A 68,602-nucleotide genomic window follows, 5' to 3' on the forward strand; every position below is an offset into this window, starting at 1 on the left:
TGTTTAATACTATACTTAAATTTCCTTATTATTTTTGTATTACAAGTAATTTGTTGATTTTTATTTATTTTGATTTCATTAAATTTAGTTTTTGTATTTTTTAAATTTATTATTGTTAATGTTGGGTATTAACAAACTATGAAAGAGGATGTGATAGTGCTAATAGAAATCGGTTCACTTAGGTTGGCAGAGAGCCGAAAGAGGTAAGTGAGCAAAGAGCTGAAGTTGTTAAGGAGGCTTGAGGAACGATCCCTTCTTTCTCGTGCCATAAGGTATTTATAAGAGAGGTTTCATGTTTGTTGGCATGGTGAATCTATTATCAGGTTATCATTGCAGGACACACAAAGAGGATGTCTATTATGAGATGTATTTTGTCATTTATTCTGAACCATGGTATAGAGTGGTTAAACCTACATCAATCTTTTTATACACACATAGTAAATTTTAAAAATTATGAGTAAATTGATATAATATATAAAATTTAATAACTAAATTTAATATTATATTAATTTTTTAATTATCACGTCATTCTATCGTAACACGAGCCCATAATTAAATCAAATATTGAGGAATTGTTTGAAAAATCACTTAATAATTAAATTTTAATATAATTATTTGTAATTTGTAATTAGAGATAATATGTTTCGGTAATTATTGTAATTAATGGATCACACTAAAGTGGGTGCAATTGGGGCACCTAATTACTTTTCTAAATTTTTAAGGGTGAGAATTGGAGTAATTATTTAGGTAATTATACTAAACTCGATTTAAAAATATATATTTTTTATACAAGTTTAAGTTATAAATTTTTATATTATAAGCATGAACATGTATGGATAATTGAGATAGTTATGGCCAAGTATTTATTATATTGTAAATCATGGTCAAAAAGTTTATTATAAAAAATAATTACATGTTATAAAAGTATTAAAATATATATATTAATAAAAGGTTATAGGCAAAAAGTATGGACATAACTTATTTATGTGTTTATGATATATATTGCAAAAATAATATGCTTATTCGTTAAAAAAAATCTTATAGTTTTTTATCACAACTTATTTATAAAAAATAACTTTATAAAATGATGGAAAAAAGTTATATTATTTATAAGAAGTGTTATATGAAAGTTATTGGACACTTTATGAAAACTTTTTTTTTTAATTTATAAATGTTATATTAATTTTCACTTAATTTACATATTATAAAAATGGTTATAACCTAAATTACAAATTATTTGTATTGTGAACCTAAATATTACATGGTAGATGTTAATTATGCAAATATAAAATGTTTTGTAGCATTATATTATGGGGTAAGATACCATTTGAGAAAATGGAACTAGACACAAGCACTAGAGACGACTTGCAATGTAACACTCCCTAACCCCAAACCGTCCCGGAAGAGAGTTATGGAGCATTACCGGAGTTTACAGAATAATTACACACAATTTCATTTACTTTCTTTTGTTCATGTCAAAACTGTCTTCTTGAGTAACAGTCACTAAAATATTTATATCTAGAGCTACGAAACTCCAAATTAAGTTCCGTTAATTTTTCTTAAAACTAGACTCATATACCTTTCTACCATAAATTTTTTAGAATTTTTAGTTTAGCCAATTAGTACAGTTTATTCCTCAAAGTTACCCCTGATCTGCTGTTTGACAGTTTCGACCTTTCTTTACTAAAATTTAATTATCTCATAGCACAGGACTTGGATGATGTTCCCGTTTATTTCTCTTGAAAATAGACTCATTAAAGATTCTAAGCATATAAGTTATAGCCTGTAATTATTTTTATACAATTTTTAATAATTTTCCCAATTCAAAATAGGGAATTCTAAAATCAATCTGACATTGTCTCACAAAAATTCGAATTCATACCAAATTAGTCAAATTCTATTTTATACCATAGCCAAATCTAAATTTATTTATTTCATCCTTACATTTACAATTTCAAAATGACATACACATAAGACATCCTAGGTACATGCCATTACCAATAATTAACACACTTTACCTTAATGAATTCGGGATCGGACTGGGATACTGATTCAACGTTCTATCTTTACTAAACCTGCGCACGGAAACAAACCGTACGCTGAGTATGGTATACTCAGTGGTATTTCTATAATTCAAATTATAATAGCAATAATTACCAAACATGTAACTATCTAATTTCACAAATATCAATTCATTCTTAAACTTTCATTAATTAATAATAACGATACAATTTTTAGCTATTCTTCAGTTTCCATCACATATTACATGTAACAATTTCAATCAATACATGAACATTAAGTTCATGCCTTTCATTTTCAATCTCAATTTCAATCCACTATTCAACTTTTTCGTTTCTTTCAATATTTCAATAATATAATCAATCAATTTATTTTAAATTTCTCATTTTAGATATTCACCCTATTAACAAATCCGGACTTTGACGGATACACGGATTCCAACCCAACACACCAGTACGGCACATTGTGCCTAAAACGGTACACAATACCTGATCAGTATACGACACATAAAGTGCCTGAAACGACACACGAGGTGCCTGATACGACACACGAGGTGCCTGAAATACGACACATAAAGTGCCTAATCAGTAAAGCCGGCAAATTCCCGTACACTTCCAGATCCTATGGCATGCCAATTATATCCGACTTAGCCCGACTAGTTAATAGGGTATTTCAATTCTCAATTCACTTTCATTTCCATTCCAAGATTACTTTTCAATTAAAATTTTCACATTCAAATCAATTTACAATTCAATTATACATACACATTCACCATTCAATTTGTAACGCCCCCTAACCCTGTACCGTCATCGGAACAGGGTTACGAGACATTACCAGTCAGTACAGTCCAATTTCGGTCATTAATTAAAATAAATATTTACACACATCCTAGTTTTAAGATGTCGTCCCTTTAATGGGCCCTCGCGGTCCAATATGAACAGTAAATTCAATTCGGGACTAATTTAGAATCACTACGAATTTTTAGTAAATTTCAAAATTCATGCTACATACCGTTGCCAACCATAATTTACTCATTTCATGAGTACATCTACAACCTAAATGACTCTCATAAAACATCCTAGGTACATGCCATTACCAATAATTAACACACTTTACCTTAATGAATTCGGGATCGAACTGAGATGCTGATTCAACGTTCTATCTTTACTAAACCTGCGCACGGAAACAAACCGTACGCTGAGTATGGTATACTCAGTGGTATTTTCATAATCCGAACACTTAATAATATAACAATTAAACTTAAAATCACAATAACAATTATAAGTATTCATTTATTTGTTTTATAGATAAATTTTCAATTACTTACCATATAAATTCTATACAAGTCATATAACAAACACAATAACATATTTGTTCAATTTTTTCATTTACTTACCGTATAAATTCTATACAATATATTCACAATTCACTTGTTTTCACACTTTATTTCTTAACAATATACCTTTTTAATTCATTTTAACATCAATCATCATCCATTTGAACTTCACTCATTTCATGAACCTTTTGGTTCATGTTTTCAATCTCATATCTCAATTTCAATTCTCAATTCAATTTCTCATTTCATTCCAATAGCTCAATCAATCAAATTCACTCGACTTATCTTTTCACTTATTTACCCCTATTAACAAGACTCGGACCTTGGCGGATACACGGATCCAACCAAACACACCAATATGGCACCCAGTGCCTCATCGGATAGTTCGAAGCAATATTTGACACCCAGTGTCTCATCGGCCTAGCCGAAGTAAAGTTGGTACCCAGTACTTCATCGAATCTATCCGAAGAAATATAGTGACACCCAGTGTCTCATCGACTCGAGGTCGAAGAATCCCTGAACACTTCCAATCCTATGGCATGCCAACTATATCCGACTCAGCCCGATACTGTTAATAGGGTATTCAATTCACTTTCAATTTTTTTCAATCAATACACATTTTAATTAATCACATAAATTCATAATTCAATACAATTCAATTCACTTTTCAATAACAAATATCCAAATATCACAAATCTCATATTTAAAATTTTCAAACAATTTATATTTCAATTCAATTCAAATAATCAATATATATTCAATATTCAATATATATATCTATATATATACGCCAATTCAATCAATATAAATTCAATAATTTCATCACATACTATATCAATCCATTTCATTTGCAAAACACAATAATTCTTACTTCAAAACACTTAATATACATATTAAGAAATAAATTCAACAATTAAGTATTAGGTTCGGATTATAGAAATACAAACCATAATTTTCGAGCTAACTCCCGTTGACTTTGTCTTGTCCTTTCTTAGCCGAGATTTCTGGTACCACATTGACTACGAAATTAATACAATTCATAATCATTAATACATTACTAATTCATATCTTGAGTTATAGAATTCTAAATTAAGATCCGCTAATTTTTCCTGAAACTAGACTCACAAATCTTCTTACAATAAAATTTTCAGAATTTTTGGTTTAGCCATTAAGTGCAGTTTATTCTTTAAATTCACCCCTATTCTGCTGTCTGACAGTTTCGTCCCTTCTTCACTAAAAATTAATTATCTCACAGTACAAAACTCGGATAACATTCTCGTTGATTTCTAATGAAAATAGACTCATTAGGGATTCTAAACATATAACTTTAAGCCTCTAATTATTTTTATTCAATTTTGGTGATTTTCCAAAGTCAGAACCGGGGAACCCAAATTCATTCTGACCTTGTCTCACAAAATTCATTATATCTCATAATTTACAATTCAATTGCTTATATCGTTTCTTCTATAAGAAACTAGACTCAATAATATTTAATTTCATATTTTATTAATCCTCTAATTCAATTTCTACAATTTTTGGTGATTTTTCAAACTTAGACTACTGCTGCTGTCCAAAATAGTCTTAGTACAAAATGTTGATTTACTTTAATTTCAATTTAATTCTAACTATATTCACTTACTTTTCTATCTTAATTCATACTTTATTTCTATTCAAATTTCATCCATACTCTCATTTAAATATTAAATTTCCAGCATACTTTCCTAATTTCAAAATTTCATCAATTTAGTCCCTACAACATAAAACTTATAACTTACTTTACAATTTGATCATATTATCAATTCTAGCTTGAAATTTACTCAATTAAACCCTTAATTCACTATTTTATTCAACATGAACTATACTTGAAAATCTATAAACTCTCAAAATATCAACTTAATTTCATCAAAGTCTTGTTCCAAAGCTTCTAAAACATCAAAATTTAAGAAGAAATGACTTAATTGACTTACCAAATTAAACTTTGAGCCTTGAAACCCAAATTTTCCTTTTTCTTTTTCTTTTTCTTTCTTTCTTTCTCCCCTGTTTCTTCTCTGTTTCGTTTGCTTTCATTCTGTTTCTTATGTTTCTTTACTTATTTATATAATATAATATATAATATAATATAGTATAATGTAATAATAATTTAATATATATATTTTAACACATAAAAAATCTCAGATTTTTATGTTTATGCCGCCTCACTTAGGACAAATGGCATAATTTCCATTTTGGTCCTCTTCATTTTCTTTTATTCTACAATTCAACTTTCATCATTTATTCAATTTAGTCATTTTTCCTAATTACTCTTAATTAAACTAAATTTACTTAATTAAACTCTAATTAACCACTCAATTGGCTTCGTAAATATTTATTAAATATTTACGAATCCATTTTTCAGAAACGGAGACCCGAAAATACACTTTTTCGGTAACGGTAAAATTCGGGTCGTTACAATTCTCCCCCCTTTTATAATTTCGTCCTCGAAATTTACCTGAGAGAGGTGGGGGTATAAGTACAAAGATCTCGTTGTTCCTCTCGGTTCCCATATTGCTTCTTCAATATTATGACATTACCGCTCGGGCTAGTATCTCAACCGGCTCTTTTTCATACTATAGATTACATCAAATCTCAATATCCTTTGTCGGTATAACATGCAAGAGATTTGATTTCTATAATCTTCTGAGCTTCAAATCATGAAAAATTATCATAAACTTTCTGTAACTTTAGAAGCAAAACCAAGCAATATTTTACCAATTTGACTTTTCTACAACTTCACATAGCCCAACAGAACAAGAACTCAATTTCTTTTTCAACCTGATCTTTAAAATTTTCTTCCAAGGTGGATCTTTAAGAAATATCATATCACTAATTAAATACTCAATATCCCAACGTTTCAAGTCCACATATGATTCTTATCTGTCAAAATTACTTTCAATCTATCTCGAATCACTTCCACTTTTCTTCAATTTCACGAATTAAACAACTCTGCATATTCTTTTTCTCACTGTATTTAATCAAATCCCATGCAGTTTTACATCAATCATTATTCAGAACTTCATACAGTGTTGAAAACTATTATTACGCACCCAGAACTTCTTGTACTTGTTCTATAATCAGAGTATAAACCACGTATCTCAATCAGAAATAATAGAAACCACCATACCATGTAATCTGATAATCTCAGAAACCTAGATTTCAAACAATTATTGAGTAAGAAACTTATTCATACTAGAATAGAATATACAAGCTTCACCATACCTTCGATGATTACTCAAATACCGTCTTTCTTTTTCAAAGATCGAGATAATTCCAATTCAAACCCATAGAAATTATATCCCACTTCCATTCTGATATCCTTTCTAGCTGTAACAGTTCTGAAGATATCTGTATCTGATATAAACATTTATATACAATTTCAAAGTACTACTTTTCTTTCTCAGTCTTCAACACATCTTCCTCAAATCACTGTACATCTTATTCTTCCAAAATGCATAGACATAGTACTACTATAATTTCATGCAAATTCTCCTGTATAAGTTCTGAATCTCTCTGTTCAGCTTTTATTTCTAAATAGCAAACAACCATCATATCCAATCTGAAATGTTAAATCAGAAATCTGTATACTATATCCATTTAATCGATAACTCATTACCACATTTCTGAGCTTCGCAGATCTGCTGTAAAGAAATCGGTTTAATTTTTTTATCTCTACCAAAATTGAACCATCTTCAAATGATAACAGTCAGATGTTCATAGTTCATAGGTGTATTTGGGATGATCTATACTTCAAATAGTACACGGAAAACAAAATCTTGATAATCTTAATGGTACAGATTCACGTGATTACGAACTTAATTGAGGATAACGTTTGATGAAAAGGATCTTATGATAAATATTAAATGGAAATATCTTAACAAATATAGAATACTAGAGCAAATAGATAAAATTACATACGATGTTTATTTTTATTAACAATTTTATTATTAACTACTTTTTTAAACTAAAATAATACATATCATGATTTGATTTTAATTTATTACTTGTTTAGATTTTTTTTTATTGTGCTAATAATTTTTTTTATACTAATTAATATTTTTGAAAATATAAATAATATAATTGAATAATTATAATTTGTACTATCAAACATAACATAAGAAATTACAATATAATTATATTATGTCAACTAAACCCGACCTAAAGAATTACAATTTTTTATAATAACAAGACAGTGTAATTACTACCCTAATAATTAAACTTTCATTCAATTACTCTATAATGTTTAAACATAACCTAAAAAATTTAAATAAATATAAATAAACATATCATCCAAACAAACAAACAAATTTTCATTCTCTTTTTCTTTTTTCTTTTTTTTTTTTGAAATTTTAAAACTCACGCAAGTAATAGAACATAATAAGTGTTTATTTTTATTAGTCAATAACTTAATTCTATAAATAGATCATTGTTCAATTAGATCCAACAAATTTCCTATATAAATTATAAAAGATTAATTATATATACATCCAAGCTTTCATAAAGGCATTTAAAAAAAATGATTCTACTCTTATTATCAACATCTATTTTAGCTACACTGTCGACTTCTTTATTAAAATCATTGAAAATATACTGAATCGACCATTGAGGTCAATTTAACCGCACAAAAATTAATTCTTCTAACCAATCTATTACGACTTTGGTCCAATCTATTACAACTCCATCAATGACAACAGCTTTATGATGTTTTAAATAATACAGGGACCATGTTACTTAATTGTAAATGAGTATATAATTGTATTCCGTCGTGAATATAGATATTTATATGGTGGATCACATAAACAATACATTAATAATTAGTATGTTATAAATAACATTTAATTATTATATATATTATTAGTAGAACATACCATTATATGGTGCTCAGAAGGATAACACTTAATATGGTGGTTAAAATTTCTGTGTTTTTACACTTACATACTTAGGATTAAATATAAATAAATTAAGAATTTGAAAACGTTAAATCTCACTCATGTCGATGATGGCCAAGTCTTCAAAAGGGTATCACTCGTGTTGGAAAAGGATAACTTAATAAATTCTGAAAATTGAATTAATATAATCAAACAAAAATAAAAATAATAAAATTTGTGTTGAGAGCGATAATCAAAGATCTCAAATATGAAAGAATATAAGAGAAACCAGTTAAATTTTTAGTTTTAATTTACTAGGGTTGATTTGATTGATAAAAAATAATTTTTTAAATTTTATTATTAAAAATATTGATTAAAAAACACATCTTAAAAGATTTTTTTTGAATGCATTAGACAGGATCTCGTACGTGGAGATTATGAAATCTTTGCAGATTATAATATTCATTTTAAATCAAAAAATAAAGTTGATTTGCTTCGCATTATTATTATTCAATTCGAAGCTAACTAAAAAAAAGAAAAGGAAAATCGACAGAGAATTATGGGATTGAGGATGCATGCCATCTTTACAACTAAATAAGAAAGATAAAATAAAACATTGTTGATTGGACCTACTTACCAAATGGCAGCTCTTAGTGGGCGACTTTCTTTTTTCACAGTGATGCAATGCACTCAGCCTTGCCTTCAAAACACACCCAATTATTACATTTTGTGTGTGTGGGGGGGGGGGTTAAGAAGTTGAAATATATATTAAAATGAAATTAAATAAACAAAGGTGTTAAGGTGGCATAGCCTAATTTTACATAAATTTGTCACCTTTAAAATTGTATTTTTAAATTTGATTCATTTTTGTAGACAATAAGAATAAAAAATGCGAAAAAATTTGTGGAAGGAGGACTTCTTTTTAATGTATTAAAAATATAATTTATTTTTAATTAATTCTTAATAAGGTCGGAATTCAATTCATGACATAAGCTTTAAAGTTGAATAGAATATAATGAAAAATATAATATTGACTAGAAAATGTTTTTTAGACATGTTTTTAATAAAAAAATTTTAATTTTTTTTTTGAAAGATGAATTTTTTTAATTGAGATGGACAGATTATATAGACAGAATAAAAGAAGGTATTTATTAGTAATTATTATATAAAAGTGAAGGAATGTTTGGCCAAAAAATAAATAAGTAAATAAAAGGTGAAGGAAAATGTTTGCACTTTTTGATGTAAAACACGTAGGAATTTTCCTCATCAAGTAGTCCCATAAATACAATTGTATGGTCCTCACTCTACTCTACTTTGAAACTCTAAATAGTGATTAAACTTTTTTTTCCTAAATAAATATGTGAATAAAAACAATTAATGATTAGGAATTTGTATGTAAAAAAGGGGAAAAAAAAGATTATCAAATCACCAATGAAGTTTAAAAAATGAATCAGTTTATTATCACACAAATGTTCTTATAAAATGATAATAAAATATTTTAATTTAATTTGTAAATTCTTTTTTCTTTTAATTTAGGAGATGGTGGGGGTAAAAAGATGGATTAGGACGGCGGTCAAAGAGTCAATGACTCAATCATTACAGTTTACCTCCGTCAACCCAACAACTAAGCGCCATTATTTTGGACAACTATACAATATGGTGACGTGGAAACATCTTTAGCGTTCATATGTTTCAGCCGTTATAGAGCGTCGGATCATGGTGCACGCGTGGTAATGACTGTTTCTTAGGGATTTACACAATTATTATCAACAGATACGGGCGTGGTAAAAAAAAGATTCACCCCGACACTTTGACTGCAATAATCAGTAAAAACAATCAGTAAATAAACCAAGGGTTTCCAGCAAAAGATAACTGTTCTTTTCTTCTTTATTTTTAGATATTTACCTTTTTCATATCTCCATAGCAGCGTTAGGAAAAAAATTTATTAATTAGCTTTTATACTTTTTTGTGTTTGGGTATTTTTTTATTATATATTTTATATCTATTTTATAGTTTATATTCGAATTTTGTAATTATTTCTTTCTACTAATGTTAATTATTTACTTAAAAAAAACCATATCGGAAGGTTTTGTTTGTTTGCTTTTCCCCACACATTGAAATCGCTAATAAACCCACATATTTGGCAAATGGTCCTTCTTAAGATCTCGAATTGCCTAAAACTATTGCATGTTGATTGTTACGTGACAACTTTCCATCAAAATATTTCTCAAATTTCAAGACTTTATTTTTGTTTGTTTACATCGACTCTATATAGTCTTCGTAAAGACAGAAAAATGCATAGAACAAAATCCAGTAAAAGAAAAGATGTAAGCTCCATTATATAAAAGAAGAGTTTTGGTTTTTGGTTGATGGCACGATGATGCAGAGTCGTGCATGCAATGCTCTGCAAATAAAATAAAATAAAATGAATATTATTTTGTGAGGGCTTAAGCCTTAAAACGACGCTCACTTCTTATCATATTTCTTGTGCCATCCCTTTCGCCTGCCCTGCTGTTTTCCTTTTCATTTACTTGCCTTCATTCACTTTTTCTTTTACTATATATAAATTATTTTGTTTCAACTTTCATCTTTTTTCTGAAATTTCCAAATAAGACCATGTCTTATGTAAATAATACAGAGATTTGTTTGTTTAATGCAAGCTATAAGTATTTTTGTTTTTCACGTCCATTTTACATTTATAAAAACTAATTTTGTTATGTTTATATTTGCTTTTTTTTTTCCAATAACGTTTTTTTTTAAGTTTTCGAATCCATATTTTGCCTTTAAAATTATAATGTAATTTGGCAACAAAACAATTTCACAATTGATTTTCTATAAGTAATAATAATTTATTTGGTCATCTAATTTTTTTTTAAAAGTTGTTTAATCATTTATTTAATTTTTAATTTTTTAGTCCTTAAACTTATATTTATTTTTTTGTCAAATCACTCAAATTGATGCGACGTACACGCAGATTGCCATTTGGATGACATATTAATATTTAATTGAATTTAAAATTTTTAAAAATTTAAAAATTATCTTTAAAAATTAATAATCATTAAAATTATTAAAAATGTATAAAATATATAAATTTAATTAAATGTAGGCGTGTCATTCACTTAATTGGCAAAATAGATAAACGATAATTTTTTCATTTATTTTAGAATAATTTAATAAAAAATATAAATTTAATTTCACAATATGTAAAACTTTTAAGCTATTTTAGAGGTAAAAGGCTAAGCAAATTTAAATGTAAGTTCTTTACATTCATGTAAACGTTTATATATAGAAAGTTGTCTTTTATATTTATCCATGTGATATTACCCATACATAAATGATTGTATAATATAAGATATTATACTTTTCTAATAATTTAATATTTTATCAAGTAATTTTATTTTAAATTTTAAAATTTTCAATTAAATTTGATATTTTTTAAAAATAAAAATATTAATTTAATATTAAATTATTTAAAAAATACAAATAATGTGACGTGACTGTATTTCATGCGTTATTTTCCCTTATGCACGTTACTAAACTGATATGAACAAAATACAGTAAAATATAAAGTAATCTAAATAACTAAATTTAGACTAAAATAAACGAAAATAAAGTAAATATTCACAAATTGCCGGGTAATACTGAGGCTAAATAAGCAGGTAAGAAAGGCCAAAGAAAAGAAGCTTCTTTTTTATGTTTCATCAAAAACCAGCTCTCCCTCCGCCATTGCCACTGCTTCTCTCTCTTCTCACATTAGCTATTGTGTTCTTCATTTTGCTTGTTGTAACTATTTAAAGATAAGGAGTAAGTTCTTAAGTGTTTCATACTTTGATGTCTACACCTTTGGAACATGATTACATAGGTTTGGCAGAGACTTCTTCAATGGAAAGAAGCTCTGAGAAGATATCTTCTTCTTCTTCCTCTTCAATTCCCTCCAATATTGAAGACAAAACCACCAACAATCCTTCCCTGAATCTCAAAGAAACTGAGCTGAGGCTTGGCTTACCAGGTTCTCAGTCACCTGAGAGAAAGCTGTCTCTTTTTGGCAAAGATTTGGAGACTAATGATAAAAGCAACGGTTTTGTTGGTAGCCCTTTGAAGAACTTGGTGTCTGGAGCTAAAAGGGGTTTCTCAGATGCCATTGATGGGTCTAATGGGAAATGGGTTTTCGCTATAAATGGTAAATCTGATGTAGAGTTGGGTAAAGGTGCTGTCTTGGCCTCTCCTAGAGGTGGTTTGGACAGTAAAACCAATCCCCAACAGGTAAGGACGTCTGTGCCTGTCATGAAAGAGGTTGTTGGTGTTCCCCAGTCTCCAAAACCGGTTCAAGATAAGAAGAATCTTGTTCCTCCTGTAAATGAACATACTAGTGCCCCAGCTGCAAAGTACGTTTTATTTTCAAACCTGTTTACTTTTTTTTTTTAATCCTTTGGTTTCTTCTTCTGAATCGTTGAAGGAGAAGAAACTTGTTGGCCATGGAGATATCAGTTATACAACTCATTCTACTGTGATTAAGTTTTGGTTGCTTCAAAACATTCTTGCAGAATGGAAATTTACTTGGGCTTTTCCTTTTCCAGTTCTTAGTGTGCTGTTCACCACAGTCCCTCTCTTTGTTTATTTGTGAATTGTTGGGAATTTCGATCTCTTTGTTTTTTTTTTTTTTAATAACAGCTAGTTAGTATATAATTTTACATCAATTATTGAGAAGTTCTTTTTTTATTTCTGTAACAGGGCACAGGTGGTAGGATGGCCACCAATCAGATCATTCAGGAAGAACAGCATGGCCTCTAATTTGGCAAAGAACAGTGATGAAGCTGCTGGTTGTCTGTATGTAAAGGTGAGCATGGATGGAGCACCATACTTGAGGAAGGTTGACCTCAAGACCTACAATAACTATAGGGAATTCTCATCAGCTTTGGAGAAGATGTTCAGCTGCTTTACTATCGGTATAACAATCCCTCACACATACTTACTTCTACTTTAATAAGTGAAAAAATAATTTACTAATAATCATAAATACCATACAAAATTGCAACTTTATTGTGATAAATGTGTTGAGATTACTTTTTTGAAAAAAAAAAAATGGGGTAAGTTTTGTCCTTTTCTTAATTCCCAAAGAGCTGGATTTTCTTGCTCTTTTAAAGAGATGATATTATCTTATTATCTGATATCTGTTGTATGCATACAATGTAACTTTCATGATACAAATACTAATTTGGACATATATATAACAAGATTCACGTGCAAAATAGGCATGGATTAAGAACACTCTTTAGCAGAGGATGAACTGATGTTGTTTTCAAAACGCTTAGCATCCTAAGATTTTTAGGTGAAGTGTATGTTGATTTATGTGTGTGAATGGATGACTGTGATTCAGGGCAGTGCGGTTCCAACGGTGATGGTCTCAGTGAGAGTCGTTTGATGGATCTTCTCCACGGATCTGAGTATGTGCTGACATATGAAGACAAGGATGGTGATTGGATGCTTGTTGGTGATGTTCCATGGGAGTAAGTCCTTCTCCACCTAGATAAGCGCTTTCGAGTCTTTTCATAATCTTGAATAACTCTTGCTGGGATGTGGTTTTTATGCTAATTTCCGAGTTATTATTGCGAAGAGTTAATGTTGACCTTGATTGCAAACCGAAACATGTTGCATTATAATGTAACTTGGCATTACAATGTTTCAGATCACTTAAAATACAGCCATATTGGCCTACGTTTATTCTTTATGTGATGGATTCCCTGACCTTATCATCTTTATTACTCAGGATGTTCACCGATTCGTGTAGGAGGCTACGGATAATGAAAGGTTCAGAGGCAATCGGACTAGGTATTCCGTACTGATTAAAACAAAATATACCACAGTTTAGCCTTCTTTTCCTTAATCATGGATTAGAATTAGATTTTGTTTGCATTTATGGTTTACAATGATATTGAGGGAGTCCATTTTGATTGCTTACAGCTCCAAGAGCCATGGAGAAATGCAAGAACCAGAACTAATGCAAAAGACCTGGAAAAAACACAGGAAACTTTACTCAACAACTTTATATACATATGTGTGTGCTTTCAGATATTACAGTTTGATGTATTTAGTAGAAGTAAGAGAAAAAGGAGATTGTATTAGGCAAATTATGGCATTGAAGACATATCCAATTATTTAAGGTTGTCTGGTTTACCTTTCTTTTGTTTTGTTTAATTTTTGTTTTAATCAAATTGTTTACTTTTGGGGTGCTGTGTAAATGGATTAATTGTCAATTTGCCAATCTGTTTCTCCTTTTATTTGAAAAAGAATAGCACTCCTGCCTCCATTCCTACAGTCCTACATTCTAATCACTCAGACAAAGGAATAGAAAAGGCAAAGCAAAAGGCATCCATTAGTTGCGTTGAATCTAAAGCTTGGGTCACCAAACGTAAGTGAGGAGTGCTTTCTGTGAGAGAAAAAGTTAATAATAATAAAAGCCCCACTTTAACTTAATCGTTAATTCCATCAATTCAATCTTTTGCATTGTGATTACAACAAATAAACAAGTCTGTCGTCATTTTTCTTTTATGGATTAGCCAGCCATTGGTTTCATTCTACTTTACCACATCAACGAATTATGTCTATTGGACGGATTTCCGCAAAAATGTTCGGTTTGAAGCATGGGTGTTCTATTTTATTCTTTTTATTTTTCAGCTTTGAGATTGGGCATAATGATTTTTTTCCTCCAACTTTACAAAAAATAAAAATAAAAATTTAGCCCTTTATTTACTTTTTCTTCTTTTAACTTTTGAATTTACATTTTATCAAATCATAGATGGAAAATGTCAGGTTTACTAATTTTGCTAATGTGATATACATGTGGATTGCAACGTAAGCGTATAAGAAATTTTTAATTTTTTAATAATTAAAATTTAAAAACAGTTTTATAATTTTTATAAATTTTAAATTTTTAATTAAATGCTGATGTGTCATACAATGCAACGTCAGCAAAATCTTAAAAATCGTCAATTTTTTCATTCATTTTGGAGCGATTTGATTAAAAATGTAATTTTAAAAACTAAAAGAGGTAAAAAAATAAATAGACTTCTTTTATAATGTTGAAAAGTCAAACAAGTCATTATGCATTGAAATTATAATGTATTATCATGTTGAGATTAGAAAATAAATCAAGTTTAAATTAATATTAGGTTCGGATTTTGCTGCATATTCAGATTGTGTAGAATTGTTAAAATTCTAAGTTAATTTTGGATTATTCTTTTAGATTTAAGTTTGGATTTTTTTAAATTCAAGATAATTCATGTTCGGGTTAATGGGAAAGGGATAACCTGATTTGTGAACAATAAGATTTACAGTCTGATTTTACCACATCAAAATAAATTGTGAAATGAAGTTTTTCAACCAAACACACTCGTTCATATTAAAAAAAAAAAAATTGTGCATGGTGAACTAGATTGATTATCACATAAATAAAATTACACTGGAAAAACATCATAGAGTATGATCCTAAGAATCGAACATCGCGTTTGGTTTAAGTTAACAAGAAAAATACTCTCAGCTTGCTACAGGGAAATGAAATATATTGACACAAGTTTCATCTACTGAAGTTGAAACATACCCCATCCTGGATAGTTTCAAGTTTCTGGTTTGGAAATTCGCAGATACACCATCTGCGTATATCCATTAAATACAGATCTCTCAAGCCTGTCTAAACCGAGCCTCTTAAACATTCGATACCTGCCATCTTCAACAATAGGTGTAGGTGCACGAGCAGGATCGTAGCGAGTTTGGTGGGTGAGGGAAGGACCAGCTGCTGGTGGTAGCTCCCAGTAGACGTCAAGAATCGACTCAACAAACCTGCTATTCTGAAAATGTTCGCCATAAGAGATCGGGGTGTTATTGTGGTTAAAGTTATCCCGCATCTCTCCGCTAACACCCCACCATGCTTCATGTGGACCACATAGTTCATCTATATCCACAGCCTTCTCCCAGAATTTCTTTCTTTTCGATCTAATCCTAGCTTCATCACTGTCCTTGAAGCAGCTATGACCACCTCCTGAGTGAACAATGTTCACAATTAGGTAAGAAAAGAAAACAAACTCAAAACCGAAGATTCAAGCATACAATATATATGATTTATGCATAAACTATCATTGCAGTGGGTGAGTTACAGAATGAACTCAAAATAGAGTTCTAAAGAAAGGCCAGACAAGAAATGCCAAGCCTCATAAATGAAAGAATTCCTCAAGACAGCCAGAAGTACAGGTATCCCAGGTTCCCAACTTACCCAAAACGACGAATATATCCACTTATGATCATACTGAAGGTATGGCACAATAAGGCAGTACAAGAATGGTAGTCAAGGATATAACTTCAGGCAAAATGACAGAAGATAAAAGTGGATGTGTGCCAGAGTAACAGATCAGAGGATATCAGAAAATGAGAAAAGAATAAAAGAAAAGCAGATAAAAATGTTGTAAGACCTTCTACCTCTAATGTAGAACTGGTCACATATCTGCCTCAACGAATAGTGATCTCCAGTTCCAGTATCATAATTGTCTTCAAAAATAAGATGGTTAAAGCCAGCTTTCAATGCCTGCTTCAGCCTGTTCATTCAAGTACATCCCAACAACTAAAGCAAACTAAACTCAAAATCATAAAAAGTAAGACCAAGAAATGAAGTAGCCTTAAATCAGCTCTACTGAAACCTAAAACTTTGACCTTGCTAAGGAAGAATATCAACAGTACTTGGTTGCATTAAGTACCTTTTCAATTCATTTTGATGATCGTCAAAGAAGACAAGAACCTTGCTGAAATCAGAAATTCCATGTTTCTTCAGCACCCTCTCCCAATCAACACTTCCAAAATCCACAAAATCTTTTCCAGCAAAGTAAGTGCAATTTTCATCAACATAAGCAGGACCCTTTTTCAAGTACTTCTCAGGATGCCGGGGTGTGAGTGAGATAATTGGTGTGTCAGGCATTGCTTGCCGCATAACCCAAGTGGAATGTCCCTTGAAAGCACCACTCTCAATCATTATATCTGGTTTCAGCCATTGCGCAATGAACCAAAGCCCAAAGCTGTGGTCAAAACCCATTCCATGCATGTTGTTTTTTATTGGACGTGTTTCATATATTGGTACAAACTCCTCCAAGCCCTTGACTAAATCTTTGGATGTCCATTCAACTGTTTTTCCTTGTTTCGATCTGCCTTTTGCCAAGGATATGAATTAAATGGGCGCAAACCGAGAGAGTTAAGATTAAATAATTTAAGATGAAATCGTGTCTAGCATGAAATAAAATTTCTAATTAAAAAATCCGATCAAGTAGTACATTAACAAAATATTTCACTCAAAACTATCGAAGGAGCATAAGGTAGATTGCGAAGTAAAGAGATGAAATATTGACAAAAAGTAATGCAAATGGCTTCAACTTAATATTGACAAAAAGTAATGCAAATGGCTTCAACTTTGATATGAAGAATAAAAACTCATACGATATCATAACTGAGCAAAAGGAAATCGAAGATTAGTTCTTGACAATCAGCAACACTCAATAAAGAGTGAGTGTTGAATATCGGTTCAGTGTTTCCTAGAAACCTAATACAGATTTAAGAGCCAAGTAGGGAAATTCAAATCGATTGTTTATTGCCTTCTAGTACTAATTTTTAAAGTTTCAGGGAAACTTAGCCGAGGGAGGAACCTGTTCCCAAGTAAAATCGAATTACTCTCTGTCCGGTGAATGTTACACTAGGAATACTAATAACTATCATGGAAGCTTAAGCTTTTAGAGAAGGACCCATCTTCTACATTTAAGCTCCAATAAATTCATTAAAAAAAGTTATTATTATTCGAAATCAGTCTTTCAACATTTTAATCACTGTGAGAAACAAATAAATGTTTGATCTAATCACCAAGTCAGATTCTAATAATCAAAAGAAAATGGTGATAGCATAGCTCAACAATGGAAAATTAAGCTAAGCGAGTAAATTGATCTCAATTAAGCAATGAAATGGCATCTCATTCAACTAATGAAATGACGGAAACATATAAACAAATGAAGAAAGTTACAGATCCGATCGAGAACCAAAAAGCAAAACTTACACCAAGGAACACCGAGGGAACCGAAATCGGAATCGAGCCCATCGAGACCGAAGAAACTGGCACGAGATATCGGGTCATAGGACGAAAGGCAAACGAAGGAGCGAGAGTTAAGCATCAAAGAGAAAAGCATGAAAACGCTCAAAAGAAGACAGAGTGAGAGGCAGAGGCACGGCGATTTGACGAGTCCCAAGCGCGACATATAATTGGAGGCCAAGACGTAGAGGTGTGGTTTCTTGGTTTTGGACTCGTCGGCGAGTAAGTCGGCGGATTCGGCGTCGGGAGAGACATCGGAAACGGCGGAGGAGGTCGGGACGTCGAAGAGGGAGTGAGGTTGAGTGCGGCGGGCGGAGAAGGCTCTGTCCAGCATTGTGGTTCAGGTTTTGAGTGAGTGATGGTGCTCAATTCTCTCTTATGGGAACTCTGAAATTAAAGCTGCTGGTCACGTGGTGGGTGATGCCTTTGATTACCTTATTTTCTTTATTTAACATTTAATAATCATTTGATTTTGAAAATAATAATAATAATAATTTGTAACTCGATTTAATTAACTTGATAAAAAAATTATTAAAATTTTAAAAAATTTTAAAATATAGATTCAATTTGTTCATATAAATTCTTGATCTAATCTGTTTAGAGTTATCTTACGGATCGATTTTCGACAAATTCTTAATTTAACCAATTCGATTAGTTGATCCGATTTAAACAATACTAATAATTTGAGTCAGATTTATAATTTATAGAAATTATTTTTTGGACTTTGTTATTATTTTTCTATTTCTATGCAATTAACAAGTTATGATAAATGCGTTTTGTATATGTCGAATTATTTTTGTTATATTTTATGTCAAAAACAATTTTTGTTATATTTATGGTGACAGTTTATTAAATGAAAAACAGACACAAACTTGCATTCCATGCAACAAAAGTTTAAGATAATTGTTAATCATAAAATTGTCGGAATTATATTAGTCCAGTTATACCGGTAATCAAAATTATGATACACTGTTAACTAAGTAATAAGCATAAGGGTCTAAATGACAGTTTATTTAGGTAATACGTATAGAGAAGCCCAAACATTTCCAGTGAGGGCCATCGATGTTTCAGATAACACTCTTCAAATTCTATGAGGTAAAAGGTTAAATGGGTGCAGAACCGCTGAAATTTACTGCATGAGCTGATGAACCAAACCTGTGACAGTTTTGCAGTATATACAGTTCAATGTTGAGGCTACAAAAGATATGGAACTGAAAATCAAGCACAGTTATACCAACTCTGTGACAGTTTGAGATATGATATAAGGAAGCAGAACTAACCAGATAAGTTACTCGCGTTTGTTACATTAGACATGAGTATTTTAAGAGTTGTGGATATTTAATTTCAATTATTAATATTTTATTCCTTATCAGAAATAAACAAAATTATGCTTCTAAATATAACTTTAAATAAGTATTGATATTGTTTCGCTTAATATTCAAAATAATCTTTCTTTAAAAATAATTATGTCAGAATAATACTATAATTTTGAATAATTGTAATCTTATGTAATTGTCATTTGATGATAAAATCTATTGATAATAAGTCTTATTTAGAATAATCATATTTCAAAAACACATATTTAAAATAACAATTTTAAAAAACAACCATTATTTAAATTAAGCGCTTCTTAAATTTTTTTTTTGAACCACAAAACAACTCTTTTTTCGAAAACGGTTGGCAATCAAAAAATTAGAATTCTATTTAAAGCTCTTTTAACCAATTCCTTCACTCAGCCTTATTCTCAGTTACTTTTAACCTTCTCTACTTCACAAACCACAATATGATATCTTCTCAATATATTTCATTTACTTATTTGTAATGCTTGTTTTTCATATTAAAGAGTTACAAATTTCATATAAATTTTATTTAAAAATATGTTAAATATGAGTGTCGAATATAGATCGGAACAGCATAGCTAGTCACCAATAGTAGTAGTTAGATGTGTCGAGCAGCCGATGACCTTCCTCAGCTAATATTGTTAGGATCGTCCCGATTAAGCAACGAACAAGTAAAAATAGTAGAAGAAATTGAGAAGATGAACACACAAATTTAACGTGGAAAAACCCCTCAAAAGAGGATAAAAAACCACGGGCAAAGATAATTTTACTATAATGGCAAAAGAATGAAGAGTACAAAAGATGGAGATAAAAACTAAACCCCGAAAACCCGAAAAACAAAGAACCCTCAAACGTAAACACAAAATTCTCTGAATGTGTTATGAGTTCTAATCTAATGAGTGTCTCTTAATTCTAAGATTGTAAAGGAGGCTATTTATAGGCTAAATTAGTAAGTCAAATAAACTATACTAATAAATGCTAAATATATTATACTAATAAATACTAAATCTTCTAGAAAGAAAATATATTTTTGTTTAACTTGACTTGCAAGCAATCTCTTAGAATTTGGGTCACATAATTCTAACAATCTCCACCTTGACACGAATTCTTTCAATGCCATCTTTGCCAAAACCCGCCACGGGCCTATCTTGAACTATGCAGGGAATTAACTGAGTCGAATCTATGCTTAGAAGCTGGAAGACTTCTAGCCTTCGACTTGTGCACTGCCAAATCAAAACTAACTCGGGTCTGATTTTCACGAATACAGTGCCCTAACTTTTCAAAACCTGCATCCAAAAGAGAACCTCTCTTCAACGAAACAGTAATACCTTTTTCCCTCCTATGACCAAGTTGCCTCCGCTTCAAATGAGTTGACTTTGACTCCGTAACGGACGAGGGACGTCCGATTTCACCGGTCACTGTAGAACCTTCCAGAATATAAAGACTGCCGGTTCTTTTTCCTTTTAACAAAACGAGAGCTCCACGAGATACTTTAATGTCGCTCGACTCGATGTTGATTCTGCATCCTTTCAAGTCTAAAATACTCAAGGAGATGAGATTCTTTCGTAAATCAGGTACATACCTGACATCTGAGAGTGTCCTAATCGTCCCATCGTGTATCCTAATTTTAACAGTACCAATACCGATTATTTTACTATATGAATCGTTTCCCATGTGCACAACTCCACCTTCAATTGAACTGTATGTAGAGAACCATTCTCTATTGGGACACATGTGGAAAGAACATCCTGAATCTAGGATCCACTCAGACGTAAGCTTGGAGTTATCGCTCGTTGACACTAACAAGAAATCATCACCGCCTTCATCGACCAAATTAGCACCAGCTACATCTTCCTCGTTACTCTCAGCAGCTCTTTTATTTCGCAGTTTATAACAATCTGCTTTGACGTGACCTAACTTTTTGCAATAGCGACACCTTTTGTCTCGTTTCTTTGATGCTACCAAAACGGAAGCTTGTCTATCTGCTTTGCTATTCAAATCAAACTCATTGTCGAGTTTGTCTCTACTCAACAAATGACCCTTCACATCTTCGAACGAGAGTTTGTCTCTGCCATAAATCAGGGTCTCCCTGAAAGACTTGTATGAAGAGGGTAAAGAGCACAATAATAGCATAGCTTGATCTTCATCGTCAATATGAACCTCAACGTTCTTTAAATCATTTAAAAGAGTAATGAATTGACTGATGTGATCTTTAAGAAGCTCACCTTCGTTCATGCGAAACGTAAATAGACGTTGTTTCAACACTAAACGGTTAGCCAGAGACTTAGTCGCATAAAGAGTTTCTAACCTTTTCCACAAGGCGAATGAGGTCTTCTCCATCAATACCTCCTGCAATACTGTATTCGCGAGGCACAACTGGATTGCAGACAATGCCTTTTCATCAAGCTCTTCCCATTCTGTTTGATTTAGATTCTCAGGCTTTTTCCCTGTAACAACCTTTTTCAAGCCATTTTGAACTAGAATTGCCATCATCCGAACTTGCCACAGATTGAAATTTGTCTCACCATCGAACTTTTCAATTTCAAACCTTGTTGCTGCCATCTCTGACCGGGCTGATCTATGAAAGTTAAACTAGCTCTGATACCACTTGTTAGGATCGTCCCGATTAAGCAACGAACAAGTAAAAATAGTAGAAAAAATTGAGAAGATGAACACACAAATTTAACGTGGAAAAACCCCTCAAAAGAGGATAAAAAACCACGGGCAAAGATAATTTTACTATAATGGCAAAAGAATGAAGAGTACAAAAGATGGAGATAAAAACTAAACCCCAAAAACCCGAAAAACAAAGAACCCTCAAACGTAAACACAAAATTCTCTGAATGTGTTATGAGTTCTAATCTAATGGTGTCTCTTAATTCTAAGATTGTAAAGGAGCCTATTTATAGGCTAAATTAGTAAGTCAAATAAACTATACTAATAAATGCTAAATATATTATACTAATAAATACTAAATCTTCTAGAAAGAAAATATATTTTTGTTTAACTTGACTTGCAAGCAATCTCTTAGAATTTGGGTCACATAATTCTAACAAATATACATGAACAAACCCTGTTTCTGGCAATCCTCTCCTTAAGCAAAATCCTATGTACATGACTAGCATTTTCAAATTATTATAATTCTAATTGATGGGATCGATGTCCTTCCTGTTGCACAAGTGACGAAGGGTGTACTAAATCATACTTAAGCTGAAAAGAATGGCTACCATCACCAAAGCCGACAGAACATTGTCTTCGGCTGCATCCAAACAACACCTAGCAGGGAAAAGAAAAGGTTTTTTAAGAAGAAGCCTTGTTTGTTGTATAAGATTTCTAGCTGCTACTTAGTGTATTTCTTGCGTTGGGTTGAGAATGTAATTAGATCATTTCTCTGTCAAGTATGGTAAAAGAAGAAAACGGAAGCTGGTCGGTTCTGAAGCTTCATTTTTCTCTTTTGATGAGTTGCCTTCTGCGCGGGTATTGTAATCCACGTTAAAATTGATAAAACCAGGTTGGGGTGAAGACCTGGAAGTAACGGGCCTGGCAGGTTGCCGATATGGATCACATTTCACGGAGACTGACCAAATGGTGGGCCTGTTCGCTTTCAGCCCTATAGGCCTGCGTAAGAGGGAGTGGTTCGTTGAAAATTTAATTACTCTTGGATCCACATCAACAGTTACAACTACATTTGTCCGAATTCACGTTATAACTTGAGAACAAATAACGTAAGATCATGATGTTTTTTAATTGTTCATGAATAATGGAAAACAAATATGTGTAAGGATAAAATATTGTAGATGGATCAAGTGATTGCTTGGTACTCGCACAATAAAGTATGGAATATTACTTCATCAAACTGATAATAAATCCAACACCGAAAAATCTCATATTATTCCTTCTATATCTATTATTTTTATTAACTAAAATGCTGTCAAATAAAAAATATCAATTGATTGATTGATTAGATTACAGAATTTTTTTTTTGAATGCTAGATTACAGCTTTATTGGATGAAGCATGAACTGTCGTTTGTCTTGTTTGGGATTCTTTGTTATCCTAATAATTAAGTGATTGAGCACCCCGGGATCTGATGGTAGTTAGGTCCAGCACCAAAAATGCAGGACATTAGTTTAGTCAAACATCATTAAATTAGGCTTGTTGAGATGTGGTCCTTAAATGGACATTATTATATTTATTAAATATTCCCTTTGTCTCAATTTTGTGTAAATATTAATTTATTAGATGCATATAAAATTTTAAAATCGAATATTTGTTAGATGTATATTTTCAAAAAGAAAGTTGGTAATTGATTTTTACAATATATTTTTAGAACGAATAATAAAAATGATGTTTGTACAATTAAAATGATCTTTAATAGAGTAGAAGGTTCGGTAATATTTGAGAATCCACTTAGGAAGATTTCTAGTGTATTAAGTTAATGTAAACTTTGTTTACTTTTTCCCAAAAAAAGGGTTTGTAAGTACAATACTATAATAAAAATTGAAACAATTTATCTGATATCAATATTATATAATGAAATTAAAGACTCACGGTAATAATTAAGTATAATTAAATTAAATTTTGAATATATAATAACTTTATTAATAATATCAAGATTTTATTACGTATTAATTGTGTATTTTTCAGCGTACAAAATTATTAAATTTACCAATATAATATATGCTTTTTTCTTTTTAATAGAGGAATCTATTAAACGCAATCAATGAAAGGAAAGCAAACAAAGGACAGAGGAGGGAACATACTAAATTCACTAAAGCCAATAAGCTTCCCTTCGTACACTCAAAATTGAAGTCCCTCTCCCTGCGAAAATGTGGGTGGCTGGTAGTGCTAGACAATGTCTAAAATGAAAAATTTTAATTTTTGACTTTTTACAATTAATAAAATTACACTTTAATCTTTTAAAAATGATAAAATTTTAATTTAATTTTTAAAAATTATAGACATATAAACTATTAAAATGAATAAATTATATTTTAACTTTTATAAAATATAGAATTTATTAGAGTCCCAAAAAGAATTTTACTTTGCGATTGCCCTCTACGTCGGCCTCAGATGACATATATAGTTTGTTGATTGTGCATTCATGGATATTATGTGCAAAATTACTAAATCTACCAACACCATAAACTAGAAATTTTATTTCTCCCCAAATGGCATGCTATCTGATTTATTCGGATATTTTAGATTTGATCAAATAAACCTGAAAATGGGAAGAAAGGAACGTAATTGATCTTAAATCTGAATACATCTAGCTAGAAGCTCTCGTGTCACGCGCATTTGTGAAAACAAAGAGAAAAATAAAAATAAAAAAAATTGTTCAAGGAATAGTGCTTCATGGGACCCTTGCAAAAACTGCTAGTTCTTTGACAATATATTATTTTATTTTATGCTTTTTGCAAATTGTTTGTAACGTTGCCCGGAAACCCTAATTTTCCCACAGAAAAAGACGTTGCATTCCAATTTGTGTTTATCTTTGCATAATAGGAAAAAAAGGTGTCAAGATAAAGAGCCTAGCAAGCCAAATACAAGCCATATTTTAAGAAAACTTCCCACATACCGATAGAATTGCTTGCATCACATGCTTGTTGAAAACAAAGAATTTACAAAAGGCTTTAGTTAGTAACAGAAGTTAGGTTAAGAGATTTTTTTTTCCAAATGTATATAATTATTTCTTTACAAAAGAGATCAGGATATGATATTCGAAATTAATTTTCTTCCTTTAAAAGTGTAAAGATAATAAGATGTATTAAATTAGAGTAGGCTTTTTTTTTCGGAGAAGGGTAAATTTGTAATTAAACCAAGAAAATGACATGCATGCAATTGACTATATATATTTTCGTAAATCATAGGTAAATATATAGTATACTGAAAAAGAAACATGAGGCGTGATGCATGGAATTGAATATGAATTAATGTTATCTATAGTTAGGAGAAGTCATGATCAGTCCTTGTTTCTACTGTTGAAAAGGATCGGAAAGTCCTTTTCATGGCTTTATAAATTTTTGTTACAAAGAAGAAAAGAAAAAGAACCGGAACAAACAGTCACTGATTGTGATCTCTCTCTCCTCCTTCACAAACAACATCTTCATTCAGGGACTTAAAAATGCTCAAAATTTTATTTATTTGAAAATTTTCAAGTAATTAGATTGCTTCAAGCTAAAATATGAAGCAAAAGATGGGGGGAGGGATGGATGCAATGAATTAATTGTCTTGATAAATGATCATTATTAATATAAAAAAGTACATCAAATATTCTTCATAATGTGCTCTTAAATAAAGAGGTTAGATGATATTCTTCATAATGTGCTCTTAAATAAAGAGGTTAGATGCTTCGCATTAAACCGTTTCTCTGGGGTGGTTCATTAAACCATCTTTGATAATTGATCATTTTGTGGTATCGCCTTATGCTTTTATTATAATTGTAATCGTCATCAATAATATTTTACAAATCTTTTTATATCTCGATTCTGAGAAGAATAAAAAATTCAAAAAAGAAAACAAAAAACGAGAGTGTGGCAGTAAAAATGGAAGACTCCAACCACAAATCCAACGGGTCAACGTAAAGAAAAGTCTACAATTTTCTACCGGTACAGGGAGAGAGAGAAAGTCTCCTAGTGTTTGAAAGATAATATCATATCATAGAATCAGAAACAATAAATAGCTTTTAAATTTAGTTGGCTCTTTGATTCGAGGAGCTCTTTTCACACTTCTGTTTTTGGTTTTGGTTTCCTTTTGATTCTTGCTTTTATTAACCTACTTCTGCCCAACTCTTTTTTTCTTCTTTTAGTTACCTACTCTTTTTTCTCTCTCTCTCTTATTATCTCATTTTTCAACGAATCCTTTGTACAATAAAGGGTGTTTTCTTGTTCATTAAAAAAAAAAAACCCTCTCTTTCCTGGAAAATTTCTTGACTTTCTTCTATTCTCTAGCAGAAATGCTCCTTAAGCTTCCCGGGTTGTGTTAAAAAGAAAAATCCAAACTTTTTTTTAGCTCTTTTGAATCATGGGTAATAGCTTGATTTGCAGGACAAAGAAAGATGCTAAAGATAATGGATCGAAAAGCAAGAGGATGGGAAGGTCTCAAAGGAAAATGCTTGCAGAAGAAGAGTTTTTGCATAAGCAAGCTTTGTCTATGGCTCTTCATCAACACCAGTTGTCTCAGAGATTTGATGGATCCATGTCTAGGAGAATTGGCTCTACCAGCTCTAGAAGGCACGCTGATCCATTAGCTAATGAGAAAAAGGTGGGTTTTTTTTCTCCTCTTAACTAAATATCAATATTAAATTAATTTACTTTGCTTTCTCAAACTGTTTTCATGTGTAATCATTGTGTTAGTTACTGTTCTAATTGATTGGATCTATGATATAATAGTGGGGTTTTCATGATTTATTGTAAAACTTGAAAAGCAGCATCTGTCAATGGTCAAGCTGGTAAAAAAAAGGGGACAATATGTTTATCCTTTGCCATTTCATTGGAAAACTTGAAAAGAGAACCTGTCAAAGCATTAGCTGATTCACTGTGCTTTTAGCCTTTTGCAATTTTATATCTCTAAGTTAATATAAATCTTATGATATGCGCTTTTTGTTATGATCTTCTGTGTAAAGTGTAAACCTTTCTAATCACTTTTCTTTTGAGTTGTTTAATGAAAGGCAATTTCAAAAAGCATTTTTTATTCTACTGTGCTATGAAGGTAAGGACGTGGATCATGGTCCATAAGGCTAGTAAAAAAAAAATAGTGATTAACTTTATGAAAGCTAAACCTTGGAGATAACTTGTGTTTTGAATTAGATCTTTAGGTGTGAAAGCAGTGAAATTTTCAATGTAATTGTACAAGTCCTTTTGCAAATTGTAACTCCTTTCTATGATAAACTTATGTCTAATACTATTTCATGTTATCTACAGCTACTGGAATCTCTTGAAAAGATCAAGTTTAAAAAAATTGTTCTGTTACATGGAGAAGGCTTTGGAGCTTGGTGTTGGTATAAAACGATTGCTCAGTTGGAGGAAGTAGGCCTTCAGCCTACTGCACTGGATCTCACAGGCTCTGGTATTGATCTGACGGATACAAACACAGTCACCACATTGGCTGAATATTCGAAACCATTGATTAAGTATCTAGAGAACCTTCCCGTAGATGAGAAGGTAAGAGGGTACATTTGATGTTACCAATGGCCTTGCCATCTTTTTATGTTAATTGTCTTGATTTATGTACTATATTTACATGCAGGTTATCTTGGTAGGTCATAGCAGCGGAGGTGCTTGCCTTTCATATGCATTGGAGCATTTCCCGGAAAAGATCTCCAAAGCAATTTTCCTTTGTGCTACAATGGTGTCCAACGGTCAGAGACCTTTTGATGTGTTTGCCGAAGAGGTATTTGTTTTATGTGTTTACAAATGGTGTTCAGCTAACAAAATAAACAAAATGTTTAGACTTGTAAAGCAAATTTTCGGTTTCCTTATCAATGTTATTGCTTCGAATAGCTAGACCTGAAGAGAACAATCATTTTGCATAGTTATTTTTGTAGTGGACTGATATCAGCCAAACATGTCAAAATATCGGTTTTACTACATCTTTGCATTTTACTACCGAAGTTTTTTTTTTTCTAGTGAAGGTTCTCCACTGTTTTCGTCGCTGTTTATTATCCAGTTTACGCTGACGCATCAAAAAAAAAAAAATTTTATTGCAGCTTGGTTCTGCTGAACGTTTCATGAAAGAGTCGCAGTTTTTGATTTATGGAAATGGCAAAGATAAGCCTCCTACAGGGTTCATGTTTGAGAAACAGCTGATGAAAGGGTTATATTTCAATCAATCACCAACAAAGGTGCGTTACAATCTTACTGGTTGAGAGCATAAGACCAGTTATCCATCAGGACTTCTCTGGCTATATGTTTAGGCTTTGTTGTTCTGTTATTCCTTTCCTGCAACAGAACAATTGGCCATGGCCTATATGCCAATCCAAGTGGTGTCAAAACACACTTATTGGTTAAGCTAGTCATTTCATCACATATAAACATATGTAAATGCATATTATGACTAGTTATATAATTTTAGTTTGATCATAACGGAAAGTATGAACTGATCAGTGACCACTGTTTATGAAGGTATTGTATCCTGCTTACAGAAAAGATATGTTTCAACATGGTATTTTTGTTCCTTCCAGGATGTTGCTTTGGCCATGGTGTCCATGAGATCCACCCCACTAGGTCCTATCATGGAGAAACTGTCATTGACCCCCGAGAAGTACGGAACTGGGCGGCGGTTCTACGTTCAGACATTGGAGGATCGTGCTCTTTCGCCAGATGTGCAAGAAAAGCTAGTAAGAGAAAATCCACCTGAAAGAGTTTTTAAGATCAAAGGGAGTGATCACTGCCCATTCTTCTCAAAGCCACAGTCACTTCACAAGATTTTAATAGAAATTGTTCAAATTCCTTAGCTTAATTTTCAGATTAAAAAAGAAAAGAACATATTTCTTTAGTCTTTTATTTCTATAGTGAAAGAAGACGATAATAAGTTGTTCATTTACACTTGTGATAGGCTGGCCGTTCTTGTATGTAGAACATTAGGCCCACCTTCCTGATTTTTTTTCCTTGCAGCAACGAGAGGCTGTTATTTATTAGTATCATGTAATTTAACAACGTGAATTAATTGTTTTTTTTTTTGGTGATCGATTAATGTGGTGAATACAAAATGGTGTGTTTAACGCATATCGATACAATGGTTACATATCACATACCGATATCCATTATCCAAGTAAAAACAATACTTAAAATCGATTTTATCAAATACTTCACGTTCCATTTTCTTTTATGTCAACCTTCTACAACTTATTGCTCTTATGACACTCATTCTGGGTGTTTAAACATACCATTTCATTTCTAACCAAATATTGAAAGGTTTCTTCTTTTCTCATGTTCAATATCTTTTATTCCTTTTGTTGTTTTAATCCGATCTGCATGACCATTGAAGATGTAGTCATGGTGAGATACAAATCCAAGAATTCAAATTTTGATCATCAAGTCAATGAAAGAGTTAGGATCTTATCAATTGTGGGCAAATAGTTTCTGATCATGAAGTCCGAATTGGTCCCATGGTGCTCATATTAATAAAAACGTAGTCCATTGAAGCAATATTTGAAGTTCATGAACTCGAGAGAGAAATGTTACTCATCATATTCAAATGTGAAAAATACAAGAAGAAATTGGGATGAGTACCATAGTCAGATATCAACTATCGTCTCATTAAGGTGTTGATATTTGCATCTAACATTTAAATACATTTAGCTCCTTTCAAAAAAAAAATACCTTACTAAATGTTTAATAAACAATATTATTTATAATTATTATATAATAAAATACTAAATATTTATTTAGCGGAGTTGAACTATGCACAAGTTAAAATTTTTTATCCAATGCCTCACTTTTTAAGTGAATTTATTTATTTATTTTATCTAAATTCATCTTTCGAGCTTTATATATATATATTTATCTAAATTTAAATAAAATTTCTAGTTTAAACGAGTAATGAGTAAATTATCCCACCTTAAATTTGTAATGAAAATAAATAAATAAATCAACCAACTCAAACCGGAGTTTATAAAGGGCTGGGCCCAAACAGAGCAAACTCTACCGGAAGGCATGCCCAATGATCAAATTAACGACGTGAACACCGTTCATGCTGTGCTGTCCGCATTTCGAAGTTTTCAGATTCTTGCCGTTTTCCCTCTTTCCCTGCTTTGCTGGTTCTCAAGAGAAAAAGGAATCAAATAGCAAAATTGAAGAAAAAGTTCTAATTGAATTTGAATCCTGTTAAATTTCCTATTAGCCTCGATCAATAGAAATTAAAAAATTTCCCTCAAAAATTTTTTTGATGGTCCTGCTTCAACCATCCAACCAAGCAAATAGATCGATCTTAAATTTTCTGTCTTTTTAATTATTATCGATTTATTATTATTATTTTCTAAATGGATTCTAGCAGGCGAGCGGTGGAATCGTACTGGAGATCGCGGATGATCGATGGGGCAACCTCGGATGAAGATAAAGTAACGCCCGTTTATAAGTTAGAAGAGATCTGCGAGCTCTTGAGATCGTCGCATGTTAGTATTGTCAAAGAAGTTTCTGAGTTTATCTTGAAACGACTCGATCACAAAAGCCCAATCGTCAAGCAGAAGGTAATTTCATTCAATTCGCTTTGAATTTCTTGTTTTCAGTTTGGTTTTGGTTGGATGATGGAATTTATAGACAGCTCTAAATCATATTTGTTGTTTTAGATGGGAAATTTTTTTCCGGGGAAGTCTTTTTTGAGAACTTTAACTCAATTTTAGTCAAATGGTTAAAGTAAGGATCGTCAAATTTACCCAAGTTTTTAACTTTTAAGTCGTCAAATATCAATATTAAAGTATCACTTTGTTTTTGTTCATAAACGCAATAGGCTATTAACAAAAATTAACAACTAGAGGAGCCTTATATCCTTCTAGGCGAATAAGTCTTGTCATGTAAATGCTGCGTGTTTAACGTGTGGGCAAGTTTTTTCCCGTAAGTGAATTATTAGAGCATGATATGATGATACTCAGTGGGTAGTGGGATCTTGCAGGCTTTGAGGCTGATAAAGTATGCAGTTGGAAAGTCTGGTTTGGAGTTTAGGAGAGAGATGCAGAGGAACTCAGTGGCTATTCGTCAGTTAATTCATTACAAGGGACAGCTGGATCCCTTGAAAGGGGATGCACTTAATAAGGCCGTGCGGGAAACAGCTCGTGAGGCTATTTCTGCAATATTTGCAGAGGACAATAATACCAGTAAGCCTTCTCCAGCAGACGACTTTAACAAAAGAATAGAAGGATTTGGCAACACAAACTTCGAAATGCCATCAAATGAGAAGAAATCATTTCTAAGTGAAGTAGTTGGTATTGGAAGTGCTTCTATCAAGCAGGGAATTAGTAGTTTCACTCAGGGTCCTTCGCTTAGAAAGAATGATAATGGAAGCTACAAAGGTCCTACTCTTCAGAGGTCCTTGACTACAGAAATTGACCATTCTGATAAGTACAATCCAGCTGAATTGCGCAATGACTCTCAAGGGTTTTCCAATAATACTTCTAGTGGAACTTGGGGCCTGGATTCGAGAGTATTAAAGACAGAAACAACAAATGGGGAATCTAGCTCAAATTATTCAGCGACTAAAACTCGTGAAGAGAGATTATTGGAAACTATAGTTACATCTGGTGGTGTACGTCTTCAACCTACTCGAGATGCTATTCAGGCTTTCCTTGTGGAGGCTGCAAAGCTTGATGCATTGGCTTTAAGTCACACTCTTGAATCTAAGCTTCTATCTCCATTGTGGCAGGTAACTTGCTATTCCTTTGTATCGAATCATTTAACGACAAGATCATGTACTTAGCTCTATCCCAGGTTATATCACTTCAACCACTGGTCAATCATGCAGTCCTACTGTACTATGTGATCATGTTTCATATTGGTGATAATTTTGTATTGATATCTTTTAGAAACCAATGAATGGCGTATTTGAGTTTTTTATCTCTTAACCTTAACAAGAATTGTTGATGGTCAGATTCGCATGAAAGCTGTGTGTGTGCTTGAGTCAATTTTGAGGAGAAAGGAAGATGAGCATTTTGTGATTGTGGCTTCATATTTTACTGAGAACAAAGATGTTGTTTTGAGATGTTCCGAGTCTCCCCAAGCTTCTCTAAGAGAAAAGGCCAACAAGGTAATTATCTTAGTCAACCTTATGTTCAATTTTTAATCTGAAATAACATCATTTTTGGTAAGTTTAATGTCCAGCCTAGTGTCACGGGGCTAGACCTTTCGTCTCGCAATCCGTACGGCCTTAGGCGATTTGCTCGTCCAAACTCGCCCAAGTCAGCCTTTACTTGAATGAGGGTTCCTTAAGAACTCCTCCAAAACACCAACTCGTACAACGGAAGACTTCTTATGCCAAAAGAAGCTTACAAAGAACCATAGAAAGGGACGCTCGCAAAGTGTTTGAGTAAACGCTCTCTATTCTCTTATTCACAAAGAATAATGAAACAATGAATTGAGTCCCCTACAAATGAGAGGAGAGGCATCTATTTATAGTTGAGCCTCTCCAAATCCAACGGTACAAATCAAGTACATCAACGGCTATGATTAAAGGGTATCTATAAATCAAATCTCTAAGAATATAAAATCATATCTTTTAAGATCATGTTTCCATATTTGTAGATTGACCTTCAATCTTTTCAAGCAACGGGCCAGTCCGATTGGGCCAACCAGACGTTAATCTGACAGGCTTCTTCAACAGTTCCTTGAACCGGGTCAGCTCACGTGGGCCAAATGATCCCCATCTGAGTAATAGACCTCCATCGGATGCATTTGGCTCGATGGTCACGGGCTTTGAACTCTGGCTCGTGACATTCTCCCCCACCCATTCTCGCAACGTTCTCGTTGCGACTCCTGAATGGCACTGACTTGATTCGCCTTGAATCCCACTTGTTGCCTTAGCTCTTCCCTTCCTTCGGGACTTTTGCCTCGGCTTCCGTCGCTTCTTAACTCGAGCCGTCCTACTCGTTTGTACATCTCGACGACAAGGAGTTATGTCACTCCCTTGCCCACATTCTAACTTCCCTCGAACAGAATCCTCATGATTCACAACACTTGGCTTCGCTTTACCCACAGTCTCTCGGCCTCCTTGCTCAAGGACTTCGAAAGGGCCCCTACGTTCTCGCCAAGTACACAAGTTAGAATGCAAAACACTATCAGAGTGTTTCGAATGTACCTTTGCATTTACTCGGGTCAACTGTCTCACATGCATCACTTTTTTTTCCTTGAAGTCCGATGCACCACCCACATCTCCCATAGGTGGAAGCCTTGTCGATGACTCGGCCAACTCCGACGCTTCACTCGATTCGAGCCTCATTGGTCCCAGCTTCACTGTTTTCATCGCAACTTCTTCCTCTAAGTTCGATGACAAACTCACCTCTCCCTTGGGTGGAAGCCCCTACGACGACTCCCTATGCTCGGACGTTGCCTTTCCTTTGACTACGGCTTGCTTTGGACAGTTCCGCAACTCATGCGGACCACGGCACAAGAAGCACTTTACTCGCTTCTTTTTGCTCCTTTTAGCCCTCTTGGCTTCGGCTTTACCCTTGCTCGAACCAAGCTTCTTGGGCTCCTTGTCTGCTCCATCGTTCCCTTCGATGACAGACTTGCTCCTCTTTGCCCTCTTGGCTTCGGCTTTTCTCTTGCTCGAACCAAGCTTCCTGGGCTCTGTATTTGCTCGATCATTCCCATCGATAACAGACTTCCTCGGACACTTCCGCAACCTATGCGGACCATGACATAAGAAGCACTCGACTGGCTTCTTCTCGCTTTCGGCCTCCTTGGCTTCGACACCCCTTGCGCTCGAACCAAGTCCCAAGGCCTTACTCACCGGCTTCTTCCTAAGCGCGGATTTCATCGGACACTTCTTTAACATGTGTGGACCGTCGCAGAGAAAGCATTTCAGCTTGTCCCTTTTCCTCTTGGGTTTCTTCTTCCCGACTCGTGGTTTCCCATTACCACCATTGTTGCCGTCGCCATTGCCATACTCATCCGTATCTTCCTTGTGATTCCCTTCACATACGCCCCTTCCCTCGGGCTTGGAAGATCCAAGCTTATCTACCCCTAGACCAAGCTTAACCACGGATACCGCTACCTTCATGGCTTCCAACAGCTTTTGGACACCTCTTTGTTCCACCTCCTGTCTGACCCACGGCTTCAATCCCTCTTGAAAAGCAAGCATTGCTTTTCTCTCGGTCACATCCGAAACTTGGAGCATGAGTTCCTTGAACTCACGAACATACTCCCCCACTGTGCCCCGTTGCATTATCCCTTGCAACTTTGCCCGAGCTTCTTCCTCGGCAAACTCCGGATAAAATTGTCCCTTCAACTCGCATTGGAACTTCTCCCATGTTCCAATCTCACCTTGCCTTTTATCTGTGGTCCTACCTCGCCACCATAAAAGCGCAATATCAGTAAGAAATAATGAAGCAGTTTGTACCTTACCCGCATCATCCACGATACCTTTGGCACGGAAGTAGTTTTCCATCCTCCACAAGAAATTGTCCACATCACATGCAGACCTTGTCCCCACAAACTCTTTCAACTTCGGGACATACTCGCTACTGAGTGCTGCACTTGACACTCCTTCCCCCACTGCTGCTCGACACAAGGCCAGCTCTCCCTCGAGCTCCTCTATTCTTGTGTTTAAAGCCAGCGTCGTGGCCATTGTTTCCTCCTTCAAAGCCTTCACCATGGCTTCGAGAGCATTGTTCCTCTCTGTCAGCTTCTTCCTTTGGGAATCTAGCAACTCTTGCATGTTATCCCTTTGGGAAGTTAGACACGTGGTCACAAAGTCCCTAAACTGTTCCTTCATGTCTTCAATGCTTTCCCCACGAGCATTGTCAGACTCTTTAACGTCCTTCGTGGACTCCTCAAGTTTACCCACGCGTACCTCTACGGCCGACAGCATCTCCCTCAAAGACTTTCTCGCCCATCTTTGTTCGAACTCTTCTTTTGACATCCCAATAGTGCCTTCGAACCAACAGCTTGGATACCACTTGTCACGGGGCTAGACCTTTTGTCTCGCAATCCGTACAGCCTTAAGCGATTTGCTCGTCCAAACTCGCCCAAGTCAGCCTTTACTCGAATGAGGGTTCCTTAAGAACTCCTCCAATGCACCAACTCGTACAGCGGAAGACTTCTTATGCCAAAAGAAGCTTACAAAGAACCATAGAAAGGGACGCTCGTAAAGTGTTTGAGTAAATGCTCTCTATTCTCTTATTCACAAAGAATAATGAAACAATGAATGGAGTCCCCTACAAATGAGAGGAGAGGCATCTATTTATAGTTGAGCTTCTCCAAATCCAACGGTACAAATCAAGTACATCAACGGCTATGATTAAAGGGTATCTACAAATCAAATCTCTAAGAATATAAAATCATATCTTTTAAGATCATGTTTCCATATTTGTAGATGGACCTTCAATCTCTTCAAGCAACGGGCCAGTCCGATTGGGCCAACTAGACATTAATCTGACAGGCTTCTTCAACAGTTCCTTGAATCGGGCCAGCTCACGTGGGCCAAATGATCCCCATCTGAGTAATAGACCTCCATCGGATGCATTTGGCTCGATGGTCACGGGCTTTGAACTCTGGCCCGTGACACTAGAGCACTGTTTTTCGTGCCATGCTTGTATGGTTTTCTCTCCCCCCCCCCCTCTCCTTTTGCTAAGCAACTAAAACCTCTGATTAGATAAACTGAAATCATGGAGGATAAAGAAATTCACCTAACTTATGCTTGAGAACTTGCTTTAGGCATATGGAAAATTTCATTTGAAGTTCTTTTTAAATGTTGGTTGTATTTTGGTTTCATGATAACTGTTGGTAGAACGATTGACTTTCCTTCCTATTTGGGTTCATTATGGCCATGGATTTACTAATGGCAAGTTTATGCAATATAAGTTGATGTACTTTATTAGTTTCTTCGTTCAATATTCACATTCTATTATGTTAGGATTGGCTTTTGCAATTTTCACATTCTATTTCAGTTCCTTTTTTATCACCCTTCAGCATAAATCACAATATTCATGTTATTTGTATGGTTATTGTGCTTAATCTCTACTTCTTTAGATATTATGATTCTGAATGTTATATGAGCTTTACTAGTTATTATGTATTCTGATGCTGATTTATACTGGTAGATACTATTTTCTGTGTAAATGAAATTGAAGCCACAGTTGACATATATATGTGATCTTGGTAAACAGGTGTTGATCCTTTTGAATGGAGAACAGGCAGGTGATTTGGCTAGTAATTCAGAGAGGTCTTCAAAGCCCATGACAACTCCTGTTCAAATGCCTGACCTGATAGACACCGGTGATCCTGATGATTATGATGGACAAAATACATCTATAAAAGATTCGCATAATCAAAATACTTCAAACCTGACAGGAACCCCACTTATTGATGACTTACTTGGAGATGGTATAGATGCTGGTCTGAGTCCCAGCAAACAGAAATATGATGATGATCCCTTTGCAGGTGTCTCATTTCACTCTGGCGAGGGTAGAGAAAATGTGGACGATCTTTTCTCTGGGATGACTATAGATGACAAGTCAGTTGGCAATGGTAATCATGTGGCTGCTAATAAAAAATCTGAACTAATTGATATCTTTGGGACCAATTCTGAAGCTCCATTCGAGCCTGAGAATAAAACAAATTCTGTTAATGAGTTAATGGCTGGCTTGTCGATGAATGAGAATCCACCTAATTTGAAGCAGAAAGGAATGACTTCTGAGGCCCCTGAAAATATGTTTGCCAATATTAACACCCATTCTAGCCAACAAGCTTCTAATGATGCTTTGAGTGGCATCTTTGGTTCTCAAGCCACGGGGATGAATGCAACTCCGATGTTTCCTTTAGGGACGATGCCATATGGTGTTCCTCCCGGAATAACGTTGAACCCAGCCTTTTCCTCTCAGCCTATGAATTATGGTGCCATGGGGAGTTTCTTTGCGCAGCAGCAATTGCTTGCTACAATGTCTAACTTACAACACTTTGGTAATCTTAATGCACAAAATGCTGGGATTAATCATGTTTCCAGTGGATCAAATGGAGGATCACCTCTGCCTGATATTTTCCAGTCAAATTTCCCAACTCAAACAGCTAGTTCTATGATGAACAATTCTAAGAAAGAGGACACCAGAGCGTTTGATTTTATTTTGGTAAGTTTAAGTTCTAGCATTTTCCGTTTAAGGTGGTCTTATACCAATTTCCTCGAGACATTATAAGTTACCTTTGCATTCTTGAATTAATTGTTCCATTACTTGTCAAACCTGAGGTCCTGGAATGTCTTCTATTAGACATGCTTGTGACTCATCATACATGTTATTTTATGTTTGATGACAAGCTTTACCCTCCCTGCCAGTGGTCAAAAATTATCTTGGGGCCTGTCTCTGTTTTCAATTACTTTTGCTATTTGTCTTGTGACTCGTCATACATGTTATTTTCTGTTTGATGACAAGCTTTACCCACCTTGCTAGTGTTCAAAAATTGTCTCAGCTAGTTTATTAGGTGTTTAAAACTCTTCATGCTTTCTATCAACTACTTAGGCAGATAAAGCAGCATTTTGAAGGTGGAAAATGAGAAATTAGTTAAAAATTGCTGCTTATACTGGCATCTAGATGCAGAGATAACTAATAACTTTCTGTTGGACTTGTGAAATCTCACTTGGAAAAATATATCATCCGGTTGTCTACTTTCATGGACCAAAGCATTTTGAGTCTGTGAATGCCTTTTACTTGTATTATGCCCAATCATGCCATATTTTCCCTGCGTGACTCTTTAAGCTACCTTGTGCAAATAGCAACACCCTCCTTAACAAGGGCTATACATGTGTTATATAATTTGGGCCTCTTCCCATTCTCAAAATTTTTTATTTTCTTGGACTACCTGTGCTAGTATTCTTTATTTTCTTTCTTTTTCCATTTTCTATGTAGCATGAGATTTAAATCAGATTAAATATGATTCAGTTCTGGAGTGAGCCATTTGTGGATTACACCTGATAATCTTGTATCCGGCTTTTGTTTTGTAGGACCATCTTGCAGCAGCTCGTGATCCAAAGAGGACTGTGTAAGGTATTGTCTTGAATGATGGTGATTTTCTTTCGAAATAATGAAGCCGTGATATTACATGCATCTTTTGACCATTGCATTGTATTTAATGTAAATAGGTGGGAAACATCCAAGTCAAAAAGTATAAGCCACAATTTTGTCGGGAAAATGTTGTGCAGTTAGCTATTATAGCTTTCTAAGTACTTTGTTTTTTTCTATGGTATTTTTCAGGTACTTTATTGTTGGAATGGATTTGTAGAGTTTCTGTACCGCCTGTTTTTCCCTCCGCCACCACGAGAAAAGTGTGTTTCCACGGGTAAGGCATTTCGACTGAGGCAATGTACATCAACAGCAACTCTTGACTCTTAAAACTCTCTGGAGCAGTGAAGTTGAATTGCCGTTTTTCAAACTTATATGTTTTGATCTGTTAAAATGCCTGCAAATATTATGTATTTATGTCTTAAATTTATAGAAAATGGCTCTCTTTTTTTTTGGCCGCTAGCCTTTATAAATGTATGCCCCACGTGCAATTAATTTTGGGTTTTACGTTACTAGCCTTTTGAATTTCCAAAATAAATTATTAAAATTTACGACATTAATTTTATTACATAAGTATAAACAAATAGGCATTTTGTTGTCGATGAAATTTGAAAGCTATTAATTGGTTCGAGAAATCTTGTTGGCTTTTTTGATATTCAAATGTCGATTTTATCATTAGTTTATTCTCAAATCATTTTAAAAACCATAATGGGTAAATAAAAAAGAAAAGAAATAAGTGCTTTATTTTCAATAAATCACGATCATTGAATTTCCTAAATTAGATGCTCTCAGCTATTGCGAATATTCTCCAAGTAGGTTCTTACATTTTTCCAAAAAAAGAAAGGAACTGGAAATGAGTACATTATGTACGCCGGGATAAATCTTGTATAGGATATTAGTAAATATTTGAAAGTTATATCTTTATTATGTATGCTTGGATAAGTCATCCAATATGAGTATATATTTGATGAAGATATATTGAATTAAAAGTTATATATTTAAAGAAATACATTGTATAATAATCATGTTTGAGTACGAGTAAAACAAATATTTAATGAGTAAAATAATGACAAATATGAATTGCACATAGATTCAAAACATCGAATAATTGTGTAAAAGAAAATTGAAAAATCGGGATAACTATTTCATCCGAAGTAATATTCGCTTCTTAGCATATCTACACATCAATGTGTATGTACAAGTACAAATTGTGATCTCAATGTCATGTCAGTATAATCAAATGTCCAAAGGGGATTTAGTGGCGGAGCCCGAGAAGAAAAGATTTCAATTAAGGTGTTTTAGAGTTAGGGTCTTGGAGGTTGCTCCACGATGTAACATCCATCTTCTTGGTTCTTTTGAGTTGCTTCGCAGTGTCCAAACGCTCAGACGAATATGGTGATGGAATCTTGTTAAGCAGTAAATGAAAAAATGATTTAGCACAACTGTTGTTAGCAAAAGAGAAGGGGGGACAACAATGAAGTCCTTACCAAAGATGGTATGTACTTGTTGATCGCTGCTAACATTGCTGCATGGCCTACAGCTGATACCTGGTAATAAGATTAGGGAAAAAGAAAGAATATATAAGCTAACTTGAATTGAAGCAGGGTAACACTACCGAGTTATGTTATTCAGCTTCAAGGGTGAATGTCGGGATACGGGCATGGATTAGACACAGGTATATGTGTTTGCAATGTGGGTAGTATGCATGCGTAAGAGTGCTCATGCAAAACAAGTAGGGATCACAGGATACACCAACAAGCATGCTGCCTAATCTCCAAGTAGCCACGGGCAGGCCTTTAGATATATTGCATATAATGGTTCACTTATGGGGGTTGCTTCCTAGATGGACTGCATTCTAGGAACCAAAACATGGCTGCCAACTAAACTAAGCATAATGAAATGAAGTTAATGAGACATTTCAGAAAGGATAGTAACGGATGAATGCTCATCCGAAAAAGCATTATGATGACGTATTTCATTTGGTTCTCCTCTTTCACCATCAAGGGAAACTAATAGACCTAATCAATGAATTTAATGATGGGATTTTATCATAGCAAGTCAACGTCTGATGATGAAAGTGTTGGTTATAGAGAGGGGTTAAACTGCTTACAGGAAGAAGCATTAGAATTGTAACAGGGATAAGTGTAGCAATGTCATTCAGTGTTCTTTTTAACTTCCTTCTTTCTCTGGCTGTGACCTTCTGTCCACGCAATTGCTTTGCGAGTAGCTCAAGGGAAACTGTGATGTCGACAAATAGCAATTGAGTTCCCAAACATACATCCTGCAAAATTTTCGTTGTTTTATCATCAGTGCTCAAAGTATAAGACCTAGTATGAATCTGTTCAGCGACAAGATGCGGGGTTATTGGCCCTACCCTACTTGAAGAAATCAATTTGATGCAGTATTTTCTAATTAAACTTTCATTCAGGGAGCTTGACTTGGAGATGCTAGTTCCCTCCTCAAAGGATACCATATCTTTCCCGGCTGAACCGAAGAGCTGCAGCTGTCAATAGTAAAAAGAAAACTGTAAAGCAGTGGTAACAGTTGTCCACATGTCTGAGTGTATGATTAAGCTGTTAAGATTTTGCATTTGATTTTCACAATCTCAGAAAGTTACCTGCCAAAACAGTGACTAAATAATGTTAATTTGTTCAGTGTTATTGTTGGCTTCAGGACTGCATATCAGTTTTGCATCAGTAAATGAAGTTTCCTGGTGGGTGTTAATATTCTTTTTTGTTAGAGAAGGTTGTATAATAGAAGGCATATCAGCCTTGCAGATGGGAAAACTGTAAGAGACCTTGACAGTTGAGACTAGGCATCACCACATTGCTCATCTGAATCACTTTTATACCCCTACCCTTACACTAAATTCGATGACATACACATTCTTTAGTACCTTTATCATCATCAACAAGACAACCTTGGTCCTACCGGCGGTCTACTTATACTTCCACCTTTGAACTCAACTTCATTGGTTAGCTGGTACTGTCATCATCATTGTTTATATGATCATGTCTGGTTTTTCCCAATATCATTGCAGCAAATGGTTTCTAGAAAAGGACCTCTCTTTTGATGCTTTCTAGGGTAATGCCCTTTCATAAATTGTGGTTTCGGCCAATCATGATGTTTCACATCCAAAATACAAAGGCCTTGCAACTTTTAAAGACTTTTTCCCTGACTGGTTGTAACATCCCAAAATAGGGCCTAAACGGAATAGTGGTTGCGAAACCACAAATCCGAGGTAGAAAAATTTATTTTATTATTATTTTAAGGTTCATGATATGATTGCATGATTGTGTGAAAATTTCGTGATGAAATTCCATGCATAAAGTGCTTAAGTTGAGGTTAGGGACTAAATTGAATAATTTGCAAAACTTGCATTCTAGAAGTTTTTAGTATGAAATTACTTTGGAATATTAATTAGGAGGGTTTAAAATAACAATTTGACCAATTTTAAGTTCATGGACAAAAATTAGGACATGGAAGGAATTTTTGAAAGTTTAGTCACATTTTGTATCAAGGTAAGTTACAGTAAATAAATGTAATATTCTTTTATTTTACATTATTATTGTCAATTTCCAGCATTTATATACTTATGTTATGAAAATATCTAAAGTCGAATTTAAGGTGGAGTGACAGAGGAAAAGTGTTAGAAAGTCCCGGTTGAACCCTAGGAATGTTAGGATATTAGGGTTGACAGGACAGAACAGAAATGAGCCATGTAAGTCCATATTAGAAATATGGCTTTGGAGACAGGATTGAGCCATGTAAGTCCATATTATATATGGCATTGGAGACAGGAATAATTCATGTAAGTCCATGTCAAAGACATGGCATTGGCAGGATATTGATAGACAGGAACGACCCTAGTATCCTTAGTATTCCGAGTGGTTCAACGGGTCAGGATACGAGTTAAATTACAGTGAATTAACAGCAAAGAAAAAGTAGATTATACTTATGAAAAAAGAAAGTTCAGGTAAGAAAGAAGGTAAGGGAATAAAGAAGAAGATAGAAATTGAGAAGTAAAGAAATTTATGATGTTAGATGATATTATGCATAATTATCCATTATGTTGAATGTTGTGATTTATTTGCTTGTAAGCTTACTAAGCCTAGTGCTTAATCTCTTTATTTTCTTCTTCTTATAGTACTTATCTAGTCACTCGGGGATCGAAGGAAACGTCGGAGGCCGATCACACTATCAAAGAAATAACTCGGTATAACTAGACGTTTTGTTTTGGGTATGGCATGTATAGAAACTTAGCTACTTTTGGTATAATATGAACAATGAATGATGTGTAAATACTTGCTAGTGATTAGCTAATAAAATAGCCGATGATATACATATTTATTAATATGTATGATTGATTGATGATTATCACATGAAAATTATGAAAAATGTGAAAGTAACCTAAAAACAGATTCAAGTAATAGAAATGACGTAACTTTAAAAAATCACTAAAAATTATAGAAACATAGTTTGAAGATGAATAATATATGAAATTAAATTTTATTATGTATATTTTCTTATGGAATAAGCAAAACAGGTAAAGGTATTATATTTTATGAGATATCTCAGTTTTAGTGAAACAGGGTCAGAGCGATTTCTGGATCCCCTATTTCAACTTTGGAAATTCACCATAAATTGTACAAAACTAATTAGAAGGTGTAATTTATATGGTTAGAATCCTTGTTGAATCTAGTTTTGAGAGAAACAAACGGCTTAGTCATATGAAATTTTTTACAGGAAGAAACATGGCTCGTAGTAAGAAGAGGTCAGTGTAGTTGAGTTTTGAAACAGGGGAAACTTTAACTAATAAACTGTACTAATTGGCCAAGTCAAAAATTCTAGAAAAAAATTAATAAATAGATATATGAGTCTAGTTTCAGGAAAAATTTACGGATCTTAATTTTGAGTTTTGAAACTCGAGAAATGAATTTTTAAGCAACCATGACGCAGAAAAACAGTTTATTCCAAAAATTAAAATAAGTGGTTTAGAGTTGTTTAAAAGGTAAGATAAGTTTAGTAACACCTCAAGCTTGACTCCGGTGACGGTTTCGGGCGTGGGGGTGTTACACTGGTATTTGATCAAAGTACAAACTTGAAGCACTTTAGTAGTCACTCCATCTATCACAGTTTCCTCTCTTAATTATTTCCAGTACGAGGAAGGTGTATCCTCATGAGATTGTTAAATTCCTAGTCAAATAACATTGCTTGAACTGTATTCATCCTACTTACAGTCATACAGGATTTCACCATTATTATTGTTTTTTCCTTCAAATCTACAGCAAGTTTGCCAATGGAATTTATAGTGAGAGGAAATGACATAACATTGCATATCTGAATTTAGAATCCATACCCTTTTTATCAGACACAAATGTCTAAATTCATCAATTTGAGGTTCTTCTGTTGTCAGTGCTTCCAAGACCTCTGAAAATCGGGTTGTGCCACTGCCAATAGCTCCTGTAGATGATCCGTCCTTAGAGTCACTCGAGTTTGTAATCTTTAATGGTTCCCTGCTAGAGAATTCAATATTAGCTCAATAATGTGTTCTTTTAGTACAAAGTTCATTCAACTGTGGAGAACACCATGGGAATGCCATGTGAAACAACCAACATACCCTGATCTATCGTAAGCAGCCCAGTAATCTTCCAGACATATACATAACAGCTTTTGGCTGAAAATTTCAGATAACCATATCTTTAAATTCCAATTTACTAAAAAAAAGGATGAGTTAAAATATTATGGTAGAAATATTATTGACTACCTCTGGAGCAAGAATGCTAACAACTGAGAATCTAAGGGCTGCTGAGCTGAGCGGCTGAAGTGAGCAAACCCAGAAAACACATCATAGCAAACAGTAAAAACTTTTGATAATATGATTTCTTTCTCTGCTTGTATTGTGTGCTGCTTGGACCTTCCTTTTTCAGAATACCTTGTGCAAGAAATTGTATCATAAAAATCAAGCCATCCAATTTCATCAGTTACTACCTGTACGTATAATGTTAGCCTTCGGGTTAGTTCTGGATTCAAGGGTTGGAAAAATGTCAGATTGAGATTGACTCTACAGTTCGATGTGATGTCCTAATCCAGGAATAGAGGGGTAAGAATAAAATGCAAGAATTCTTGCCAAGCTCAATGGGTAATCAAATGGCTTGTTTTAGGCATTTTCAACATAAAGGCATAATAAACTAACCTCCATGAAGAATTGGTAAACTGATATGGAAGAGAATTCTGGGTAAATGAAAAGGATGCCACACTCCAAGTAGCTGCACCCAAAGCACTAACTCTTATGGCATATTTCAATGGTCAGTTGCATTTATCTGGAGTCAATGAAATCAAACACATTTTACCTCAGGAAGTCCTTCACCAGCTCATCAAGATCGTTTATGCGCAGTTGCGACAAAAACAATCTAGTCCGCCTTCCTAGATATGCAAAAAGTCCTAACGTAGCCAAGCTATCTGCTTGAACCTGTCAAAATTTTAAATCCAAATATTTATGTAACTGCTTAACAACGTAAACCATGAAGCCAGGGAAATATTCATACATGACATGGAAATCATGAGACAAACCTTGCTATTAAATGCCAGTTTGCCAGGAATTGTGGTTTCTTTGGTGAAAGCTACTGAGAGTTTTCTCTGAGCCAACCCTATCCAAAATTCTAGATCATCACTCTTCTTGCCAGACAGAACCTTTGCTCCAAAATGTAACAGGAAATGAGTTTCAAATCCTGCCTCAGTAGCTAACTTATGTAATTTGTCGACCGAAACAATACCATGTGAAAGATCCATAAGCTCTGCTATAGCATCGCCTACTAATATTTTAGACAAGGGACAAGAGATATGTTCAGAGCACAATTTCTCTACAGCAGCACAGCAGCTTATAGCCACAATAATTCCTGCAACGCCACTGAATATTCTTGTGTTTAGCTAGGTTAAACCATAAGTTACAGAATAATCTGTGAATTTCTCCAAAGGTGAAATTCCTAGCATGTTTGCAGAAATAAACATACCAATCTCATTCACAGTTACCATAGGGACAGAGTTGTTAAGTAGGGAGGGTGTCAATAATCCTAGAGTGAAATAAAAACTTTTAGTTGAAAGCAAAGGAGTTTTTTGAGCAAACCTTCCTGCATACTCCGTAGACCATTTCTTTAACAATGGATTGAAAAATTCTGCCATCCGTGGAAGTTCCACCACTCTGAACCATTCTACCAATTCTGGATGTCTCAGTTTCAACTGACTTTCAATGAATTCCTCTAATGAATCTGTCTCTGTTGTCAAACTGAAGCAAATGGCAAAACAAAATGTTAGAGCTGCTAAGCACCAATAATCACCAAGCATTCTTGAGAAGGAGACAAGAGAGAAGACTTGACCAGAGTCAGAGAATTCTTGGGGAGTTTTCTGCAGGTATTAGCACAAAAACCGAGTGTAATCTAACAGTATGAAATCTTTGAAAACAAAAGGAGTTGGTTTTTGGAGTTTTAGATCTTTTGTATCATCATAAATGACACCGATAATAGAAATTAAAAGAGCTGCCGCAAAAACTTACATCTTTCTAACTGGGGATGGATTGTTATGACGTTCTTGAGAGAGCAAAATCTCCACTTCGATTATGGTTTTCAACATAGCATAAACAGCTACCTGAAGAATCATATTAGTCAATGATTCTTCTCCAATATCTCATTTCCTTTAGTAATTCAAAAAAGAATGTCCTATCTCAATTCAACAAAAGTATCTATGGACCATGTGATAGTTCAAGGAACTAACAACAAACAAAATACTATGAGCTTGCACCATATGTTTAACCTGTCTATATAAGTAGTTCCCAACAACATGAATCCCAATAGCTTAAATGTACTATTAGTAGAATATTTTCTAAAAATGCACAAGCTCCTAATTTGCTTTAATTTATTTGGGGCTTTTAAGCATATACCTGATGAGCGATACGTTTATGCCATCGATGCACGTCCTTTCCATTCCAAGCCATTGCAAGCTCAGTACTGGTTCCATCCAATTCAAGTGACTCAACTGAAAGGGAAAAGCTTCTGGCAGATTCATGTAATACCCAAAGAAGACAATTCACCCTATTGAATTCGGTTGCAGGAGAATCAGCCTCAAGTAAAAGAGCCTCATTGCCAGTATCAGAGGGATCACAAGGGGGCGAAGAAGACACAGATGATAATGCACCTAGAAGTATAGCCTTTGAAGAAGTATAACCAGCAAACCATAATCCAAGTAAGTTGCTCTTCTTTGCAGTGAAATGACTCCTCCGCAGCCTTGGGTGGAGGTTTGAGCAGTGGAATGTACTTGAACTAGGCTTCCAATCCCATCCATAAGAGGATCGAAAAGTTTGTCTGTGACAGATAAAATATGTTCAACTCCTCAAACCAACAAATCCATTAAATACTAAATTGCTTCCCCCAGCTTCCATTTTGATTCATTTAGCCTTTTCGGTTTTCAAAGAGTATTAATGAACTGATCCAAAATGAATATTACATGAATCAGATGAGCAATTTACAGTACATTACTGGGTTCTAAGTCCCAAACAAAGTCAACACAACTTCATATAACCAAAAAAAATCAAATAAAAATGAGTGCCTTTGAATCAGATGAAAAGAAAATAGCAAATGCAACCAATTAAAGATTACTATGAATTTGATACAGCCAAAGGCAACAAACAAAAAAACCAAGATTTTTTTTTTTGGGGTATTCTTGAACCCGTTTGCAGGAGTAAAACATTGAAGACGTGGATAAGGGAGAAGGAAAAAAAATAGAAACTTACGTGTAATAGGAGAAATGGGGCAGTTGAAGAAACAAATGGGAAGCCATGGAATGGAAGCAACAAAGAAGAAAAAGGCAAAAGGGGTGTTAGTCATTTAAAATGATAAGAAATAGAACTTTGGGCAGCGAAAGCATCGAGGTAAGTAGGTAAGTACACGGTTTATAATATTAGTTTGTTGTTTTTTTAATTACAGGTAGATGCTCTTGTTGCCTGTCCTTGGTTTTGTCTCTCGCCAGCCTTTTCTTTTTCTTTTTTTTTTAATGACGGATAATTTTGTGTTAGAAAAAGATAACATGAATTTAAATTTGATTTAACCCGGAAATTTAGAAATCTTTTCAACTTGAAACAGTCCGCTCAGTCAACTTACTACTTTAATATCATTCTCCATTATTTAGAAAAGAAATCCTAATTGATCTCTTTAACCCAGGATTTGTTGGTTATTGCATGCATCGTATTAAACAATTTCTCTCTGGATATTCATCTTCGATCAGATTAATTGAATCCAGAAGCTCAATGAAAATAATAAATTTATATGAAAAAAGGGATTGTAATTCATTCCTTTTGGTTTATTTCAGTCGGTTATCTCCATTGATATTTTAGTTTCTAAAATTAATAACTAAGTTGGTTGAATGAACCGATATTAAATTTTGTATATTTAAAAATATTATAATAAATATTTTAATTTATAATTTTTGTCAATTTGTAAAGGAATATGCCACCTAAACAAAGGAAAATTCCTATGAGCCCAAGGAGGAAAAAACATAGTGCAATAAATCTTTGATCAGTTATTGTTGAGATGTGAGATGATTAGCAATTCGGCATTAATATATCATTTTTCTGAATGTTCTTTTCCGACAGATGCTTCCATCTCCGATGACTTCCCAAATCCAAGTTCCGACAAGTCCTGCTTTGCCATCAAGTTCCTGTGAAAAAGAACAAACATTTTTCCATTTTAACTCGTACTTATAAATGCACATATTATATACAAACATACAAAACACACACATATATTGCGACTTAGTTTACAGTATGAAAATTTTAATGCCTAGAGTGTGGATTAGCACGGGATTTCAGATCAAGGATTAACTAATTTCATCCACCATAATCACTGAGTACTCATGAAATATCTTTACAAATTTCTGTTCAAAACATTCAACAAAAACTTTTTTCTCATATTAGATTACTAAATCTGATCTTTTGCGGGGTTGTGTCTTGCATGCATAAAATGTTATGATATGATATTTTTAGCAGATACAGGGACTGGAACTACAACAGAAGATGATTCAATCGAACCAGCAAAGTAGGATTCTGAACAAATAGATCAAAATTTTCTGAAAGAAACTTAAAAAAAAAAAAATTATTTCTTGCAGTAAGAAAATTGAAGGCAATTGAGGCTCACTTTTCCATTCGACACTGCAAGTATTTCTTGGAGAATTGCCTACATTTTTCTGATTTATGACCAGAAGTTTTAAGGCAACTGAGGTACTCTTTCTTCTCCTAAAGGAATTAGAAAAAAAGGTTAGTAACATTGAAGTTACAAACACAATTCAAGACCTCAATTAGAAAATCTTGTTTCAAGAAAATACTAGTACTTCTTTTAAAGAGCTCCAAGAATGAAAAGCAAGATTGCTTACCAAATCACACTCATGCAAATGATCCAAAGGGAAGATGCCCTTCTCGGGTGGCACTGGTCTCAGCCCTCTATTCCCACCAAATGCACCTCCTATTCCAAATGGGTGAACTCATTGTTTTAAAAACAAGGCTATACAATTTGGGAAAACTACAAAAGAACTAGTATCCTCAGAGGACATTTATCGAACACCTAACCAGCAATTTAAACTAGACTAAAGAAAATGAAGTTTTCTGAAGAACAACATAAACAAAAGGCAATTTTCTTCCCTAAGCTTCAAAGGGATTGGATTTGGAAACTTTTTAAAAGCATGTGAACACGATATATTTAAGGACTATACTGGCAAGCTGAAAATTTTCAAGAGATTGATTAACAAAGAAACAAAATTCTATCATAAGAAGGAAAAGAAAAAAGAGACAAAAAAAAGGAAGTTAATTTCCATGTTATGGAATTACCTGCACTCATTTTACAATGTGTTTGATCGCTGATTTGCCTACGTCTTCAGCTCTTCCAGTGCCAGCCAATCTGCAATTCTCCCAATAGACTCTGGTTTTAAAAATGGCAACTTTTAGATTCAGAGTTTTTATTTGACAATTGAGATTTACTGAAGAAGCTTAGCTCAGACTCAGGCCTACCAAAGAGGCCCATTCTTAACATGTAAATTAACCTTAAATAATGGGCTGTCGTTCATAAAAAAGGCCCAATTATTTAGTATTTTAAACGCTAAAAATGGAACATATGAAAACCCAACATGGTCTGTTAAGTGTTGTTTTTATGTCAATCATACAAGTATAAATTTGTTGAATATATTATGTTAATTATGAAATCTATAATTAGATAAATAAACTAGATTTGGAAAAGGCATACCGCCATCATTGAAAAAAAAAAGGGCCATTATCTTGTAGTGTGACCAAGTCATCTGATAATAAAAAGAAATATTAATAAATGTGGAGAATTAAGAATTTTATTTCTATAAAGCAATGTTTTTTAATAACCAACCAAAAGTTGTATCCAATAATAATAATAATAACCAAGCAAGCAGGTCAACGAGATACATATTTAATCTATGTAAATCGTATTATTACCTAATCCATTCTACCTTAAATTGTTAGTTAGGGATTAAAAAAATAGTTGTTACTTTCTTTTTTTAAATGATAAACAAAGATTTACTTGGTGAGAAAGTTTGTTAACCACTACAAGACATTTATTGTTTATATTTTTTTTCTTAAATAAAAAATTAAAATGTATGAATATTTTTTAAACACATTTGTAAAATTTGAAAACACTGGTGAAAATGATTTCTCTTTTTATCTATTTTATAGATTGGTCTAAAAGTTGGAGCTCAAAGTTATGAACCATTTGCAAGTACTTGTCAAAATATTTGGACTTTGTCTAAAACCTCACCTGCCAGAAATTTCATTAAGCTCATGTGATACAGAATATTGATTAACAAAATAAAATAACAATAATCATTTTATTCTGACCTCAATCGAGCAGCTGTTATGTCAACATCAATCCAAATAATATGAGCCACGGGATACGAAACTGTTATTACATAGAAATAGGATCATATAATTATATGGAATATGCACTAATAAGATCTGATATAGCTAATTAAATATTGGTTATTGTTTTTAATCATTTGATTTGATACCATTTAAACGTAAAACAATAAGGAAATATAGGTGAAATATTATGAGAAAGTGAAATACTAACCACACAAATGAATTTGTGGGACTGTTAAAAATTAATTAAAAACAGTTGGTTAGTCCAACACAAAATTCAATTAATTTTAGAATTTAACAAACATTTGCGTTTTTTATGTTCAAAATAACGAATTTGTATTATTTAATACATGAAAACATTTCTATATTTGTACAAACCCATGTGTGTATAAGAATTGTGAGACAAAATTATAATTTATGTATGGGATAGACAGAGATAGGAGTCAAATAATTGAGAAATCAAGAATAAAAATTGAAAAAAAAAAAGGAAAAAAAATATCATTGATTTGTTGTGTGTTGTGATGGAAATATGAATCCAATTAAATCGGAGGTGAAAAGGGTCCCATAAACAAAATCTCTGAGTTGTTTTTTCGCCAACATGCGTTGTGATGAAATCAGTGCGGAAACTTCTTGCTATCACCCAGGGGTAATAATTGCATAATAAGTTCTTCGTATTTTAATCTTAATTATTATTTAAAAGGAAAAAAGAAAGATGGAATCTTTTCTTATCATGGTTTACACAAAACAAAAACAATCTATGTTTCTAAAAAAGCTGAAATTTGAGTTTTAACTCTTGTCATTGTCTTTCTCTTATCCCATTTGATATAGCATTTGCTACTTTTAAGGTGAAATTCAATTGATTTATATAGTCATCTTAAATAACTATATAAATATCAAGATGAACATGACCTCCTCCCGGTAATAGATCAAGCGTTGAGGTTCTCCATGAGTAATTTAGAACAGCGGCGATGATTGAAGTTATCATGATGTGGCTATTTTTGGTTTGTTTGTTCATAATGATATGTGGTTTTGAATAGGCTAAAGAAGGTATGGTAAAAGACTAAAGACACAAAGTGAATAAACCCCCGAAAAAAGGGTTCCCAAAAGGGAACAAATGACTTTATGAGGCAAATTGAAACGTTGCAGCAGCAACAATTGGATTTGTATAGACGTGTACTATCCACTACCTTTCACCATGGCTATGCTGAGTCTAGCTCAGAGAGCCGACCCATTCTCCCGTTGGCCCCACTCCTAATACAATAATGGATAAAATTAAAATACAACATCAGTATATGAGTATCTCCACTCACATTTTCTTATGTAATTTTTTTCTTGCATCTTCTTTTAAGATATTATAATTAAAAATTTTAAATTAAAAATTTATCTATACTTTTTTTTACATAAAATGAAATTGCTCTTCTCATTAAGCTAAAGTTTTGTTCATTTTTCCTTCTATTTTGTTTGCTAGCTTTTGTGATTAATCAAATAATGGTAGGTAAGGTTAAGGGTCACATTGGAAAGGAGCGTCTTTTTTTAATCTTTCTTTTTTTTCTATTTTGCAATAAATAAACCTTCTATTCCCTATTTTCTCTCTATATATTCCATAGAAGGCTTTCACTTTTCCCTTGCCTTAATCGTGCGCCTTGGAAATCAACAAAACTTGGGCTCACACTCTTTAAAGACAAATGACAAAGCCAAACCATTCTTCATCATCAGAAGCTGAAAGCTGGAGCAGCAACAATGCTAATAACTCCAATTCATCATCCCCAACATCATCTTCTTCGGAAACTGTCTTGTCCAGGAAACTCAATGGTAAGAGAGGTAGGGACACAAGCAGCAAGCACCCAAGTTACAGGGGAGTTAGAATGAGGAGTTGGGGCAAATGGGTGTCTGAAATCCGTGAACCTCGCAAGAAATCTCGCATTTGGCTTGGCACTTTCCCTACCCCAGAAATGGCTGCTCGTGCTCACGATGTTGCTGCTTTGAGCATCAAAGGTGACTCTGCCATTCTCAACTTCCCCGACCTTACGGAGTTTCTTCCTCGACCCGTTTCATTACTGCCCCGTGACATCCGAGCTGCCGCTGTTAAAGCTGCGTCAATGGTCAACTTCAACGCGCTGTCGTCATCTCCTTCGTCATCATCTTTGGTATCTGAATCTTCATCCTTGTCAGAGTCAAATGCCTCGGATGAACCTGAGGAGCTCAGTGAAATTGTTCAGTTACCTAACATAGAAGGGAACTTCGACTCGTTGTTTGACTCGCAGAACGAGTTCATACTCCTTGACTCGGTCGATGGGTGGGTTTATCCACCACAAGATTTTTATGGAGGATTTTATGATCAGAAATGGGTTACTGAGAATTTAACAGCGGCCAGCTTTGAAACTACTTTCCTGTGGGAATAATTTACTACCTTTTCACTGTTTTTCTTTATTAGGGTTACTGTAATTTTCTAGGGGGAATTATTCGATTTGTTTGCCTATTTTTGCTAACTGGTCACTTGTCGCTTTCCATGTTTTTGTAATATATAGAATCACACAAACCAAACCATAGCTAGGTTTTCTCATTTGTGTCCAAAATATATAAATATTGTATACATCTCGAAGAAATTGATGAGGGTTTTTTTTTTTTAATTAAAGTTTTTGGATATAACAATTTGTGGTTGTTGTATTAGCTTTTTCATAGAACTTTTGAGGAACTAGAATTAAATGGTTGTCTTCTTTACTAGACAAGCTTTCTCAAATCATCTTCACATTCACATACAATGTGAATTATCATAATTTCTTATATAAAAATTTTAGTTGATAAATTTTAAGATGAGTAAATCAATTCATCGTTTAGCTTCTATGGTTAAACTTCCAATACTAACAGCACTACGGTTTAAAATGATTTTGCAGTTAATAAGACTAAAATTAACAGGATAGGTTAATGTTGAGATTGTTTATTAGAAATACCCAAACTTATTATTTACTTATTATAACTAAAGAATTTTATTATAAAATAAAATAACAAAGATCAGATCTCTGTATGCCTGGGAATTTTAAATTCTTGATACCCTTTGATTCGTTGGAATCACCCGTATGGTCATTTTCGTCATCTCAAGTCACCTTTGACTTTTGTGAACCTAATCAAATTAGATAAGTTAGAAAAAGAAGCTGTTGTTAGAAGACACTGAGAAATTGTAGGTGCATTCGAACTTAAGATGATGTCACTTTTTAATTAAAGCTAAATTTCATATTCATATAGAATTAATTTTTTTATGCTATAGCGAATTGGCTTGATAATGGAATAAAATGTACCGTTGAAGACATTTGAATTTTGATAAAGAATAATTTGAAGATATGACATATACGCAATAAAATGGACCGTTGGAGGGAGATTTATTGAAGAAGAAAAGAGAGAGAGAGAGAAAGACAGTGACAAATTGATGATAAATGTAGACATAATGTCAAACGAATAGGATAAAATTTTTTACCTTTTGATGTCGAAATGTGGAGACATTTTGTTTTGGGAAAACAGTTTGATAGGCCAAACACGAGTTTTTGTCTTTCTAGTTAACTGTTTATGTGTGACTAGGATTTCCATTCTCCAGAAAGAAATCATTGTTATATACACACTTAATCAGAATTTCAATGAAATCTTTTGTCATTATATCACAACTGGAATTGATATTTTATGTTTTTTTTTCCTTAAATTTCAGTGAAGTTTATGAAATAAAAATTGTTGGCTAAGATTAAAACTATGTATTGTCAGACGTGAATTTTCAGTTTCATCATGCATGAATTTTTTTTTATAATTTAGAATTATTCTGATTTTGTTTATTTGTGTTTTGATCTGATTATGCAATTTAATTGTTTAAACATGGGTTTTATGATTGGACATGACTACACAGTAAAAATTAAAAATTATTCACGATTATCTAATAATAGGAGAAAATTAACTAATTTTGAAGTGACTGCTTTATTTCTAGGTAGAAAATTGTTTGGTTCTAGATTGTGGATTTTAAGTGGGAAAACGGACTAATCTACATAACTTTTTTTTCTTTAGTGGAATTCAAAATTTTAAAATTAATATATAATTTGATTAAATTTGGGACAAGTTTTAAATTTGAAACTTAAAATTTAATGAGACGTAAACAACTGACAAGCAAGATAAATTTGTCGTTGTTATTTATACCGTTAGGTCTAGGAGTATATACAAACTTGTGTGACAATAATGAAATAGTCAGTATCTATTTTAATCACCAATCTTGACCAAAAAAAAAAAAACAAAAACATACGTAACATCCAGATAAGGTATTAAATCTTAGGAATAATATATTTTTTAGTCATTAAATTTGATAATTAAATTTACTATAATATCTTTTTTTTATTCACTTTGGCATTTTAACTTAATAATTGGATTCATTTTGATTAGTGAACTTAAAACAATAGAAATGTTTAATGGTAAAAGTGTCACATTCAATTTTTTAATAATTTGGTCAGTGCTTGAACAGGTTTAACGTCAGTTCCTAATTCAACTAGTTTAATCAGTTCGATCACTATAACTAGGGGTGAGCGTTAGATTGAATTGAGTGGAAAAATTTTAAGTTAATCGAGTTCATAAGTCCTATTTTATCATCCTAACTTAATTTGATTTTTTTTAAACAAGTCGAGTTGAATTGAGTTAAATTAAAAAAAATTAAACATTCCAAATAAAAATATTGTTACAATATAACTAATTTCATGTTAAAGCACATAAATTTGAAATCATATAATTTGTAAATTTTTCAAAGCAAAAAAAAAAACTTGAGTGTGATAAATTTGAATCATTAATTAGGTCTTCAAAATTATTACTTTAGAAAATTTTTAGAATCATAACCTTTTATATATTTTTTTAAAGTATAAATTTTGAAAATTTTATAATTATTTATAAATTTAAAAATTATTTTTGATTTCTTTTTTGTAATTTTTGTTGAGAGAGAGACCAAATTTGTTTTCAAAGTTGATAATGACCAAAAATGTATTTACACTAATCTATTATTCGAGTTATTTGAATTGTGAAATTTAACTCAAAACTCGAATCAAGTTATTTGATTTGACTCGAATAATTTAAATAACTCAATTTGATTAACTCGAAATTTAATTTTTTTTTATTTTTTCAAATCAAATAAAGTTTTGCTCACTCCTAGGTAGAACAACAATAGTGAAACAAGTAATTAAAAATTCATAAAAATCTTTAAAAAGAAAAAAAGAAAAAGAAATTTTCATTAAATCGGACCAACCTGTTTCATTGTCACTTTTTTTCTCTATTTTTTATTTTTACCAATTTCAAACGGTTTCCAAGCCAATCGGTTTAACTCCTTTGTTTAAACCATTATATCAATTAGTTTTTAGTCTTTCTGATTTGGTCTTGTTTCAATAACACCGGTTACACCTCATCAAATCTTGACAGAATTCAAGTTTGGGGACCAAAATGGATGTAGTTGTCAAATTAAAAAATCAAAGTTGACCAAAAAATACTAATACCGAAATGAACCTAGTTACCAAATTGAGACCCAAATTTATATTATCCCTAAAATTTATAAAAAATAAAATCATAATACATAAAAAAGAATATACCAACATAAAAGAAATGCTCCTTTAATTAATTGCAATTATTAAAGTAATTATTTTGATCACTAGGCTGTCAGTGTTTAAAGCTAGAAGAAATTGTAGATGGAGCATAACTCCACCATGTCTAATGCTAGAAGCAAAGACAAATGTTAGGTTAAATTGTTTGATCATATATCTAATAGAAAAGGAAAATGTTTCAAAAATTGGTTTAAGGATTGACTATTTTTAATTGTGTTGTTTTTCTACGAGAGTTATTTGTTAAATCCTTATAAAAACTCGTGAATTTTGGTTATTTTCTAACCAAACCACTAATGGTTGTAGATAAAAAGTCTTTATAATATTTATTAATGCTTGTACGATAAGTTAATAGTTGTCATCAATTGGGGCACAAAAATTAAATTTAGATATTTAGCAACATTTTTTAAAATATTTTGTTGCAAAAAAAAAAAACATATTCCATTAGTGAAAGTCAATTAATTGGTATGGATGCATGTTTTAATTAATTTATATTCTCGAAATTTTAAAATAAATGAAACCCAATTGTTAGTGTTGATAATTAAGGGATTTTGATTTTGATTTTGACCAACCATCTTCTCCACATCTTTGCCGTTTTCTTTAGGGAAATTTGATTATTTGTTAATTACAGCTCTATTGGAAATGACTCGAGGACGCTAGCACATCAATTCTAGCCTTACAACCTGCAATAAAAACCTATAAATATTTCAAGTTGATAAGAGAAAATTCGCAGATTTGCACGTTCTTCCTAATCTGGTTGAAAAAAATTCATAAATAATTTAAAGACTATTGGTTACATTATGAAAACTTTTTTGGACTATGTTATTTCCTTAAATAAATTAAATCGCATAAAAATAAAACCTTTTCGTTTCATAAACAAATTACTTTGATACAAATTCAAGTTAAATATTTATTTGGATAAAAACTAAAGTTTATTTTTGACATTTTCGAATTTAATATTTTATTATATATAAAATAGTAATGTAAATTATTTAAATAAAATTCAGGATTTTTTTTAGAAAAATGCCATATTGGTTTTCTTTTGACTTGACTTAATACATACGTATTTGTTTAGTCGTCAACTTACAAGTTGTGTATAAATAATGAGCTTTGATTCTAGTTTGCATGATTCTTCTATGTTAACAAGTGATGATAAAATAATGGGTAAATTGTCAAAATTATCACTTTTATTTACCTCAGATTACATTTTAGTTACTTATATTTGAAATGTTACGTTTTAGTCACTTACGTTAATATGTTGTAACATTTTAATCACTGAGTCATTAATTGTCGTTAACGGTGTAACAGTAAGTTGACGTAACACATTAAATCATCATTTCAAATAAAAATTTTACGTTAAATTATACAATTGGTCCCCATATTTTTTTGTTTTGATCAATTTAATTTTTTTCTTTTATGTTATTTTAACTTTCTTTTTTTTTTCTTTATTTTTCATTCTCTTTTGTTTTTCCCTTTGTTTTCCTCCCGTCATCTTTTTTAATGTAGTTTTCTATGTTTTCCATTTGTTAAAACTAATCCCTATATATTTGTCTTTTTGAACTTTTTTTTTCTTCCTCTCCTTTAGTTTTAACAAATGAAAAACATAGAAAAACTATATTAAAAGAGAGGGAGAAAGGAGGAAAACAGAGGAAAAAGCAGAAGAGAATGAAAAATAAAAAAAATGAAAGTGAAAAGAACATAAAATAAAATATTAAATTGCTGAAAATAAAAAAAATATGGCGACCAATTGTATAATTTTACCTAAATTTTTTATTTGAAGTGATGTTCCACGTCAGTTTACCGTTACATCGTTAATAGCAATTAACGACTCAATGACTAAAATATTATAACACGTCAACGTAAATAACTAAAACGTAACATTTTAAATATAAGTAATTAAAATATAACCTGAAGTAAATAAAAGTGACTATTTTAATAATTTATCCTAAAATAATTAAATCGATCTACGTTGTAGTTGTTTCTTTTTAAGAATTGAAAATTATATGGTCCAACATTTTATCTAGTGCATTGAATATAAAAGAAAGTGCAGGAATTACGAACAATTTTAAAAGTGTTTTATAGATCAAGTGAATAAATTATTGTTTGGGATAAATTTTAAAAATATATTTCAAACTTTGACATAAAACAGTTTTGTTTTAACCTAACATGCATATGAAATTTCTATTTTAATTCAATTATATAAATAAAATTTTAATTTTAATTCAATTTATATATATTAAAAAATTAACCAAAATATATACATCTACAACTATTTCACATAGATTTGCATGATTTGACATGACTTGTTGTGTAAAACGAGCTGAAATAAGAGCAAAGGGAAGAATGCATTAAAAGGAAACCGATTCACTGAAAGGGCCATAGTGATTAGCTATTCCCTTACATATACGACATCATAAAGGGGTGGACTAGCTTTTATTGCAGCATTGAATTAGGGCAAGTGACCCTCCATGTGATGATAGGGAGGACTGAATTTTTTTTTAAATAAAAGCTATAAAAAATAACAATTGTATTTAGTTATAATTAGAATTAACAATTTTAAAATATGATAAAATTTATAATCGAAATATATTTAAATTTAAACCATATTAAATTGAGATAAAGTACATAGATAGTAGAACTTAAATTAAAATAAATCTAAATTAAGAATTTACAAATAATTTATTTAGAATAAAACTCGAATTTGAGATTTCAAAACTCTCATAATATTACTATTAAACTAAAAGCTGGTTAGCAAAATTTGATAAAATTTCTTTTAGTTTTGAAACAATTAAAATGGAACTATTATTTATTAAATAAATTTTATATTTATATTTAAATATTTATAAAAATATATATTTTAATATTAATGTGTTTAAAATAATAAAAATTAATTTATAGTTCCGGTTGATGGAGAGAGGAAATAAAGAAGGGGGGCGATATGGTAGGTGTTGGGTCAGCCGCTGGCTCCATTCTTTCGGCTAAGCTATCTTGGACGGACCCAACCAAGATATGCAAAACGAAGATTCGAGTATAGATAGATTTAACAATTTTTAAAAATATAATTATTTACGATATGATATGATTAAAATAATTCTTTTATGATTTCCAACTTAATAATGAAACATGTAATCTCAAAACTATTAAATCAAATGTGGAAGCAATTTGGAATCTGATCAATGGGAACAGTTGAATTGAGGTAGAGGTTAGCATGGGTCGCGTCACCCGACCCGGTCCGGCCCGAAGACTCGCCCAAAATGTGGGAGGGTTTGGGTAAAAATATAGGTCTAAAAAATAGAATTAGACAAAAAATAAGGCCCATTTAAGAAACGGGCAGGGCCCCGGGTAAGTCATCTTTGGCCCGGGCCGACCTGGCCCAAATTTACTAAATGATAATTTTTTTTGATTTTTTAAATATTATTTATTGTTATTTTCTCCCTATTTTGTTACCATTTTAGAATTATGTTGCTACTATTTTGTTGTTATTATTTGGATATTGTATAAAACTTATTTTATTGTTCATTTTGTTATTATTTTAAAGACATTTGTTAATTTTGTTATTATTTTAGAGACATTTGCTTGTTAAGTTGCATTTATCTTAGTGTTATTTAAGTATACATATTTTTAATTTTTTTTTCAATTTGTTAGGAAATATTTATTTTGATGTTTTTAATATTTTTATGTATTATATATATTTTAAAATTATATAAAAATAATATAACAATTAATATGGTTGGGCCGGGTCGGACCTGAGTTTTAGCATTTTTATTCGGGTCGGACTTGAGCAAAATTTTAAGCCCATTTTTTGGGCTGAGCCAGGGCCGGCCTAGCAAACAAGCCTGAATTTTTGGTCGAGCCTGGCTCGGCCCGGTCTAAATTGAGGTGTTTGATGATTTTAAGTTCTAGCAAAACTTCCATGGAATGAAGCTTGATTTGGTAACATCGTTTCATCAAATTATTCAATTTACAAATATAATTAAGAGTAGATGAGGATTGAAAATCTAAATTAAACCCTGTTAGTAACTTAACTATTCCTCTATTTCATTTATTAATTGGAACAGGAATAGGAATAGTAAGGTGAAATAGTTATGGTTTGTAATTTTAAATTTGTATCTAAACAACAAACGATTAATAATAAAACTGACTATAAGTGAAGATTGTGAAAAAATGATTGTACGGGGTTGCAATTATTTATTGTGGAAGAGTATATTGAATTTAAGTTAATTATTGAATAAAATTATTTTTTAAATTAACTATGTTTATTTAATATATTTATTTATAGTTTCTTGTTCCAACCTACATAGAAATGTGAGTTAGAATAATTGAATGGGTGTGCATATTGGAAAGCAAATAAAAGTGATCATATATACCCAAAAGCTCAAAATTAAAGTAGGTTGGTAAGATGCATAATCAAAGAGACCTTAATTTCTTCCCATTTGGGGTGTGTGTGTTTTTGCATTATCTCATCAAGTTTTGCGAGGAAATGGGTTTCTTGTTTAAGATGAATGCTAAATGATACATACTTTGTATATTATTCAGGTTGTGCTACGAAATAATGGTGGCCATGATTAAATAATTCTGGGTTTTCGCTTCTTGTGTTGTTGGGGCAATCATTTTGAATTGAAACCATTGTGATACAACCACAGTATGGGATAATAAACTAATTTTGAACCTCCTAAAGTGTGTCCCCATCATTATGCTATTGTAAAATTACAAGTTAAAAAAATAGAAAAGCTGACAATCAAATGATTTTGAGTTGATTGGGTTTAATGATATTTATAAAAATATATGGTAGTGATATACCAAAGGAGAAAAAATTAAAACAGTAAGTAATATTCTTCAAATCCAACATTAAGATCACTTCAGTTGTTTTGCAAGATGCTTTTTGATTTGATTCAGGATTACTGCCGACCTTTTAAACCATTGGTGATTATGAGAAATCACTGTGGTGTTTAGCTCTGACACTTCCAATGAGCAACAAGAAACCAAATTCAATAAACCACCAGCATTGCAGTTCCAGATAATCCTGGTGTTTATCTTGGCATCCCTGTTCTTTAGGGGAGATCAAAGATGGCAGCACTTGGATATATATTAGACAAAATGAGCAATAGAATGAGAAAATGGAAAACATAAAACTGTCTCCGGTGGGAAAGAAGTGATGCTTATGGAGTGTTGACGGCAATACTTGCCTGTGTTATGACATCCGCTAAATTTCCCAAGAAATGAGCTCTGCTACTGCAGGATTCCAGTGAGGACAGACTGGAGCTGAAAGGAAAATTCATTGCAAGGCTTGGCATTTCCTAGCAAGCCCTAAAACTGAAAGTGTTTCAATCTTGCTTTGTCATCAAAACAAAGCTGGAGAATTATTCAAGAGCTTGAAGCTTTATATGTTAGGGTTTTGAAAGGGTTGTATTTTCCCCACAAATCTTTCATTGAAACTGGGAAGGGTGCTGGAGCCTCATGGGCATAGAGTAGTTTGGTGGATTCTAAGAAATTTTTGAAGGAGAATTTAATGTGGTAGTAAGTAACGGTGAAAGGTATACATTTGGGAGGACATAAGCTGAACTTTCTAGGGATTGCTAAGTAAAGATTTGGAATCTAAAACTACCCAGCAAACTTAGAATTTTATTTGGAACTGCTGCACTAATGCATTGCCTTCAAGAGAGGGACTTTTGGAAATGGAAATGTCTCCCTAACCCAACATGTGAGATATGCTAGCAGTATGATGGGACCATTGAGCATCGACTTTTTGGTTGTGACTGGGTAAGAGTCATTTGTTTCGATATATGGTCTAGGAAAACATTAGTACCTTTTATTGTTGGTTGCTTTCTATTGTCGGAATTATTGAAAGATTAGAGATTCAGAGATGATTTACAGGTTAGAATTTGTTATACAGCTTGGTATATATGGAAAATGAGGCGTGAAAGAGTTATGCAGGGGAAACAGATTGATATTTGGAAGACAATAAAGAAGATACGAATTGTGTCTAAGGAAATTATGGATTGTCGGGATGGAAAAGAGAGTCAGACCAGGCTGTCAAAGGGTAACTCAACAAGCCAGAGGAATAATGGTTGAAACTTAGTTGTGATACGGCTTTTATCCCAAGACATGGAAAGCTGGACTTGGGGTTACTGTTTGAGAGTGCAGGGACATTGGTTGATGGAACAAGTTTGAGTACTGTCTCAAATTCTCCAGAAACGACTAAAGAATTGGCACTAAAATTGGGTGTTGAACATGCTAGGAAGAGGAATTTTGAAAAGATCATATTGGAAAATGACTCACAAACTAGGCATGATGAATTTGTGACGAAAAAAGGGAAGCATAGATGGAAACTGAAACATATTATTGTGATGACGGATAGATTAATAAAATCGATTCCACAAGTTAGAATCCAACTGATCAGGACATCTGGCTAACAAGGCTTTTGATTGGGTTGCTTCCTACTACAAGAAAGAGATAACCATAGTAGACTGGGTCGCTCGAACTGCATATCTTGGACAAGGATGGACTGCCTGCTCCTCCAAGTTAGACACCTTTATTAGATAATTTATGAGGCAACTGTGAAGTGCCCTTGACTGCTAAGATTAGATTTGTTGAGAGTTTTGTTTTGTGTGTACGGTTGTATTTTGACTTCAATGACAGGAAGAGAAAGAAAAATTCCAAGAATATAATTGGTGCTACAAAAATGTTTGTGACTTAATGAGACATGGGTTGCACACTAAAGGAATCGTATGAAAGTTTGGCAATGCCAGAAAAAAAAATATTAAAAAAAATAAAATAAGAAACCCACAAGAAAGGATTTTCCTATGTTAATAGAAAGTTAAGAGTTTTTTCAATTCAAAATAGGGTCGTTACATCCAAATCTTAAACATCCTTGATGTTACATTTAATATATTTGTCAAAATCAATGCAACAGTTTGTAAAGCAGTATCCCTATCCGTTTATATATACACGTGAGAAATCAAAGAGAAAGAAAAAATTATTTAACCAATATTTTTGGAGTTAATCAACGAAACACAATGGACTGCAAATTAGAATATAGCTAAACTTATCTACAGAATTCTCAAACGCCCAACTCAATCTTTGCCATAACCTCATTAACCATCAACATTAAAATTTGAACCCTAAATTTACTATTTATTCATTAAATATAATATAGATATTTGTATCATTTTGCTTTCACGCTATAATTTATGAAGTTGCCTTAATTGGTTTAATGGTGGCTTGGGGGCAACTTGGGACAGGCAAAAAATAAAAAACAAAACAAATGGTACATTCAAGAAAACAAGGATAACAGAGATATTAATAAAAATAAAACTATAGGTGATTGGAGATCCATCAAACGATATTGTGCGCTTAAGTTGGTAGAATCTGACATTTTCTTCCCTTGTACAAATCTGGATTATGCTGCCATTCTGAGTTTTCAATAATGTCAACAATGGGGAATTTTGCTTAAGCATTGTTTACGACTACTTCTAGACCTAAAGCCAATATAGAAACATATTCTGAGAGCATGATCAAGTACAAAAAAAAAAAAAACAAAGATTATTTGATCATGCTCGGGTTTGCAGTAACTTGCTAACATGAAGGTAAGGATCAATGCGTGATCAATGTGCATAACAGTTTAGTACCCATAACCTGTCGCCAAAAAAAGCAAAGGAATTGGTTAACCAAACATTTGATAAAACTTAAATGGTGAACAGTCAAATTCATCATAGTAACTTAAATGGTGAACAGTCAAATTCATCATAGTCAGCTTCTAATCAAGCGAAAAAACCTGAATTATCCATAGGGTTCCCAGCAGGAAAAGGTTCAGGCTTCTTGATGTCGACAACCACGGCATCCGAAGTGAGGAATGTCCTTGCAACAGAAGCTGCATGCTCCAAGCAACATCTTACCACCTATGTTTCAGAAAAACCATATGATTACTTGTTATTCCCCAGACATACTGTTCAACTTGATACAGCCAATTTTCCTTTTATAGCCTATGCATGAACCAGAGAGAAAAATGGAAGAACAGTTTCAAATAATCAACTCACTTTTGTAGGATCAATAATACCAGCTGCCATCAGATCCTCATATTTTCCAGTTGCAGCATTATAGCCATAGCTAGGGTTGTCATTTGATAGCACCTAATGGTCAAAAAACCTAATTAGAACAACAAACAGTATTAAACATAATATAATCAGATATGATCTGTGACAATGGCATACCTTTTCAATGACAACACTCCCGTTGACCCCAGCATTCTTGGCAATCAACTTCATTGGATAGCTCAGTGCCCGTTTAACAATATCTGCTCCAACCTGCCAACAATTATTAGGTCAGAGAAAAGGTTCCATTTCATGTAATAAGAATGTCTGAAATCCAACAGACAAGTTAAAATCTAAGACATGCATAACCTTCTGCTCATCATTGTCAAGAGTCTCTTTTATGGCATCAACCTTAGCAGCAAGCCTCAATAAGGTGCAACCTCCACCAACTACAATGCCTTCTTCAACAGCTGCCTGAAAATAATTAATATTTTAACATTAAATTAAGCATGAGAATAGATGTTAGGAAATAAAAGTTTGTAGTACAAAATCTTGTACAACTTTCATAAGAAATATGAAGCAATAAACCTTTGTTGCATTAAGAGCATCTTCCACTCTCAGTTTCTTTTCTTTGAGTTCAGTTTCTGTTTGTGCTCCAACCTAGAAACACAAATAATTAATTAAACAAACAAACAAAAAGATAATATACTCTCTATTGGTGTGTATATGTAATGTACATACATATATCATGAATGCTGCATTAAGCAAGGCCAATGTTTACCTGAATGACAGCAACACCGCCAGAGAGCTTTGCAATTCTCTCATTGAGCTTTTCTTTTTCATATTCCTGATCTGCTGCCTGCATACAGAATACATTCATCACTCGATTGAAAAGAGGACAGGTGAAGATACTAATAGGAAGGGATAAAGGGATTCAAATTTAAAGAACCTCAACAAGGTTCTTGATCTGGGAAACTCTCTTATTCACTGCTTCCTGTGTACTTCCATCACAAACAATTGTTGTGGTCTCCTTAGTGAGCACCACTTTTGCAGCATGCCCTAGGACCTCCTTCTCAGCTTTGTCCAATGATAAACCAACCTCTTCTCTTATCACAGTACCTAAATATATACTACAATAAGTTTTAACAAGAGAACAATGAAACAATCCAACTTATGGTTACCATAAGATGCTGCACAAACCTCCAGTGAGTACTGCAATATCATCAAGATATTGACCTTTGCGCTCTCCAAAACCAGGGGCTTTCAGAGCTGCAATCTTTAGTGACCCCCTGAGCTTGTTTACAACAAGAGTAGCAAGAGCTTCCTGTTCAATGTCTTCTGCAATTATTATAATTGCGTAACCCCCTTTAATAGCCTCTTCCAAAACGTGGATGAGATCTCTTGCGTTTGTTATCTTTTTGTCAACCAGGAGTAACTGCAGAAAACAGCTTTAAGAAATCAGAGACCTAGCCAAATAGAATCCCTCAGGATCCACCCGCAGAGTATAACATATTGCTTTCAAGTTGATGCATAATAAAATGCCAATTACCTTGCAATTTTCATATTCAACAGCCATTTTCTCACTATCAGTAACAAAATAAGGAGAGATATAACCACGGTCAAATTGCATCCCTTCAACAACATACAAACTGTTTTCCGAACTGCTACCTTCCTCAAGAGTCACTATGCCTTTTCTTCCAACTTTTCCCATAGCTTCAGCAATCATATTGCCAACTTCATAGTTGTTTCCTGCACTAACAGCAGCCACATCTGCTAATTCACTGTCTTCAACCTGCAGGCCAATCCCAGACATATTAAGAAAATTTCTAAAGTTATAACTTCATTTTTTTAAAAAGATGAAGTTCAGAATTTGTAAATCATGGTAGAGAAGAACATCCTGGTTTACCTCCTTTGACATTGACTTAAGTTCAGACACCAGGGCCTTTGTAGTTATTTCAATCCCTCTCGATATTTGAATAGGGCTTGCACCAGCAGCAACCACCTGTAGAAAATAACCATAAACCAAAAAGCAATATAGCAATAGACAGGATATGTAATATTCCAATGAGATGATTGTTACAAATATCACACAAACCTTAACACCTTCGGTTATTAAACCCTGCGCAAGAACAACTGATGTGGTGGTTCCATCACCAGCCAAATCATTGGTCTTTGAAGCAGCCTGTCTCACCAATCTAGCACCAATGTTCTCCACAGGATCTTCCAACTCAACCTATAAAAAGGAAATGAAAAATCATAAACCAAAAAGGAACAGGGAAATATTCCAGTCAAACAAAGAAAGAAAAATGCAAGCTTAAGTAAACAAACAAGAATAACTACAAAGAAAATATAATAATTATTCCAAATCCGAAACCAAAAACAAAAGAACCAATACAACCAGAAAATAACCCGACTGATTAATCAATTATCATTAGCAAAAGAAGTCAGCACATTAACAAATATAATAAAAATAAGAAAGACCGGCATGCAAAATAAATAATTGATTAATATTCATTTCTTGTGCATTCATCAAACAAAGGTAATCATACCTCCTTAGCAACAGTTACACCATCATTAACAATTTTTGGGGAGCCATACTTGCTCTCTAAAACTACATTTCTCCCTTTTGGACCAAGAGTAACACCAACTAGGTCTGCAAGTTTGTTAACACCTGTCTGAAATGGAGAAGACAGGCGTACATCATCAAAATTGTCAAAGGATATCATACTAAACAAATCATTCACTGAAACTTACTTGTAATTTCTTGATAGCAGAACCATCCGTGTTAAAATGCAGCTCCTTGGCCATAGCCCGAATTTTGGAAGAGTGTCCTCTCCGCAAAATCACCTTCTGTTTCTTGCCTAGAAAGGCACTTGATGAAATAGATTCAAATGAGGACAATCGACCTGAAGAATTGAAAAACTTCTTATCCATCTGCTTACTGCAAGGAAATCCTAGAGAGCCAATTGACGACATGGCAATGAAAGATGAAGCCATTTTCTTTCAAGAACCTGAAACAGTATATAAACACAAGACACGTAAATCCATTTAGTGCCAACTAAAACAGATAAAGCACAAATGAAGAGTACGGATTGTTGCATAAAGCTTCACATTCTTACTGAAAACACCCATATGAAATAATAATAATAAATTACTTCGATTTTCCAACCTTATCTGAAGCAGTTCCAAATTCTTTATTCTTGATAAATAAATGCAGATAAAGCAAAATTTCGACAACAATCAAAACCCAATTCAGTAGAGAACAATTTCCACCATTATACGTTCGAATAATTCAACAGATTTTTATATAATAGGGAAAAAAACTAAAAAAAGAAGAACTTCATTCAACTCTTTTATAGACCCATGTAAATCCAACCCTTGAAAGCTACACTAAAAGATTGCCCTGGTTAAAATGCAGGTTCCATCATTGATAAAGCTTTAACTTCATATATGCTACAAAAAACTCGGTTTTCTCAGCATTGAGGAAGCTGAAAGGGAAATGAAAAGAAGAAACATCTAAAAAGGATAAAAAGTGGGGAATTTTACCTGAGAATGGCGGTTGGTAGTCTGATATGATGGGTCTTAAAAGGGTTTTTGAGGATAAGGAAGAAGACTCCAGAGACAGAGGAAATATTGTCAGCTTGGGGAACTCCGCAGAGTGAATGCAGTGATAAATATTTTAGGGAATAATCTACTTAGCATAATCTACTTTTAACCAAGTGGTTATTTATTTAAGTCTATTTTGTTAGTAATTGTAAAAAATAATAAGTGTAGTATAATTTTTGTTCCCTCAATTTGGTAACATAGTACAATTTTAAAGTATTATATTTAATATTTTAATAATTAAATCGATGATTGAATAAATTAAGGAAAAGGGAACTTTGGATTTTGTAAATTTACATTGATGATTTTATTAAAAAAAATTAAAACCGTGATATTTATTCACTTAACTAATTCAGTATGTGATTAATAAAATGACCTTAAATAAATAACAATTTTTAAAATTAGAGGTTAATGTGAACCTATTTATCTAATTAAGAGGTCAAAAGTTACAACATTCTAATATTTTATTATAAATTATGGGATTTGATACATTACTGACAGTTTACAGTTTCTGAGATAACCCTGACTACTTAAAATGAATCTGAATGATTGATCAGGATAGCTCATTTTTTGTACTATAATAAATATTTAAATATAAATTTTAGGGATTTAATTAACAGAATGACTTTAATTAAAATATCAGTGGGTGTTTCTTTTCCAAATTACCTCTCGTGCAAGTATATAGATATTGGTAAAACATTCCATCATTTTGATATTAGGTTTCAAATTTATTTGATACACATATTTTGTAATTTATGATTATATATCATAATTACTTTTAAAGATATATATTATAAAGTGGGTTTACAAAAAGGGTGCTTAAGATAAATTGCTACAACATCATACGCCATCGTGGCTTTTCTAGATAACATCATTCGGTTTCAAATGAAAGTCTCTAATCAACAATTAAAAATATTTCTTTATGGATGCTTTAAACTTAGGATTGCATTATTTGTTATTAGGTGCCTTAGATTCCAGTCTATGGACATAAATTATTCATTGAATAGCTTGAATTTTCATGACTATTAAGATAT

General features: G+C 32.9%; 8 protein-coding genes across 8 annotated transcripts; 4 read left to right on the forward strand and 4 right to left on the reverse strand.

Annotated features, from left to right (window-relative positions):
- Window positions 1-11,860: 11,860 nt before the first annotated feature.
- LOC121229353 (auxin-responsive protein IAA27) lies at window positions 11,861-14,495 on the forward strand. The gene is made up of 5 exons (XM_041113469.1): window positions 11,861-12,641; window positions 12,988-13,202; window positions 13,634-13,763; window positions 14,024-14,085; window positions 14,218-14,495. Exons 1-5 carry the CDS (start codon window positions 12,088-12,090, stop codon window positions 14,253-14,255), a joined length of 999 nt encoding a protein of 332 aa, XP_040969403.1. The 5' UTR covers window positions 11,861-12,087; the 3' UTR covers window positions 14,256-14,495.
- Window positions 14,496-15,677: 1,182 nt separating this feature from the next.
- LOC121229354 (uncharacterized) lies at window positions 15,678-18,766 on the reverse strand. Its single transcript, XM_041113470.1, has 4 exons — window positions 18,338-18,766; window positions 17,001-17,445; window positions 16,726-16,841; window positions 15,678-16,291 (listed from the first exon to the last, which is right to left on the reverse strand). The coding sequence occupies exons 1-4, from the start codon at window positions 18,702-18,704 to the stop codon at window positions 15,870-15,872; spliced, it is 1,350 nt and encodes a 449-aa protein (XP_040969404.1). The 5' UTR covers window positions 18,705-18,766; the 3' UTR covers window positions 15,678-15,869.
- A 7,520-nt stretch (window positions 18,767-26,286) lies between these two features.
- On the forward strand, window positions 26,287-29,434 carry LOC107906146 (putative methylesterase 14, chloroplastic). Its single transcript, XM_016833031.2, has 5 exons — window positions 26,287-26,972; window positions 27,632-27,871; window positions 27,957-28,100; window positions 28,417-28,551; window positions 28,891-29,434. Exons 1-5 carry the CDS (start codon window positions 26,733-26,735, stop codon window positions 29,161-29,163), a joined length of 1,032 nt encoding a protein of 343 aa, XP_016688520.2. The 5' UTR covers window positions 26,287-26,732; the 3' UTR covers window positions 29,164-29,434.
- An 862-nt stretch (window positions 29,435-30,296) lies between these two features.
- Window positions 30,297-38,882, forward strand: LOC121229355 (protein MODIFIED TRANSPORT TO THE VACUOLE 1). The gene is made up of 6 exons (XM_041113471.1): window positions 30,297-30,897; window positions 31,320-32,066; window positions 32,292-32,447; window positions 36,526-37,482; window positions 38,352-38,394; window positions 38,602-38,882. The coding sequence occupies exons 1-5, from the start codon at window positions 30,691-30,693 to the stop codon at window positions 38,391-38,393; spliced, it is 2,109 nt and encodes a 702-aa protein (XP_040969405.1). The 5' UTR covers window positions 30,297-30,690; the 3' UTR covers window position 38,394; window positions 38,602-38,882.
- Window positions 38,883-39,496: 614 nt separating this feature from the next.
- On the reverse strand, window positions 39,497-47,487 carry LOC121229356 (uncharacterized). Its single transcript, XM_041113472.1, has 14 exons — window positions 47,195-47,487; window positions 46,346-46,766; window positions 45,962-46,053; window positions 45,536-45,694; window positions 44,983-45,319; window positions 44,763-44,881; window positions 44,606-44,678; window positions 44,177-44,400; window positions 44,030-44,086; window positions 43,769-43,925; window positions 40,784-40,912; window positions 40,520-40,690; window positions 39,897-39,956; window positions 39,497-39,814 (listed from the first exon to the last, which is right to left on the reverse strand). The coding sequence occupies exons 1-14, from the start codon at window positions 47,239-47,241 to the stop codon at window positions 39,698-39,700; spliced, it is 2,163 nt and encodes a 720-aa protein (XP_040969406.1). The 5' UTR covers window positions 47,242-47,487; the 3' UTR covers window positions 39,497-39,697.
- A 460-nt stretch (window positions 47,488-47,947) lies between these two features.
- Window positions 47,948-49,460, reverse strand: LOC121229357 (cytochrome c oxidase assembly protein COX19). The gene is made up of 4 exons (XM_041113473.1): window positions 49,280-49,460; window positions 48,829-48,917; window positions 48,594-48,691; window positions 47,948-48,117 (listed from the first exon to the last, which is right to left on the reverse strand). The coding sequence occupies exons 1-4, from the start codon at window positions 49,287-49,289 to the stop codon at window positions 48,024-48,026; spliced, it is 291 nt and encodes a 96-aa protein (XP_040969407.1). The 5' UTR covers window positions 49,290-49,460; the 3' UTR covers window positions 47,948-48,023.
- Window positions 49,461-51,797: 2,337 nt separating this feature from the next.
- Window positions 51,798-52,818, forward strand: LOC107906141 (ethylene-responsive transcription factor TINY). The gene has a single exon (XM_016833023.2). It carries the CDS (start codon window positions 52,015-52,017, stop codon window positions 52,729-52,731), a length of 717 nt encoding a protein of 238 aa, XP_016688512.2. The 5' UTR covers window positions 51,798-52,014; the 3' UTR covers window positions 52,732-52,818.
- Window positions 52,819-63,234: 10,416 nt separating this feature from the next.
- On the reverse strand, window positions 63,235-67,719 carry LOC121229358 (ruBisCO large subunit-binding protein subunit beta, chloroplastic). Its single transcript, XM_041113474.1, has 15 exons — window positions 67,512-67,719; window positions 66,720-66,976; window positions 66,515-66,640; window positions 66,061-66,198; window positions 65,872-65,967; window positions 65,515-65,757; window positions 65,166-65,400; window positions 64,915-65,084; window positions 64,747-64,824; window positions 64,554-64,625; window positions 64,335-64,439; window positions 64,146-64,238; window positions 63,972-64,064; window positions 63,710-63,833; window positions 63,235-63,570 (listed from the first exon to the last, which is right to left on the reverse strand). Exons 2-15 carry the CDS (start codon window positions 66,960-66,962, stop codon window positions 63,557-63,559), a joined length of 1,830 nt encoding a protein of 609 aa, XP_040969408.1. The 5' UTR covers window positions 66,963-66,976; window positions 67,512-67,719; the 3' UTR covers window positions 63,235-63,556.
- Window positions 67,720-68,602: the final 883 nt, after the last annotated feature.

The sequence above is a fragment of the Gossypium hirsutum genome, chromosome A05, assembly GCF_007990345.1.
Source record: "Gossypium hirsutum isolate 1008001.06 chromosome A05, Gossypium_hirsutum_v2.1, whole genome shotgun sequence".
Classification (NCBI taxonomy): domain Eukaryota; kingdom Viridiplantae; phylum Streptophyta; class Magnoliopsida; order Malvales; family Malvaceae; genus Gossypium; species Gossypium hirsutum.

Coding starts and splice junctions, on each gene's coding strand:
- LOC121229353 (XM_041113469.1), top strand. CDS start 12,088: ATGTCTACACCTTTGGAACATGATTACATAGGTTTGGCAGAGACTTCT. Junction 12,642..12,987: donor ACTAGTGCCCCAGCTGCAAA/GTACGTTTTATT, acceptor TTTCTGTAACAG/GGCACAGGTGGTAGGATGGC. Junction 14,086..14,217: donor TTCAGAGGCAATCGGACTAG/GTATTCCGTACT, acceptor GATTGCTTACAG/CTCCAAGAGCCATGGAGAAA.
- LOC121229354 (XM_041113470.1), bottom strand. CDS start 18,704: ATGCTGGACAGAGCCTTCTCCGCCCGCCGCACTCAACCTCACTCCCTC. Junction 17,446..18,337: donor TTCCCTCGGTGTTCCTTGGT/GTAAGTTTTGCT, acceptor CCTTGGCAAAAG/GCAGATCGAAACAAGGAAAA. Junction 16,842..17,000: donor CATCAAAATGAATTGAAAAG/GTACTTAATGCA, acceptor TTGAATGAACAG/GCTGAAGCAGGCATTGAAAG.
- LOC107906146 (XM_016833031.2), top strand. CDS start 26,733: ATGGGTAATAGCTTGATTTGCAGGACAAAGAAAGATGCTAAAGATAAT. Junction 27,872..27,956: donor ACCTTCCCGTAGATGAGAAG/GTAAGAGGGTAC, acceptor ATTTACATGCAG/GTTATCTTGGTAGGTCATAG. Junction 28,101..28,416: donor TTGATGTGTTTGCCGAAGAG/GTATTTGTTTTA, acceptor ATTTTATTGCAG/CTTGGTTCTGCTGAACGTTT.
- LOC121229355 (XM_041113471.1), top strand. CDS start 30,691: ATGGATTCTAGCAGGCGAGCGGTGGAATCGTACTGGAGATCGCGGATG. Junction 32,067..32,291: donor TTCTATCTCCATTGTGGCAG/GTAACTTGCTAT, acceptor GTTGATGGTCAG/ATTCGCATGAAAGCTGTGTG. Junction 37,483..38,351: donor GAGCGTTTGATTTTATTTTG/GTAAGTTTAAGT, acceptor TTTGTTTTGTAG/GACCATCTTGCAGCAGCTCG.
- LOC121229356 (XM_041113472.1), bottom strand. CDS start 47,241: ATGGCTTCCCATTTGTTTCTTCAACTGCCCCATTTCTCCTATTACAC. Junction 40,913..43,768: donor ATTTGTGTCTGATAAAAAGG/GTATGGATTCTA, acceptor TACTATTGACAG/CTGCAGCTCTTCGGTTCAGC. Junction 39,815..39,896: donor ACAAGTACATACCATCTTTG/GTAAGGACTTCA, acceptor CTGCTTAACAAG/ATTCCATCACCATATTCGTC.
- LOC121229357 (XM_041113473.1), bottom strand. Junction 48,692..48,828: donor ATTTGCATGAGTGTGATTTG/GTAAGCAATCTT, acceptor TAATTCCTTTAG/GAGAAGAAAGAGTACCTCAG. Junction 48,118..48,593: donor TTGCAGTGTCGAATGGAAAA/GTGAGCCTCAAT, acceptor TCTTTTTCACAG/GAACTTGATGGCAAAGCAGG.
- LOC107906141 (XM_016833023.2), top strand. CDS start 52,015: ATGACAAAGCCAAACCATTCTTCATCATCAGAAGCTGAAAGCTGGAGC.
- LOC121229358 (XM_041113474.1), bottom strand. CDS start 66,962: ATGGCTTCATCTTTCATTGCCATGTCGTCAATTGGCTCTCTAGGATTT. Junction 65,085..65,165: donor TATTGCAGTACTCACTGGAG/GTTTGTGCAGCA, acceptor GTATATATTTAG/GTACTGTGATAAGAGAAGAG. Junction 64,825..64,914: donor AGATCAAGAACCTTGTTGAG/GTTCTTTAAATT, acceptor TTCTGTATGCAG/GCAGCAGATCAGGAATATGA.